The sequence below is a fragment of the Mya arenaria genome, chromosome 11 (assembly GCF_026914265.1).
Source record: "Mya arenaria isolate MELC-2E11 chromosome 11, ASM2691426v1".
NCBI classification, from domain to species: Eukaryota; Metazoa; Mollusca; class Bivalvia; order Myida; family Myidae; genus Mya; species Mya arenaria.
In genome coordinates this window covers 61,217,890-61,289,978 of record NC_069132.1, presented here as the reverse complement: position 1 = coordinate 61,289,978, position 72,089 = coordinate 61,217,890, and the positions used below count along the sequence as shown (strand labels likewise).

The 72,089-nt window shown below is 36.5% G+C and overlaps 2 protein-coding genes and 1 pseudogene across 3 annotated transcripts; 1 reads left to right on the top strand and 2 right to left on the bottom strand.

Annotated features, from left to right (window-relative positions):
* Positions 1-2,886: 2,886 nt before the first annotated feature.
* LOC128209700 (E3 ubiquitin-protein ligase MYCBP2-like) lies at positions 2,887-23,211 on the bottom strand. Of its 2 annotated transcripts, XM_052913862.1 has the most exons (11): positions 23,026-23,211; positions 22,732-22,884; positions 8,835-8,997; positions 8,245-8,484; positions 8,035-8,104; positions 7,252-7,457; positions 6,972-7,079; positions 6,592-6,801; positions 5,196-5,306; positions 4,782-4,881; positions 2,887-4,497 (listed from the first exon to the last, which is right to left on the bottom strand). In XM_052913862.1, exons 3-11 carry the CDS (start codon positions 8,835-8,837, stop codon positions 4,268-4,270), a joined length of 1,278 nt encoding a protein of 425 aa, XP_052769822.1. In that variant the 5' UTR covers positions 8,838-8,997; positions 22,732-22,884; positions 23,026-23,211; the 3' UTR covers positions 2,887-4,267. The 2 variants fall into 2 exon arrangements, with proteins under 2 accessions (XP_052769822.1, XP_052769823.1); XM_052913863.1 differs by lacking the exons at positions 22,732-22,884; positions 23,026-23,211 and adding an exon at positions 10,576-10,650.
* Positions 23,212-29,763: 6,552 nt separating this feature from the next.
* LOC128209559 (tumor necrosis factor receptor superfamily member 21-like) lies at positions 29,764-31,849 on the bottom strand. Its single transcript, XM_052913637.1, has 3 exons — positions 31,603-31,849; positions 30,785-31,196; positions 29,764-30,309 (listed from the first exon to the last, which is right to left on the bottom strand). The coding sequence occupies exons 1-3, from the start codon at positions 31,681-31,683 to the stop codon at positions 30,092-30,094; spliced, it is 711 nt and encodes a 236-aa protein (XP_052769597.1). The 5' UTR covers positions 31,684-31,849; the 3' UTR covers positions 29,764-30,091.
* A 10,400-nt stretch (positions 31,850-42,249) lies between these two features.
* Positions 42,250-69,364, top strand: LOC128209729 (uncharacterized; annotated as a pseudogene).
* The last annotated feature ends 2,725 nt before the right edge of the window (positions 69,365-72,089 follow it).

Sequence of the window (72,089 nt, the reverse complement as noted above, 5' to 3'; positions counted from 1 at the left end):
TGTTGTAAAATTTCTGAGTGTAATTTGTCTGGTACAACAATTCTACTCCTGTACAACAGTAAACCTGGCCACAGAATAATCATTTCTTGCTGGAAAGTACGGCTTTTTTTCCTGTGTAAGTAAGTTTTCCTTTTCTGGCCATCCATGCTTTGTGTACGTAATAACCTTTTGAATGTTTTCATCATTTTGTTGTGACTATTTGATTTGCTGTAGTCGAATGTCACTTAAAGGAATATTTTCAGTGACCATTTCTATATATGTATTCACTTCATTCTCAAAAGTTTGATCAAACTTATTCAATGGAGACCTAGAAAGGGTATCTGACACAACCATTTGTTTGCCCGGAATGTAAATGCATATTGAATTAAATTTCTCATTCGCATGAGAAGCCTCTGACATCTTAAAGGTGCTTGGTCAGTGTCCTGATTGTTAATAAGTGAAATCAGCGGTTTGTGATCTGTCAATAGAACAAATGAATCTTGCCCTATAAGATATTTTTCGCATGCCCATACCGAGGCGGTTATTTCTTTCTCAATTTGCGCATATCTCTTTTCTGCACCGGACAACGTTCTCGAGCAATACGCTACCGGCTTGAAATTCAAACTTTCTTTAACGAACAGTGTTCCACCTAATCCGTTACTACTGCTATCAGCGCTAACAACTAAAGGTTTCGATCTGTCGTAATACGCTAGAGTCGGCGCGTTTATCAACAAATCTTTAATAGTTTGGAAGGGTTTTTCCTGAGAACGCCCCATTGCAAAATAGATTTTGACTTCAACTATTCAGTCATCGGGCTCATGACTGTAGACAAATCTGGAGTGTATTAACCTAAATAATTAATCATCTCTATCACGCGTCTCAATTCCGTGATATTGTTTGGCGCACTAGGGTATTTTACTGCTTGGACCTTTTCGGGATTAACACTGACCCCTTTATTACTAATTATATGGCCAAAATATTCAATTTTGGTCTGTCTGAACAAACATGTGTTTTTGTTTAATTTTAGTCCCGAATTTTCGATCCTGTGCAGGACTTTACCCAAATTTCTATCATGCTCCTGTACGTCTTTACCATAGACGACAATTTCATCCATAATGGCATGAACACATGGCAGACCATCTAAAAGCTGTGACATTTTCCTTTGAAATATTTTAGGAGCTGACGTGATCCCAAACGGAACACGTTTGAACGCATGTCGTCCAAATGGCGTTATAAATGTCGTCAATCGCGAGCTATTGTAATCAAGCGGTAACTGATAGAAACCATTCGGTGCATCTAACTTTGAAAAGACTTTCATGTTCACAAGTTTCGGTGAAACATCATCAAGATTTGGTATCATATAGCGTTCGCGTTATACGGATTTGTTTAACTTTTTTAGATCAACACATATTCTTACATTTCCATTCGGCTTAACTACTGGTACCATCGGTGCACACCAGTCTGTCGTTTCCGTTACTTTCTCTATGACACCGTCATTTAGCATGTCATTTATTGCTTTTTCACACTTCGGCAATAGTGGAAATGGTACGCGGCGCGCGGTATTCACACTGTACGGCTGTGCATCTGGTTTGAGCTCTATTCTAACAGGGTCGCACTTCATAGTACTCGCGGTTCCAAATAAGCTTTATGAAATTTCACCTAAACGCTGTACTAAATTCATAGCCTTCGCGGCTCCTCTACCAAGTAGACTATTCTGATCGTTTCCTGCGACCACGAACACGCGACACAGAAACTTTTTACCATCTCTTTACGTATCAGCAATGAAGTAACCCTTACAAACAAATTTACCACCAGGACCACGAAGCACTGAAGATGAAGGCTTTAGCGCTGGGCGCGTTTTCAAAGATTTGAATGTGGACTCAAAAATGACTGTAGCGTCTGCCCCTGTATCAATTTTAAATACAATATTTGAATTATAAATTGTCAATTTGATTTTCCAAGGATCTTCTTCGTGCGTGTCACAGTTAATGGAACCTTAAAAGTACTCATTGTTTTGGTCATTGTTTTCGTTGTCGCTTGTGTAATCCATATGTGGTACTAAGTGTAATTCACTAACACTTTTGCAGCACACTGCAAAATGTTTTAATTTCCCACACTTCCTGCTTTTCTGTGACTTCGCTGGGCATTTTCCCGACGAACCGTGCCTACGGTTACACCGAGAACACTGTGGTACTGTGAAAACTTCATCACGTCGTTGACGTTGAAAGCATTGTTGGATTTCGGCTGGCCACGCCCGCCACCTGACTTAAATTTGGCTTCTTTAAGCTCATTCAATTCGGCAGGTCCAGTCGATTGTGCTCGAACTTGCCCCTATACCAGTTCGCTCTGTCTTGCCATCGAGACGGCTTTTTCAATGTTAGATCGCATTCATGATGTTCTGATTTTACGGCAGCGTTGAACTCGCCTTTTGTTTGTTTTCGAGAATGAAACTTTGCTCTTTCATGAATACTGTTCTTTTTAAGTGTGAAATGTCCGTTGATTGTTTCCAATACGGTATCAAATTTATTTTGATCATCTGCCGAAAGTCCAAAACTTTTAAATAAATGTTCAGCGTCTTTCCCCATAGAGTAGCTTAAACATGAAATGTGCACCTGTTCTTCTCCTTTGTGCAATTTTGTAGCTGTCCTATGACGTTGAAAATGGTCTCTCCAATTTTCCCATTTATTCGGTGATGAAAAGTCAAATTATCTGGCGGATGAACTTTGTTCATTTTGTAATCCGTGAAAGTATACTTCGTTGGTGCATAGAATTAAATTCAGTAGCACTGATTATATGTTTTTTTCTAAGTATGTCCATTCTCACTAGCAATGGAATTTACTTCTGACACCATCTTATGAAATCGGGTGGTCAGTGTATATAAACACAATTCATTATTTCATACTTTAATAACGATATACATCTCATGATAGTAAACACAACTCTGCTATGTACAAAAGCCTTCAGCAGTAATAAGAATAACATTAGACAGTAGGCGGAGCCGAATATTCATTAGCAGCTCTGAGTTATCATGGTTACATTTTATACGAATGGAATACCAAACAAACAAAAAGTACGTCATTAGAATTTGCGTAAATTAAACTGCTTGTGTCAGTCATGTGGTACACATAAAAGAATGTTATCAGAATCTGCATTAAAAATTATACAAAACATTGCAAAACATCACATGAACTTAAGTTGTGCTGAAATAAGCGATACACATGTTTCGATATCATCGAAAATGTGGCTCATGTTATTCGCAAATAACGTCAAAAAGATTATCGTTAACCTCATTCTTTTTAAAACATTTATTTTATATCCGTTTAACTATATTTTGAGAGTAATCAAATAACTAAACCATTCAATCTACACACATATCGTTTTCATTAATAAAGCCACCACAAACACAAAGATATTGTGTATCGCATGACGTAATGAGTTTGTTATGTAACATATGAAACTGTAGCGTATTTTTTTCTTTTTATTACATGCCTCTTAATTGTTTTTTTTTATTTCTATATTGCATTCTATTAGAAGAAAACGCGCCATACTGTATTCGTACGAAACGAAATATCGGAATGACGTCGTTGATATTGTTTCCCAGCCTTGTGCGCGCTGGTATTTGCTTTTGATAGCAAAACGGGCTTAAATTTCAAAACAGTGAAAAATATCATTTTTATGTTTTCACTGTTTACAACGTTGATTTATTTTTTATTTCACTGATATTTCCCAATAAACCAATTGAAAACTTATGATTAAACACTGCCAGTATAGAAGCGGTATGTCGAAAAATATCTTCAACTTTTGAACGCACTATAAAATGATAAGGTATAAATTAGAATAAGTAAACCTCGAATTTCACATTATAAAACGAACAATCAATAAAATAACATGTTCATTGAAAATCAAAATGGGGACAAACATAAGATTATCTACCCTTTTAACAAAATTAAATTATTGGGAAGGCGAAGTAGTAATGAGAGCAGTGGACTCGTATGTTAATGTTTATGCGATGAAATTCATGAAACTTTTAAACATACCTTCAGGTGATATATATATGACGCGATAAACACTGATAAATAAATTACTACACATTCCAGTATAGTCAAGCATACAACTGCTTTTTTTAAACGTGTTATCATTTAAGTCTTAATACGTCGACATCATGTAAAAACGTTTTTTTAACGTATACGTTCCTCGACATTCAATTGTTCCATTATGAAAGTTTTAAATATGAATTATTTGTTTTATTATTGAATACTGTTGAAACTAATCGACGCTTGACCCTTTGTTAAAAACGGAAACCACGTTGAACAGGACGTCTACGTGGACGTACGAGTCCATCCATAACATCCCGTATATCATCATCAGAACTCTCCGAATCTTCGAAGTACAAAAAACGATCTTGAGCAAATTCAGTTCTATCAAACTGATGCGATCTACAACTGGATTTCCATTTTGTTTCACACAACCAGCAAAAGGATGTTCCACACACAAAGCACGTCATCTGATTACACCCAGCTTAAATATACAATTAACAAATATATTTTTGAACAAATTCTTCGAAAGCACACACTGCACACAAAGAATTAATACAAAGCGTCTTTCATTCAAACAACCTTCATCAATGTGTGAGCGTTATGTATGATTTTATTAATATTCATATCTGAAAATAAATGATGTAAATGAAACAAAAACTAGTATCGGATATTGAATATAATTCAAATAACGCATACAATCATTGCAACATTTATTCTTTATTCTTGTTTTCGTTGCAACATTGCTAATAATATATGACCTCATACCATTTTTCTCTATGTTTACTTTACAATGTGGACATTTCTTCGTTGTTGATTTGATTTTCTTCTGTGATTCTACGTTTTCTTCGTTCTGTATGTCCTTTTCCTTTAGTAAATGATAAATCTAGTTTTGCAAATCATACATTTAATCCACGGCATAAAATTTACAACAAAAAAATCATTGAACATCAACAAAATATTATGTATACGTACATCAAGTTTTGTTATCTGTGTTGGAAAATATTTTAAAAAATAATTATAAGATAAACTTTGTTTTTGACAACATGTACGTTGTTGTTTTATCATACGGGTCTTACGGGTCAAATAACACCACACACAAATACAACCTCATCAGTATATTACCGATGCAGCATTTGCTGCAGAAACAGATGTGTTGTTAGAGATGAAAATAAGTCTTACTATCTTGGGAGCTTTCCTTGCAAGACAAGTAGAACAAATAAGATTGGTATCTTCCAAAGTGTCCTCCATAGCTGATGCACAGCCGTTCGAATCCTCACCGGCAAAGTAAGGCTGAAATATGCAAAAGGAACCAGCCATGATATAACGAGGTTAAATACTTGGATCCCTACCACCTTCGTCTCTTTACAAGTGTAGAATTGACCACCCCAGTGTTTAAACACAAATAAGTGTACAGAGTTTGGGGCAGATATTTTATATTTGTTTTACATATAACCTATATATTTGGACCCCACCATGTTCGTCTCTTGACAAGTGTATACTTGACCGCTCCAGTGTTTAAACAGGAACCGATAGACGAATTAGTACAGATTTGGGGTTAGATAATTTGTACTTTCTTATAACATATATATTTGGACCCCGAGCACCTTCATGTCTTCACAAGTGTATAATTAATCGCTCCTGTGTTTAAACACAAACCGATAGACATACTCGTGTACAGATATTGGGTTTAACTTAGATAACTTGTACTTTCTTACATGTAACATATATATTTGGACCCACAGTACATTCGTCTCTTTACAAATGAATAATTAACTGCTCGAGTGTTAAAACACGAACCTATAGACAAATCAGAGCACATAAAATTATATTGGATTAGATCATTTACTTTCTTGCATTTTTGGTTTTCATTTCACTGTCATAAAATATTGTACAATAAGAACAGAACATGAATTTACGTTTTCGGTGTTCCCTGCAATGTGGTTAACCTTGTGAACTTGTTAAATATCACAAATTTATAATTTATATTTGAATATTCAGGTTTCGAGTTCCTTATATATTTAGTTATTTGATGCGTTACACTGCGATTTCAAGTAAACGTGTGTTATCAGATGAAATATGCAAACATTTTGATAATTGAAAATATAGGGACAAACTGAGTAGACGAAAAACATCTTTTCGGCACTGTTTTTTATCAGTCAGAAGTTTAAGACGCGTACAAGAGGCCTAAAACAACAACCAATTAATGCCGTTATTGATAAATATAAACAAATACACTGGCCTAAAGAAAGGTTGGGGCCTTAAGCATTACTTTTTTTTTAATATGAAAATTTAATCATCGATGATTTGAATGTAGACTTATTACTCATCGTTCCAAGGCACTCTCAAACATTTGTATTATATTTTGATTCATGTGAAGCCTATATTTGTTGTTTTGTGACGTTTTGTGTCTTTCGAATAGTGAGTATTTATCTTTTTCTGCTTGTTATATATTTGATAAGTGAATTTGTCCCGGTAGTTTCAAATGTATTATTGATATAAGTTCCGATTTTTGGAATAAGAATATCCAAATTGAGCCTATTATTCCATTACAACGCAAATGCTAAGAGCCGGCTACCTTTTTGCAAGCGTAACATGAATAAAAGATAAATTTGTATGTAGCAAATCCGGCTGGGTTGTTGAAATACTGTCCTCGAGGGTTGGTAATTTCTTTGGATTTGGTAAGGCCATCCTCTTCAAGCCTTGCCGTAGCTGCTTTGTTAACCTTGTCTTCTAAAGAACAGAGCGTCTCCAGTAAAACCTTCAGCTTTGGATGGTCAATCTTAACCTTAGGAACGATGGTAAGCATAATTGATGAACATGCTTCCAAAAAACTATGAGGATACTTATTATAAGAATAAAAATGAATATTTGCATATTATTTTACTGTACGTCTGGCAATAAAATTATTCTGTTCTGTATCTTGTTAGAAGTAATGAAAACGTGAAAAACACGTACATTGCACAAAGGGCAGTTCATGAATTTGAAGTTTATTCTTGCTCCGACCCATCTGTTTTGAAGAACTCTTTCAACACAGTGCAAATGGAAAATGTGTCCACATTTGATCTGAAATGGTGGGAGGGGGGCGCGTTATGCATGGGATTTCCTTCATAAATCAGCATTCATTATTTCATATAGTATTTACAATATGGTTAAAATAAATAATAGACAATAGGAAATAATGCGTTTCAATGATTTTCTTAATTATTGAATGTTCTTGATTAAAAGTGTTCCTCACCATAATAACTGGAGCGTTAGACAGTTCATCGGTGTAGCAAATCACACAAGTATCATTTTCGTTTTGCTTTCCGGTGGCCTTACACCCCACCTTCAAGCATGGTGGGCAATCCTTTTCATATCGATATCCACCGCACTTGTGACCGCAGTGGAGAGTTTTGTCACATGAATTTAGCGCCAGTTGCCTGACGCAAGTTGACGTAAAATCTTAAAGGAAGAAGACGATTTAAGGAAGTGACGAGCATGGACTTGACAGTTAAACTAATTATTGTATGCTGTTCTGGATTACAGACTATGACCGTCCTAATGATTCTAAACATAGAAGGTCATTTAAGCCAGTGCTTTGGTGCATTAAAAGAGTTGCAAGTTTCACTACACTCTATGAGCTGTTCAATAAATTAAACTTGGCTTTCGAAATATCTCTCGTTTAAGAATGTAAATAACATGTGTGAACTAACATGAGGGCGATAGTGATATAGCGATGTAGATATGTCCGCATCTCAAGTTAACCTCTTGGCTTCTTAAATTGGACACCGGTACTTGCTTTAACTCAGACAACGAAAAGAAATCGATATACTGTCTCTTTGATCAAGCTTATAGAGACTAAACTAAAATATTGTTTCTAGAAATTGGAAATTATTGAAGCAAGACCATTTCAGACCTCTTTATCATGGCATGTAAAATGAACGTACTGTTTAGTGAAATGAATGGCTTGAAAGTTTCTCTTGGATAATATAAAGCTATATTTTGAAATATTAAGGAACCTATTTAAACAATTCATTACCTTTAGCCAATATTCCTTGGCATGTTCCCGATGATAACTCCAGTATTTTTAACCGTGCAGCCTCGAACACCTGGAAATAGATATGTCATTAATATTTTGGGGTTTAATATGTTAAGCCTTGAACCTTGTGCCTTTAAAGGAGTTATTGTTAAATATTGGCCAGCAGTTTCCACTACTGTATCATGACAATACAAATCAGTAGAGACATACCTGTTTCAAATGTTTAGTGTCGTCGACAGAACGACCGGGGATAACGACAATGATCACTTCTTGCAGCGTTAGTTTAAGCTTTTCGTCCGATTCAAACACTGAAATACACTGGAACAAGGTTTCAGCCACTGCCTCGGTTGGATAGTTTAGATATCCACATCCCAAAGTTGGAAATGCAATTGAAGTCATCTTATCCATGTTAGCGTGCTGAAGGCACGAGTGAAAGATTTGCGTCAAAATCTAGAAGTAAACAGTGTGAGTTATAAAATCAAGATAACAAAACCTGAACATTTACTTAAAGGTGGTCTGTCATAATTGTTACAATCATCAGTATATTTAAACAAACGACAGGAAATAAGAAAACTTAACGAGATTGAATAATAATAGAGTATTTTCGAAATGTCAAAGGTCAAATAACATAGCTCACGTTTTACAAAAGTTACATATAACATCAAGAGTAATGAAAAATGCACACAAAACAGTAAAAAAACATTTTATTCATATTCCGAAAAAGAGTGAATCCCAACCGCACTTTTCAATACACATATTCTATAAAAGAATGCGTGTTAAAATATGAAACTATTGTAAACCATATCCTTTGGTCACTGCAACTTCTCCGAAAGCAATTCCATTTGGATATCGTCTGGTACATTCCTGTTGCAGTTTTGGCCCTGCGACTGTCAGCATGGAGTTCGATATCCGCCCAGTCTTTAACTGCAGAGTTTGATTGGCACTGTTCACCAAAACATCTGCCTGAAATATACAATTGGTAGTTGAATTGATTTGACAGTATTGATTCAGGGGTCTCAGGAGGAATTTCGTCTCGTAGGTACCTCCTTTACAAAAACATCTACCTGAAAAGAAGCCATTGGTAGATAAATTGATTTGAAAATTTCGATTGAGAGGCCTCACTACACAAGCCTGTCTTGTACTTCGTCTTGTATTTATATCTGAAATATGTAATTGGTAGATAGGATGATTTTAAATTTGGTACAGAGTGCTCAATAAAAAAACTGTTCCTTCTTTCGTCCAGTCCTTCCGCCTAAAAATATGTCTTTGATTATAAGATTTATTCCATAATGCTAATTCAGGGATCTCAACGAGACGTCCGCCCCATATCTTCATACACCTTGGTATTTTTGCTATTAACTGGGCATGGTGTATAGGTAATGTTTTGCTTATAGGACTCGGTATCGTAAAAAAGAGAAGTGTAATATCTCCTCCTTGGGAATATGAATAATAGATTATATTTATGCACGTACAGTTTTCAATGAACGCCAAAATATTAATTTATTTGCAAATGCCCGCAATACGCAAGTTTGCTTTGAAAAGGTGTATGATAACAATCCAGCTAATGTCTCAAGAGTTACCACCAAGAAATGTCTACAATCGGAGAGAAGCAAAATTATTCCCAGAGTAAGGCAACAACAGTCTTTGTCAAATCGAGCTTCTTCATCACTAACCGGAGATTCTAATTCCTGTGTTGAAAGTGAAAGCAGAGATTCATTATATAAACAAAAATTTATTTTTGAAAGTTTGGTTTCTTAATATTTAAGCTCATTATTATAAACGTTTAAACAGGTTTGCTGAAATATCATGCATAACAATATATTTTGGGAATAAGTCATAAAGAGAAAACCAGAAACTCCAAAAACGAAATGTAAAGTGGCGTTTCATACACAATAACCTAACAACAAGGCCATGTTGAATTTAAATTCCTTTCTACCTGGGCTACGATCTCCGTTACCACTTCACGAAATATCAAGCATAGAATCATTTTAAAATGTCGAAAACGTAAATATAATTCGCACAAAAGGTACACAAAAATGGGGAAAAAAACGGAAAAAGAGAGTTTTGCGTTTTAAATTGATTTAATTGAAGATTACAACAACTATAAATACTTTATAATATTGTATAATATGAAGTACCCTGTGCAATAAGAATCCGAAAGTTTTTGGCAAAAACTTGACTTTTCACACTACAAAAACGTTTAAGTTGCTAAGATGTTACATGCCAATAAAATTGGACAACCATAAAGAAAATAATTGTGTATTTTTGTACGGTGAAACCCAAAAGTAGCGGACTTAAATCAGTAAGTTCTTTACACATGTTCAATTTCAAAGTTGCTTGAACGTAACGTTTAATGACAATACATTGCTTTGTATCTTAGAGGTCTAAAAATCACAATACCGCAAAATAAATGTATACAAAATGATTGTGAAAGGGACGACCTTTTCTCGCAGACACAAAACTTAATGCTAAGTAAAAAAAAATATAATAGTAAATTATAATTTTTGAAATAGTCTTACAAAATAAAACCACAAATCATACCTCCTCAGCAGACAGATTTCCAATTTTAATCTTCACATTCATCTTACATGAAGCCACGTTAACCTTACTTGAAGGATTCTCCCTTCTAGTATAAGATGAAATTGATTCTAAAAATTTCCACATTTCTAAAACCTGAATGCAGTAATTTACTTCCGTAATCGAACACTCCGTCGTTTGTTAGTTTCCTTGATAACTGTTTACAACTCGTAAGCTATATCCAAAAATGACAAATTAAACTCCTGTCATTTTAAATGCAGCAATTTACTTTCGCTTTTGAAGACTTCATCGTTCCTAGTTTCCCGGAGTACTAAACTTTGCATCTTTTCATCACACAATGACAAATGAAACGCAATTGAAGTTAAGTAGGTGAAAAGATAACACTTTATCATAAGCCAACAAATACATAATTATCTATATTCTCCGTTGTAATATGTCATACGTGTGTATGCGTATAAATTGTTTATATAGGAAAATGATAGAGTGATACTCGTATTTAAAATCAGCAGCTACATATGTATAACAAACATACCGTTCGAGTGATAAACCTTTTAACTACTTTCTAAATAATACATTTTTGGAACTTTTTAATTACTGACAACATATTGTAACCGTTCTTTAATAGCTGACAACGCACGAGTATTAAATGTCTGGTGGGTCCTAAACACATTGCATGTATTGTCTGCACCTATCTGTCAAATCAAACACAGTATCATACGAACTATTGTTCTCGATACTAAGTAATCATTTTCAGTTTATTAAAACAATTGTATTAATTGTGGTTCATCTTATTTGAGAGTAAGATTGTGTCTTTAACATAATGGAATAAAATAAATATTAGCAGGTACATGCAGCAGATTCAGTCATTATAACCTTTATAATCACATTAAACAGTTTAACAACTTTTTCATACCGATAGTAAACCTTTCATGTCAGAAATAACTAAAACAATACAACGCATCATTTTTGACTACGCAAATACTGGGGGAGCATCCCTTAACCCCTTTGCTTTTATCAGATACTATTTTGTGGATTCATGTGGAATGGGGCGCACGGCCCATACACCTCTAAACCCACTATAAGGTTAAAGCCAGGTACCTCTCCAATTTTTTAAACATACCATAGTTATTTATAAAAAAAACGCCAAAACCTTTCAACATATGCGTTTGGATTCATTACTTCCAATTTTGCGATTTTAGAGGTCAGACACTACCAAATAAATTCCGATATATTGTATTGTCATTTGACAAAATTGCACTAAGATAACACTGATTTCTTGTGCATCACAACCCAAAAACCATATATGGGGAGAAAGCTCAACTAGTGTTCTAAACATTTAACATCGGTAGAAAAATATTGCGTTTGTGATCAGCGAAATAATGGTGCAACGCAACCACTGTGTATTCGATAAGGTCTCCATATCCGGTGTATGAGCACGAAAAATGCGATGAAAATGTAATGAAACAAAAAGTAGATAAAGTAGATTCAGTATGTTCAGTTTGTTTTTGAAATCACAAACGATTCGGGTTCAAAACCTATAAAGATGGTAAATAGCCATTTTTTTGAGATCATTTAACCATGGTATTTGATTATCTCTCATGACTTATTAAAATAATATGGAAGATTTAAGTCGAAGTAACAACTTCCGAATTTTTGAAATTTCCCTTGTATGTAATACCGTTTCGGAAATCAGTATGCGTGATGAAACCAATATATATATATATATATGCACAATAAACCCCATTAAAGACCTTATATTGCTTCAACATATACATATTTTATTATGTATATGCACCATAATGGATTTCATTTTGTACTATTTTAAACTACATCTAATCCTAGAACCTAAAAAGCTTCAGTTTTCTATTTTAATTAGCCCATGTTAATTAATCATATTACTAAAACAAATTTCACAAAATGAATAATGGTTTAAAGTGATATTCATCAAGCTCGATTTTCTTTAAAAAAATCAGAATTTCAAAAAGAAGACATTTATACTAAACATAGAAAATGAGCTAAGCTGGATCCTGATATAAAGGACTTTCAGATTGTACGAGGAATATTGGACCCATCCTGCTTAATTTACCGTCTTTATATTTACCAGGCTGATGTTCTTGTCATCAGTACCAGTCAAGGCTTAGATATCAGCCCAGCGTTGCAAGAGCCTGCAGGTATAAGTCTGAGAACGGAATGCGTCCGCCGTTACCCCAACGGTATAACGTAAGGTGGTCTCGCGGAGACGGGAGGTTACGGACTGGCATGCAAATACGTGTTCCACATTTCACTGCCACCATATTTGTTGGTTGACGCTCGTCAGGTACATTTAATAGTTATTTTTGGCTCGTCTTTTAAAATGAAAGTTCTGAAAGCGTTTTAAAGGCTGTAGGAGCGGCACGCGTCACTTAACATTTTTGACAGTTCTATTCAAAGGCAATAAAACACGAATCCAAAAGTATGTTTGCGTGGTAAACTTGTAAAGGTATCAAATGCGTTATAAATATTGCTCATTCTGATCAAATTAAATTAATTATAGAAAGATGGCTGTCTTTGGTCTACTTGGTAAGGTCTTTGACAAAAATGGAAATCTTGCACAAATATCTTGCTAAATCTGATTCAATAAAATATAATGATGCTTAGTGTAGGTAATGGCATTATGGAATTTGAAGTTATGTTTCGTATGTTGAAACCATATTTTTTTTCAAAATTTCTGACGCAAACGGAGACTGTTATACCTCCTCCGACATTTTACTGTAATTTGTAGACACTTCACCTGCGACCCTGACAGTTTAGAACGACTAGCACGTCATAGTTGTCTTTGCTCGTTTTATGAACACTTTTTCTCACAATAACATGTATATATAGTATGGATTAAGATTGTACTGGTAACCGTTAGTAACATCATTTTATTATAATACATGTATATATGTATACTAAGTCTGCAAAACAATCCTTAAATTATTTCACTAGTCCAGTAGAAAGATATATTCTCTCATTATCTACAGGCTGTAACCGAATCGCCAATTGTTGTAAACAATGACTTGTTTTACACAGATTATAAGAAGCACCCTAAGTTGGCATCGTCAAAGGTTTGCACAAATAAGCCAAACTGCGGCCACATGTGTTGTGGGTACATGTATGAGGCCGAGTGTCCGCCCTGCCTTGATCCCGAATGCCGCGGGGATGGGGAACAGAACAAGAAGGATATCTGTGTCATCTGCATGGATATGTTGGGTGCTTTGCCGATCATTCAGGTCAGCCATTTTCTGTTAAGACCATTTTTGCATATTCTAGGGAAGGTGCTTGTGCTCGTACTGTTTACCCCTGTCAAATGTATGTTAACGTGTGACGTTTGCTACGAAATGGGGCGTGTTAATAACTCTCATAATGAAATCGAACTGGTGTCTTCGTTTTTCTTATTTTATCAGGAAAAAAACTCCATTAAGGTAGTTATATAAATAATAATAGTTCATTAAACTTGTATATAAAATGTGATTCATAATAGGGAAAGGAAGAAAAGCAGCGAAATTCATTGAGTTTTGATATTTGATCCAAGGAAAAGTCGTTTTTGTTGCCTTTCGTAAAGTAAGTTAATATACATTTTGTTTCCCTAAATTTGAGTTTTAAGTAAAGACTACCTTTCTAATGTAACAAAATTTCGATGTTATTTAGAAATAAATTCTTTTAAAGTCAAGATCTGAATTTTACCTTGCATTCTATTTATATTAATGAACTAATTCATATTCGTTATACTTGCCTTTATTGCTATGTTTTACCACGTTCCATGCTTTTTTATCTGATTGTCTAGTATAACTTCTTTATAATTATCGTCTGGTTCTGCGTACTTTTCGGACAACCTTTACTAAGGGGACAAGTGACAACGAAGGCGAAGCCTTATTGTTATTGTCGTTGTGGAAATTATAAATAGTAGTTAAACAACACACCAGTTTTATTGTTATGACCAGTGTTTGATAATAATCGGATATTGTTCTTTACTTTTTTACCCTACTTCGCATAATACAGTATAATTTCGAATAAAAATCGTCCAAACAAATAAAAACAACATCGCAGTTACTAGAACCATATGGTACAACACCCTTATCCTCGCTTTTCTCTATTGTTATGCCTTATCGAAAACGTTTCGTAATTTTATAATATAAATGTCTGATAAACAAGGGCATACGTATCCAATTATAGCCGAAATGTCGTAGAATATGCTCACAAACACTCCCACCAATCTTTGCTCAGCCAAACTGTGGCCTTATGCAACGAATTCCAGCCATTTTTTCCGGTTCACTTTCATATTATTACATGTTGGGATGGAATCGCGTCAGTGTGATAGTGGTCTTAAGGATTTTTTAAAAATATGTTAAGTTTTAGGCACGTACTAGAAACATGAAGTACTTATGACTTAGTTAAAATATTTAAGTACCAATCATAAATATTACAAGAGTCAAACATGATAGCGACATTTTTAAGTGAAGAGTATGGAATGCTTTTATTCTTATTACAACTGAAATTTTTAATCATTATTGCATGGTCATGTATATGATATTTTCTAACATTTCAGTGTCAATGTGGTCACATTTTCCATCTGAAATGCATCAGACAAGTTTTAAAGAAGCGCTGGGTCGTTCCAAGAATCAACTTTAACTTCCTTCGCTGCCCGATGTGTAGCGAAAGTATTTTCATAAAGTGTTTCTATGTAAAATACGAAACAATTGCAACAACAGAGACGAACCCAATAGCCTTAAACTCAACCAAGAACCAGGTATAAGACACGAGGAGTATGGACAATCAAATACTAAACAAGAGACACACCAGAGTTTAATCTTTTAAACTACAGTCGAACCCTGTTGGCTCGAACTCGCTTGTCTCTAATTGTCCGTTGGCTCGAACTAGATGTTAAAGACCGATGTTCACAATAGGTTAGCATTCTCACTTGACCAACGTAGTTCGACTGAACTACCTTACTGTGCGTTATGAAACAACACGTATTTCTTTCATAATAAGTTGATATTCATAGTTATATTAATAAAGCCTCTTATATATTCAGTTGGAGGCTTACAAAAAAAGAGTTAAGCTACAATAAAAAACATTCAGGTTTTACGGCAAGTATTGTGAAGTTGCCAATAATACAGTCGAAACTCGCTAAGCCGAAGTCGAGACGTCGAAAAATATTAAGTGGTAACAAAAACTTGATATAAGCGACATAAAAATGTCTCACTTTGATACAACATATGCTAACAAAAGTCGACATTACCACACTTTCGATATAACAGAATTCGAAATGGCGACTTTCAACTGTACATTATCTACAACATTCACATTTTAACGATGTTCTTGTGTCTAAATGTTTTAAAACTGCAAAAACCTTTCACAAACTAAAATGATGGAAGGTAAACTTTATAAGAATACGTAATTAACTGAAAGAGAACGCAGCTGAAACGACCTTTTGTGTTTCTTCATCGAAGAAAGACCTGGAACATTCATCGTTGGAGTGGTACATCGAGCCGCTCAAAGCTCTTCAGGATCAAGTACAAAAACTTGCTCTTATGCACATGAGAAGGGATGGACTGGAGTTCTCACGCCATATCCTTTATTCGAAAAGCCGTTTCTACCAGTAGGATTTTCAACCAACAGATACAAGTTTTCGGAATGCTTTGAGTGCCGAAAGGTACGCAATTCCACCTTTGATTCAAAACTACTTTACTTTTATGTGTTGAACATCAAGTTTGGTATCATAAAATGTGGCTATAATAATTGCTTTTGCTATATTTCCATACCTCAGCCATATTTTACTGGAACTGCGACCAAAGCATGTGTTGTTGATGAAGATGAAGACTATGCTCCAGAATCAGTGCTTTGTCCTCACTGTATAAGGCAGAGGGTTGAGGTAACGACAATTAAACAAAAACAAACGAATATAAAAGAAGTGCTGCCTCTCATAACAAATTTAAAGTGGTATTCGTCGCGAGTTTAGACTTATTCTGAAATAGGAAAGATCAAGACAGTGTCGAAACTTTTATTCAGTGGCACTTTATGTGAAACTCGGTCAAGCTATGTAAAACAGATTTATTTTTATGTGTTACTGGCTTAGGTAAAGGAACAAGCCATGAAATGCTTTTTTTGTCCAGTGTGATTGCACATTCACTGTAAGACCATAAAAAAGGACAGACAATGAGACGAATCAGATATTTACAAAAGCAACATTGTGACACATGCCGTTTAACAGTAATTTATTTTCTTATCTATTATTATTATTTTCCAAACTTTATTTTTAGAGGGAAGTCGAGAGTGAACGTTCTGAAGAAATGATCAAACGGACAACAAGGAAATGTCCTCACTGCTTGGTGAACATCGAGAGAAACGGTATGAAAACGATTGCATTAGAATAAGATAATTCATTACAGGGATTATCCTTCGACGAAACCTCAACAGTTGTACCAGCTGAATTGACCGCATAACTTACATAAAATATACAATACAAAACATAGTTTTAGCATTTTAAAGATAAGCTTAGCAGGCCTTATCCAATTAACTGTCTCGATGAAATCAATGAATTTATATTGCATATGAAATGCATTAAATAAATAGTCGTCAGTAAAAGTTATTTATGAATTGTTTATGTGAAGGTGAAATATCAAAAAAGAGCTGTCAATAAATTGTTATTCCATGCGTTTGCAAGTACATGTTCTGTCCACATTGCAAGAGGAGTTTCCACTGGAACATGGCAATCACTCATCCGCAATTGTCACGTGGTCTACAAATGCGAAGGCAGTTTACTGTGATTTGAGTTGTACACCACACTTGTAAACCTTGGGTTGAACATTCGCTGTATTTACATATATATATTTATTGTTGCTATGTACTTGAACGAAGGTCCTTTCTACGGCCAATGCGTTACTTTGTCCCCCTTATTTATTTTGCTTTCTTATATTTTTACATCGCTTGTTTGTTCGTACCTGTGTTCAGATTGTTCGGCTCATTTTGTTTTCTAAGTATTGATGTGCTGTTCTAGTGATGGTGTTCTTGATGATATAAACACTGAAAATATCTTACCGTTTTCGTTTTATAATGACCCTTTAAATGCCGTTATGTTAAAAAATAACGGTGTGCATATGTTAACATCGATATTTTTTATAGGCAAAATTGAAACATCCAGCAATACGGTCAATGTTATAATCTGTGACCGGGTTAGAAGAAGACATCACAAACAAAGCTATGCTCATGTTGAGGAAAGACAGCCTACTCTTTGCGGCGGAAATCACGGACAGAGAGAGTCCGTATTGCAACGACCGCGACAGATACGCCTTGGATCGGTACCAGTAGTACATGTGCGTCGATTGTAAGGAGGTAATTTAAGTGATGGAGATTCTCATCAATACTCTCAGTGGTCTTTATACAAGCTTTAAGAATATCCATACTTAAAATGTACAGCACGTTAGTTTAAAATTTTAAACGTTCTTTAATTTAATAAAATGCGTGCAAGTTATAACAAATCTTGACCTATACTGACAATAAAGAGTTGTATGTATCGGTCCATTACTTGGATATTACTGGATAGGCTTTCTTAAAATAAACCAATTAATATCTCCAATACAGTTCTTAGACATATAACATATCATTTGCAGCCGTTTTATGGTGATATTAAAAACGGAGAATATGTACATGTGGATCGGGAGGAGGATGCTACCTGTGAGCAATGCACACACAGGCGTATCCTTGAACGAAAGAAGGTTACTGTACAATTATTATACAAACCGACACCTTCGATTTTAAGCATTCAAACCTATTTCTGATGTTAAAATGTATTTTATGCAAGAAAATAGAAGAATACATATTGTATTACTTTTCCATAACATAAGCTGTATGACGTTATATAACTACACACACGTATTTACAGAGACTGAAACAAGAAAAAGTAAAAACGAAGGACGTCATTTAAAAAAAGCAATGTCCGAAATGCCTCGTTCGTATAGAAAAGGAAGGTAAATGTATATAGTTAATTCTCATTCCATTCCCATTGTTTGTATGAAACTTTATTCATGCAATTGAGGAAGAAAGAAAATCGAATTGTTCCTGTTTAGGAAACATCCCAATTAAACTAAATTCAACCAAAATGATATTTTCAGGAGGATGCGAATTTGTGTACTGCACAAATTGCAAACAAACATTCATGTGGACAAAACGCTACGATCTAAAGAGATTAAGGCATAAACAAAGAACCTCTGAAAGAAAAAGGCGACTTCACGAAATGCTTAGACGAGAATGACTGATTCAATGGCACTTGAATCTAGAAACGCTGACTCATGAGCTCTTGAATCTAGAAACGCTGACTCAAGAGCCGTTGAATCTAGAAACGTTGACTCAAGAGCTCTTGAATCTAGAAACGCTGACTCATGAGCTCTTGAATCTAGAAACACTGACTCATGAGCTCTTGAATCTAGAAACGCTGACTCATGGATGTCAGAATTTAGAAATTCTGAGTCAAGGAATTTTGATTCAAGGAATACCGAAATAAATCAAACTGATTCAAGGTAATCAAAAAGAAAAGAGCCATTGTTGAATGACCCGGATAACAATGATTAGACGAAAATAAATCCTACTGATATTGGTGGTAAAACGATGTCTGAAAAAGGCTGACTCACAGATGGTCGCACCCGTATTTTACTAATCAGGACCTATTCTACAGAATTATTACTAAATCAATATTAAGTAACGATGCATAACAGGGTCTTCAAATTGATATATGTTGTATCGGATATGGAATTTAAAATTGCAACTTGAAATCTGCAGACCTCTATGCCTTACTCATTTTGAATTGTAGAATGTTAAGACAACCTAGTTGTAAATCACGTTGCTTACTTAAACTAAGTTCTGGACAATCGGCACATACATTGATGATTGTAAAACAAGTACTAACCACATATATGTATAACCTACTGTACATACACATACCATTACTTTTATTGTTGATTATAAACGATTACATGCGTCGGAAGTAAAGCAATGCTTTTACACGTATGTAGCACTTTGAAAATGGCAATTTCTGATAAATGATCACCGTTTAGAAATACTCTCATGGTTGAATAATAATTTTCGAAAATAAAATCGTGAATAAAATTATGTTTGCTTTACACCTGCAATAGGGTTGGACTTAAACGACTAGAAGTAAAGAGGTGCTTTTAAAATGACTGCCGAACATACAACGTCATTGTCCCTCACGATGAAACGCTTTATTATGGAGTGAAAATACCATTACAAATTAACTGATTTCTGTACACGTTGAAACGCATAGGAATTACGAATATAATGTTTTTGCTTGTAAATAAGAGAAGCCAAGTCAGGTAGAAATTATTTTCCTTTGTTCTAAATATATGCATGGATCTAATATTGAACGATCTTGAAAACTCTTAGTATGACTTGAACTTTCGTAAAGTTTATGTTATCTACACAAAACTTGTTTTGTAGGTTGTTTGTTAGAACTTTAAGGATACTTTAAGATACCGACAACAATTAATGTGCATACTGAATTATTAATCATATTGTTGTAAATAGGTTTTGCATGTTATATTTATTATTAAAAAATGTACCTCACGAGCCGTATAAAGCATGCTAAGCAGATACACATTATTCTGCCAAAGAAATTCTACTAGCCATGATGCAGTTCCAAGGACAATTTCAACACTAAGTGCATTGTGTTCTGTGTTGAGCAACAACCTAGCGATGACGTAGCAGTGCTACATGTAGCTTTCGCAACTTCCCAGGACGAAACAGTACTGCGAACATTATAGATGGGTCAAAGACGCTCGGGGAATTGACATCGACAGAACAATCAGTGGCTGAAGTCAGAGAGAATAGATGGGACGCAAGGTAAGGGCTGAAGCTATAGCTTGAAACATGTTGCAGTCGATCATGGGTTACTGAAACGGATCTGCAGAGAGCTCCTATTAGCAGACGTTGATTCAACTTGAAAAAAAGCACAAACGGTCAACTACTGTCATGAAAAACACAGACATCTCACGGTCGACCCAATTAACACTAAGAGCATAGTGCTTGACAGTTCCATGGCGTATACTGAGCCACTATCTTTTGATACGCAAAATATAATAACCGACATGTTTATACATTGTTCTGTCCATACCACAAAACAAATCAATGTATTGATTATAAGGACACTATGAAAGTTTGTCATTCGTAAGTTGTCAAAACATTTTCGAGATTAAGAATTCGTTGTAAAAAATCAATCATAGAGTTATTTGAAAGAGACGTTGATATTTCATTTGAATTAGCTGTCTAATATGGAAGCAATCGACAGAAGCTATATCAATTAATACTTATTGTTTGCTTAATTAAAACTTCCAAAGCCAATGCGCATATTGGCAATATTTAAACAATTGAAAGCGCAGTACCACCGTTCTCATGCAAGCTCATCCACAAACCATTGTATGGTTTTATAAAATGCTCTCAGTCAACAAAGGGGTGCACTTTTGGACGATATTCATCGATTAATGAACGCAATTGCCGAGATGACCTTTATTAAGAATGGAAGTTGAGGTGTAAATATGTAATGGTGAACGACATTCAGTCGAAGTTTCTTAACTGCACGAATTAATTCTTAACAACGACAAATGTAACCCTTACATAATTGGACTTGCCTTGTAGGAAATAATTTGACACGCTAAACTTGTTTTAGTTGTACACCTACAAAATAACATAACCTATATGGAAGACCTTGCCGATAGTGACAATGATTTCTAAATAGTGTATACAAAAATCAGCAAGTCGTTTTACGTTTCATATGAGTCTTAATATGAAACCTTGCAATGTTTTAAGAAAAAGTTTTTTGGGTTGAACAATCAATATCGTGCCAATTATATGAATAGAACACGAGTCTTTATCTTGGCATTCATTGAAACGTTTTGGCATGAAGTTCTGAAAGTAATTAAAGAGGTTACTATTAATTTGTTTGCTATTTATCTTAATTAAACAATCTAATTTCTTAGTAAAAGCATTATATTTTTTAACAAAGCAGTTTAAACGCATTAGAAATATGTGAAAAAAGCAACACCAGATTGTTTTAAAAATGGATGGTTCCAGTTGGGGTTTGAAAACACGACAAGAAAAAGCTTATTGTTTGTAGTCCAGTTCCTTATCCACTGCGCTAGCAAAATTAAATTGAAAAGTATTCATTGGGGATATGAATCCTTAGTATATATAAAATAACACTTACGTGTTTTGTATTTTTATTATATGTTATCATATGTTTTAGGGTGTTAGAGGTATGACTTATCACGTATGTTAAATCCAAACAGTTATTCGTGTATGCGTGTTATTCACTAAATAATGGATAAACCATTTCACACTTGAAGACTAATTCTAGTCAATCTAGAGCTGATTGTTTGTAAAACAGTTGCAAACAAGAAGATAAAGAAGGCACAAGAAATAACTATTAAGAGAAAAATGAGCACAAGTCGTGTTGAAAAAATGAAATCCGTCTGGTATTCTTGTCCGGAATCCGAAATGTTAGTTATGTTGGAATTAACCGCTGAAAGAAATAATTCATAATATCAAAACAAATCAGAGGTTGAAATTATTTATAGTGTTTTAGATTTAAAGAAGGACGTGAAATTGTGTTAGATATGCCGTTAAGATAAACAAGGTAAAAACATGTCTTAATTTCATTTAACACCGTTTCGAATACATAAATAGGGGAACTTAAAATACGGACTTCAATTAATTTCACTTTCATCTATTTTCTTCCGTTTGAAAATAGTGCATAAATGGATCGTACGGTTTATTCGATATGTAGTCAATGCATCGCGTGAGTCAGTTAAGACAATTCAGAACATGTATGTAGTCATAAGTACATTTTTAGTAATAGTATACATACCTTCTTTTAACCTACACTCTCGGTTCTGCAGTTGAGTACAAAGAGATTTTTCGATATCATACTCTTTGCAAACAGAGCAAAATTTACACCCAAAACTTTCTCCGTCTAACGAATAAGTTCCTTTAGGATAATTTCGACACCTTGTATCTTTATATGGCAAACACTGTCTTCTTTTAAATTGACCTCGTTTGCACTTAGTGCAGTTTCGGTAAATTCCTCCGCGTTTGTCAAAAAAAATAATCCCAATTTCACACGGTTTACAATACCTGTTGGTGTTCTAGGAACACGGCAAATGCTCCGTATATACTTTAGGACATACACTTTCTGCACCTTCAACTTCCGTTTACATCCTCATGATAGTATTGTCCCATTTGGCAACTGTCCTCCCGAGGACCAGCATATATCTTAAACTGTGGGTACTGAAATCATTAAAACGCACCATGTTAATCCGAATTACACATTTGAAGTGAGTTCAATTCGGCATTTATCCTGTCTTACATTTCAAAATGATACCATGATAAACAGGTTTTTTAAGTTGCTAAAAGTCACTCAATACTTACAGGTAAAACTCCAAGAACGCAATGACTTTGCAGTAGAGACATTAACAGAATCAAACTGTGTTGAAAAAGTGATAGGCTGCAGTATAATGACATTGCATTATCATAATCATGTTTTTCTAAAACTGACAGCATTTCATACGCTTCATCGTAACCTGTAAGAAACCGAAAGTAGAAAACGATGTTCAGTAAAAGCTGATCAAGCGAATAATATACAGCTATACACATAACAAATATCTGCGCTATAATCCATTACTTAATTGTTATAACTTTTGTTGTTATAACTTTTTCTTTCATCTAAGGCTTTAAACAGAATTTCCGGCGATTATAATCAGAGTTTTGATTTCCGTCCTTGTTTAAGTAAAGTATACAAACTCTTATCTTATACGATATTTTATACACATGTACAATTTTCATTTCTCTTCTCATATAGAGGTATTATGCAGTATGTAGTCTCATATTGTCCTTTTTAAAGAAACCTTTTACATATGAACATTGATACAGTTTATACGGTCCAAATTAAGTTTCACTTATTCGACGCGCTGTTAGTTTCTGGAAAAATATAAATATTGCAGCTCTTATATTGATTTAAATATAACAACCTTATAATCATCTTACTTTTTTTTCCTAGAAAACAGATGTGAAATTGTTCTATCCAAGTCGTATTGTTCATACTCAATATAGAGACAGCGAACACAATATGAGTTTACGTTTCAATGGGTCTCACTTCCCGCTATAATGCTGGCAGCGAATTGTATGAAGTTTATTTAATCTACATATTTAATATACAAACACTAAACACTAATTTGCAGATACTCAATTTAAACAGATATTTGTATATTAAAGCCAAGAATGACTCAATTTTAAATTGTATTTGTCGACAAAATAAAACATTTTATGTTGTGTATAAAACTAGTGCAACTGCATTTGAAACAAGTATATTGCCATTTTGAAAAGAAACTCACGTGCCCCATAGTAAAAGTTAAGCCGGTTTTCTCTTTCCAAACAACGTTCGTTAATAACATGGGAATGGAAAAATCAAAGTGAAAGTAAAGGTACAATTCTGAATCGCATTCAAAACCTCGTCAATATTGGCGATATGTTTCTTTTTTGTATCGAGCATTTCACACCCTTAGGGCTAAAAAAATAAATTTAAAAAATGTCCGACGTAAGACGTTGTTTAGAACATCATTCATAAGGCTCGCTCTGTGTTTTAGTGATGGCACTGGAGACGGAAATGAATGATTTTAGCCTTTCGATTGTAAGTGTATGCACAGAAAAGTATTGTTAAACATTTAGAATTAGAGAATGATATTATTTTGACTACTGTTGGAGTAATTTCTATTTATCTTTTTTTTCTTTTACCTAATTGGCAAAACGTGTAACGAAATAAAGTAATTTGTCTATTTCTAGGCGTATAAATAATGGCCCTGAGGTCAATAACTCCTTTCAATTCTTGAGCATGCGCAAAGTAATTATACGCATGCGGTGCGGGGTGATACAGGAATCCAGTGGATTTCGTGAAATCACTCAAAACGTGAAATCCATTCATAACTCATTTAGTCTAATTAATAAAATTAAATTGTTGTATTTATTTTGGAAAGTGTCCCATGGAGGGTATATGTTTCAAATGTTATTGACATCTGTCACAATACGAAGAAGAATTTTTCGATTTTTTTCGAAAATAGAGCTGAAATCCAGATTTCGAGAATAATTTTACTTTTTTGTAAAAATTGTGGAAAGTGCCTCATAAAGAGGAAATTGAATTTGTTATAAAAATAAAGAAGTTAGAGCAATTTTTCATAAATAGATCGGAAATCGAGGTGAAATCCATTCATAAAATTAACTCATTTATTTAAAAAAAAAAAAATGGTATATATATATTATTGGAAAGTGCCTCATAAAGGGTTTATATTTCAAATTTTATTGAAATTGTTATAAAAATAAAGAAGAGTATTTTTTCATAAATAGATCGGAAATCGAGGTGAAATCCAGATTTCGAGAAGTGAAATCCACTCATAAAATTAACTCATTTATTTAAAAAAAATGTATATATATATTGGAAAGTGCCTCATAAAGGGTTTATATTTCAAATTTTATCGAAATTGGTCAAAATATGAAGAAGTTAGAGCAATTTCACAGGTGCATATCACTTCTTACGGCTTTATATTGACATTGCAACTTTTGCAAGCATTAGTATTTGAACTTTCGCTTTTTGGTTTTAAATACTTCCAACAGGTGCAAATCACTTCTTACGGCTATTGACATTGCAGCTTTTTTTTGTGGAGTCAAGTTTATTTAACATCACTCATGTCATAAGTACATGACAAAAAGAGCATGGGTACATATACAATACAACATAGTGAGGCATTACAAAATATATTGGACATAATAATACAGATTTTCTAAATATGAGTATTTTCTATGTTATTGAAACTTTAATATCAAACATATATAAATATATGTGGAGGAGAACATAGTGTTACATTCTTATACTAAATTTGTTAACAATACACTTGAGGAATTTACATAATTTTATGAATTTTATATAATCATTGGGATTGATATTCATAATATCCTTAAATTTTAAGACATTAGGATATCGGTATAATTGTCTGTCAATAAATCTTATTCTATATTCGGCAAAATAGCTACATTCTAATAAATAATGAAATTCATCACCAATACTGTTTTTATCACAAAGTTCGCATTTTCTATCATTCAGTTCTATATTGTTCCAGCTTCCTACTTCAATTGGTAGTCTATTATTTCTTGTTCAAAATTTTACTAAATATTCTTCGAATTCAAAATTCTCTTTAAACAGTCTATAGCTACAACATTTTCTTGACGTATTTAAAGTAGAATACCACTCGTTTTTGAAAAGATCAGATAATTTCATTTTAACGGATCTTTTAAGCCATAATATGTTTGGGAACTCATGACTTTCCCAAATATTATTCATACCACATTTAATAAATATGTTTCTTATATGTTTTATCCATTGAAATTCATTGTTTCTAATTCTATTGTCATACATATATCTACTTAGCATAACATAATAAACAGATACTGGAAGTTTTGTACAGTGTGGGGCTATAAGCTTTGACCAATAACTGATCATTTGAGTATCAATATCTATTTGCAATGGCTTTACACCGGTTTCGCCATATACCATACAGTTTGGTGTACTGCTTTTAATATTTAGTACATACTTCAAAAATTTCAACTGTACTTTTTCTAAAATATGATTATTTCCGTAGCCCCACACTTCACATCCATATAATAAAATTGGTTTTACAATTTTCTTAAACAAATCAATCTGTAGGTCAATAGGTAGACATAATGTTTTTGCTTTTTTTAATAGACTAAACATGGCCTTTGTTGCTTGCTTTGCAATATGTTCTTTAGCTTTACAAAAGAAACCACTTCTACCAAATATCACTCCTAGATATTTATATTCAAACACTGCATCAATTTTAGCATTACAAAGAATGAACTCGTATCTAGGCAATCTACCTCTGGAAAAAATAAGAATTTTGGTTTTTGAAGTATTGACTGTGAGTCTATTTTCGTTACAATAATTTTCGTATACATGTAGAGCATTTTCTAAATCGTCAGCACTTTCTGAAATGATAATTGTATCGTCAGCATACAGCAGTTCAAACAATTTTAAGAAATCTATTAATCTTTGATCATCGTCGTGTTTTGTAATAATCAAGCCATTAACAACTGTGCTATTTTGAAAATAGTCATGTAGATCATTTACAAAAAACGAAAACAATAAGGGGGATAAACTTTATCCTTGTCTGACCCCTATACAACATGGGAAGTAGTCCGAGCATGTTCCATTTACAAACCGTAGTATTTGAACTTTCGCTTTTTGTTTACAAATACTTCCCACAGGTGCACCGAATTTTACACACCTAAGTGTTTGAACGTTCTTGTTTTGCTTAGAAATAATCTGCACAAGTGAAAATCCCTCATAATGGCAAGGCAATTGACTTTTGCACAACATTGTATTTGAAGTTTCGATTTTTGCTAACAAATACTTTGCACAGGAGCTAATCACTCTTTAAATAATGACTATTGACACACCATCTTTTGCTCATTTTAGTATTTTAACTTTCGAACATGTCGCACAAACTTTGAACAGGTGCATTTTAATCTATGTTATCAACCATTGACACAACAACTTTTGCACTCCTCATATTTAAACATTCTGCATTTTGACACCAATATTAACACGATGTGCACATTAATACACAGATTGCTTTTAAATACATGTATGTTATTTAATGGACATTATTTTAACTTTGTATGTGTGAATTTAAACACAATCAGTAAATATGTAGCTTACTATGTACAATTATGTTTCATTTCTTTTTGTAAAAATGCAGTATCATTATAAAGATCATTTGGAATGTTAATTTGATATACATGCTATTGTTGTTGATTTCTTAATATTGATCACCAGTAATTTTTTGCCAGTCTTGACAGTTAAAGGCAGCAGTTCAATTTACATGCTGTTGAAAACTGATTTTCAGTATTGATCTCCAAACTGTTGTATAATCTCTAACCGTTGAAGGCCGCAGTTTGATTAACATGCTATTGTTAACTACTCTTCAGTATTGATCTCCAAGTTATTTGGCCACACTGTTGTATAATGTCTGACGGTTGAAGGCCGCAGTTTGATTTACATGATGTTGTTACTTTTCAGTATTGATTTCGTACAGTAATTTGGCCAAACTGTTGTATTAGCGCTGACGGTTGAAGGCTGCAGTTTAAATTACATGCTGTTGTTAACTACTTTTCAGTATTGATTTCTTACAGTAATTTGACCAAACTGTTGTATAATATCTGACGGTTGAAGGCCGCAGTTTAAATTACATGATGTTGTTAACTACTCTTCAGTATTGATCTCTTACAGTAAGACCCAATGAGCTACGACGGCTTATTCTGATCTGATGACATAATTAAGCTATTTACCTAACTCGGTAATAACACCTGATAACAGCGACTAGCCAATCACGCTAATTTATTGGAAAATACGAAATAACTGCTTAACTTAAATAAATTGTAAACTATGTGGTACCTCAGTTAGAAAGTTTCAATGCATTGTACACATTAACACCAAGTTTATAACAGTTTTCGACAATTATCTCTTTTCTGCAATTTTATCATACGGAGTACAGCCCTTTTAAGATTTTAAGTTTGCTATTTCTCAGGGTTTTTATTAATACCTGTATATGTAATGAAACGGTGTATTTCATGTTGCATATTTCATTCTTGAAGGACACATCTGTGTTTCAAAACCATATATTGTTGGTTGCATTCTGAATATCATGTCACACTCAATTCTAGTCACTTCTTTTTTAACTTGCATTTATATTGTTTCAATTTCAAATTTTGAATATAAGTGCCACTTTTTATTTCTCAGTCCATTATAGTGCCTATTCGTTCTAATTTCAGCACTTCAAAATACACAAAGTGCAGCTTTTTATATTTCATCAAACGAAGTTCTCATTACAAAACGTTACAATGTTTATTACTCAAAATCTGTCTTAAAGTAAAATAAAGCTTGAAAGATGACCTGCATTATTTGAATACGATTTATGAACCCATCAATGTTTGCATTATATATATGTTTTAAAACGAACCTAGGCTGATTAAAATTTCCATGTGTCTGTACTGAAACCGCCCATTTCACAAAATACTATCTGTACATTGCTAGGGATCGTTTTAGAGCGAGCCTTTTTTGCTGTCTCCTACAGCAATTTTGTACTTGTACCTCTTGTAATTCCCCTTGAGTCACGGAGCGTAATATAAAAACATATGTCCATTTGTGAATGAAGATGGTCAAGGTAAGGGGAATAAATATCATTTATGGCATGCTTTTTGATGAAATATGGAGACTAATGAGTGAAATAACAACAGAGAACGATATTCTTGGAAATAAACAACTTACCGTTAAGTAGAAAAATGGACATCCTCTTTTTAACACGTTTTCTTGAACTTTAAAGCTGATTGTTCGAAAATTTGCATCCATACAAAACAAATAACAGACGAAAACGACTGCTTGAACATAAATACGATGGGGTTTTTTTTCGTTCGAATACAAGTTTGAGCTGTTTGTCGTTGTAATACGTAATGCGAACTTCGAATAATATTCACGTACCATTAACCAGATTAATCAAAATAAACAGATTAATCCATGATTGTTTTACAACAACCACGCTTCAAATTTGGCAATAACCTTGCGTGATCTTCAATCTGTACCTGGAAAAAGACATGTCTTCAAGCGAATCAGACTGGTCTCTTACAGCGATGGATGGCTGAATAGGCATATGTCATGAAACAAACTCTAACAATTAATTCAATCACATGATAATCCGCAGTTGTTCTGCTAACACGTTCGACCTTTCAATTTTTCATTCAATAAATGGCGGAGTAACCCACAATGTACTTAACCATCATTTACCTTGTAGTATGTTTCTCCTTGAAGTCAATGTTTCATTTTTATGTGGCTTTGTTCTATATAACCAAACATATATGAATCATATCTGTTTTAATAGCTTATTTGTTTGTTTAACGTTATATGATTGATACTTCATTTGACCGGAGTCATTCGATATATCGACCTGCTAGCATAATGGACATTGATTTGATGTATATGTTGTATAATTTAACTAATGTTACACATACGCCTTGAAAGAACTTTGATACATATAAAAATCACGCACATCTTTTACCAGATTTTTTTATAAAAATGCATCATCATAATGTACACAGGAATGAAAACAGCATGCAGTTATGAAAATATTGCATTCATGTGATGAGTTAAATATTTATACAGTAACCAGCGAAAACATTATGGCATGAAACTTCACTCACGAATGAACGAGAGCTCATGGAAACACTGGATGTATCATTCATTCATTGAGACACCGGAGAAAAATAAGCATTTTAACTTCAACATTCAGTACGTAGTTTCTTTGTCGAATATGAAAATGAGGAGCGATTCCATGAAAGGAATAAGCTAAAAACAAATATTAATTTGATAGGCCACGTGTCAAAGGACACATATCTGACACTGCGTCAACTGATACCGGTCGGCAAAACGGCGGTATGTTTGTAACGTCCAAGCGAGAAGGACAATTAAGAAGGCGAATGAAATCGCTGTGCAAGTGGCAACCAGGACCAATCGGGAATGTGTGTTGAATTCAACATTGTCTTCAACTTTTGCCTCTTTCAATATCACTTCAGATTGTGCGGAGTCCACCTGTCTATCTAAAACGAAAGCTCAAAAAATTAGTACATGCATTGTTTGTAGTAATTTTGGTGTAAAAATGAGAAAAGGACCGGGACAATATCGACATGAAATAAAAACCCTTGATCGAAATATAGTTGTGTTCTGCAGGACAACATGGCGTGAAACACCAACCAATAATTTCCTTGTGTTTGTACAAAATCTTCCCTTTTCCTCATTGTTTTTCAAGCACTTTACATTGTGTTTAAAAGTTAAATTTGTAAAGTTGTTTAGAAATACATTTCTGCTTTGTATCTTTAACTTTGAATAATCCTATAAATTTATCAATGTTTAATTGTGTGCAGCCAAGCTATAAACATTTAGTTCTAAATATAGTTGATGTATAACCTTCGTTCCAGTCATTTAATCTAGAAACCGTGTATGTCGTTGCATTCAAATTCAAAATTTCAAAAAAACAAAACAAATACAGTGCATATACAACAGCTGGGTTCTTACTCTCTTTGCATACTCGATCGTTTTCCGTTGTGCAAGGTAAGAATTCGTCCTGAATTTCGCTGCAAGTTGTACAATAGTTACATGCCCATCTAGTTCCATCAACAGAGAAAGTCCCTTCAGGACATTTGCGGCATCTTGTGTCTTTGCAAGGTAAGCATGGTCTTCTTACGAAGAAACCTTTGTCACAAACAGTGCAGTTTTTGCAAACACCGTTTCTTCTATCATTAAATGTCCCTGGTGGACAAAGTTGGCACCTGGTATTCTCATTCTTACTACATGGTGACAGTTCAACATAGCCCTTAGCACAGGGTCGACACTTCTTGCATTGTCCACTGCCGTTCATGTAGTTATTGAAGTATTTCCCTGGGCCGCACATGGACGGAAGTTTTAAAACTTTTATAAGATATGGCAACTGAAATAAAAAAATGATATATGTTATCATAAGATTCAAATGCCAGGCGTATATTACAGCAAAATGATGGCATATTCTAGTGCAAAACGTTCGTATGAAATGCAATACGTTTTAGCAGCCAAATGTATTTTAACTGATGATTTCGACTGAGGTGAATTACTATTGACAAATCTATTTTTTTTAAAATGCAAACAAGCCAAAAGAAAACCTGTGGATAACATGACTACTTTTATACCACTGGCTGCATGTACACTAACATACATGTATATATTATTCAAATATTCCATAAAAATGACACAGTCAGTTTTGCAAAAAAATACTACAAGCATTAACATTAATAGGCAACATATTCATATCGATATTATAAAAAAGAAAAGATTCGTTACAGGAACTAAATAATACTAACCGGCTCGACCAAATAAACCGTCGACACTTGAAACCCTAGCATAACTAAACAGGTAAGTATGGATATAAACCTGTCCCGCATCTTAAGAAAAGTATGCCATTTCCTAGAACGTCCATTTTAAACATTTATTGAAAACATAATCGCAAATAAAATACATTTCAATAATAGTCCAACACAAACGCGAGATTGAATTAGTTTCTCTTCACATCTGTATTTAAAAACAATCATTGACCTAAATCCCCATATCACTGCGTATTACATCAGCTATACTGACACGCATAATGCACACAGATAGTCAACGTACCTTAAATAGAGATAGAAGTGGGGCTTCATTAAACAAGTTAAGAGGTTGTAAAGTATAGACAAGTTCATCCATAAATAGTGATTCAGTATCGCAATACCTTGAACTCACCTTTGTTTCAAACTCGTAAATGATAAATTTAGATAATACGAAGATAATTTTGCTATGTAAAGACTATGTTTATACTAATGCGCCTTACTTTTCAACCCACTGTATGAAGATGAATTTATACTGAGATGTGTTTATAACAACGTACAGGTGTGTGATAGGATGTTCAGATAAACTTCAATGTTCAATGGTGTGAAGTTTGACATGTAGGTCGGCAAGCTATGAAATAACACACGATTATAGAAGCGTTATAGGGAATCAATATGTACACTATTATTCATTTACTGTTTTAAAAGCCCGAAACACGAGCTTGTTAATATGAATTGAAATATAACCTTTTAATGTGCAGCGATGCAAAAGTCGATTGAAGAACCAATCTTTAAAACGTTTAAAAAATCAATTATAGTTGGTAAAAAGCTGTACGTAATAAGGAGTTAATAATTTTTCCAAAAGAATATTTTATCAAAAAGCATTTACGTTTTCCCGGAAATGTCGTTATACAAAAAGAATATGTTTATAAGTAAGATTTAGCGGAACTGCCCAATCAACAATGTCTTGGGGCTTTGTGTCTATTACAGCTTTTTAAAAAATAAATATGCATGTATGTATCACGGAAATAATTTTCATCCACTATATTTCATTTTTTTCTGAAGAACTTTCTTATTTGACAAGATATTATTAAGAACACTCAAGATAGTGTTGAATAGGTAGTCTGGGGCATTTTGACATAAAAAAACAATGTTATAATGTCGACAGACTTTTCCGAAATGGTGTGTATGCTTTTTGATAAAAAAATCTGATGATAATGTTTTTTGTAATATTTGTTTTACTCCTTACTACCCCAAAACATGTCACCAAGAATATATGTTTCATTGCGAAAAAAGATCGTTTCTAAAAACTAAATTAAACATAAAATTTTCGAACGTTTAGTTTTTTACCTTCCCCAACCAATTTAATATTTGGCCGGCCCTTAAATATTAAACATTGTATCATTCACATCCGACCTGAATGCTTTCATTAATATTATAATTGATGTCTGGATACAAGGCACGATATGTCGATACCGATAAATCAATATTTTGTGCATTATATGAACAGTCGGTCTGCCCCTAGATCTTTCCATACTAAGAAACAAACAAATTCATTTTCACAAAAGTAAATTGTTTTCAAACTAATCATGTTATTTACCTTATTGATGTATGTGATATTGATGTTAAGGTTTTTTAAAGTAAAACAGCCATTAGTATAACCTACTAGTCGGTCGTATCTTACATATCAGCCAAAATGGTACGCGCATTGTGTTGAATTTTACCATTACGAGGTTTTCGCATTGAAACGTCTTAATTTCACTCAAGCGTGTACTTCACACTTTATTTTTCACCAAAAAAAGTTCAGTCTATAAAAGGGTAAGAAGTGAATTTAGGTATTTCAAAGCTGAATAATAAGATAAATTGTTGCACAATTATGTCCTGTTGCTTTAGTGCACTCAATTACACAGAAAACAGCCTCAAATTCAGACAAGCTATTATGATTCTATGCTTGCTATTTTGTGAAATGGTAAACAAGGCAATAACCTAGGTAGAAAGTTTTATATATTTTTGAAACATGAACTAGTTTTGATGAAATTGAGAATATATTGTTTGTTACAATTTTTATTTTGGAGGTTCAGGTATGCTATTTTTTAAGTTTAAATATCCTAATTTATCACATGCTTACCCTTGTTTTCCGTGTAATATACCAATTACGAATATTTTTATCTTACACATGTGTAAGGTAACCGTTCAGACATTTCTATTGGCTAGACTAATCACACGCAACCTAGATATCCCTCCGCATTGTTTGTAAACAAAATGGTTTAAATGCCAACAAATACTTACCTCAATAATAAAGCTGTAAGACTTCCGGGAGACAAATTGCTAACGAATCATAGTGCCAGAAATCATCTTGTACAAAAACTCTCTGATAACAATGTTCCACCAACCAGATAATGAAGATAATTAGTCACAGAAATATCCAGTCAGTCAACAAATACAGCCACATTAGCGACAAACACCACAAGAACATTTCAAACATTTCCATCTTGACCAACACAAGCAATATGCAATCAATGCCATTTGCTTGCCAGTTTAATCAGCTATCGGTTACCGAAAACACAAATACGAATTCCGCATCACAAACATCTCCTTGCACATCCCATGGCGGCTAGAACATCATGTTCTCTGGAAACATTCTTGGAACTTTTTCAACATCAACATCCATGCAGTACAGTGAAAGGCTTCGCCGTAATCATCTGCATGTTGTGAAACTCCATATACACTAAGAAAACGCTGTAAAATCATCGTAGAAAGCGACAGCAAATAACTTTTAAATCCGTGCACACAGTAAAACTTGACAGACCGATATGAACCGCGTAAATGCATGTACTCTGGGTGTGACGTCATCAAATTGTGTATTTATTGGGGGGTTTTGGTTAAAATTGTTCGTTAAACATGCTGTTGGATATTTTACTACACATTTTTATAGTTGTGACTTATTAAGCGCTTTATCAGAATTAAAACTTGATAACTGCTAGTTACTTTTGTCATTTTAATTTGGAATTATTTATATGGCGCATCGTTGACATTCTATTCTGAGTACTTTGGCTGTCAAACAATCGGTTCAGAAAGTTGAACTAAATTGGTAATAAAAACACCGTTTTAAGCATGTGATAAAAAAGATCTGACACTCGTTGTCATTTAATACAAGAACTCGTCCATGAAAGTTGTTAGTAAGCTCGCCAGAGGCTTGCTTACAAACAAATTTCATAAAATCTTATATTAAATGACAACTCTTGTCATATTCTATATATAATTGATTGCTTTAAATTCCAACATTTTTGTTTAATTTTACAGTCGTATGCTTAGAGATTTGCAGCCCAACCATCTAAAAATATTGTGATCTAATAATTATTTGTATTCTTTGTGACTTTAAAGTCAGCTAACTACTGGATACACATATCAAAGGAATATCATCAGATTGTATATTAGCTAAAGATAAACTTGTATTGCAAAGCGTGAAAACACGATCTAAGCCACCCCTTATATTTAATTAGATGCCATTTTTGTCATTGATCTGTATATAAACAAACACAAATTTACTGCTTACTTACACGTGTTCATTTGTTAAATTATTTAAACGGACTAAATTATTTCAACTATGCAATTTGTGTTAAAGAACAATGTATAAGCTATTGAGTGTAAATGTACGTTTGAAGACGTGTTCTTACTGTTGCGCTCCCATTTTGTATAGATACTGGTGAAGCTTTATTAAGCAACGTCAAACTAGAATCATTGTTCTGACAATAAATGGTGTACCGATGGACAGACAGACAAACTAACCATCCGACAGACAGACGCACTGGATACCAACATTTGCAATCTGTGAGGGGTTGGGTGAGGCACTTGAAAAGTTGGTTTATAGGAGTTTAAATAAAAACTGAAACAGTTCTGAAACCATTTTTCTTTTACATCGTGCTTGTTGCCATTTTGTTTTAACTTCGGCGCTTTTGATCACCATGTCTAATGTTTTGTGTGCCTACATAGCCGTTAATATTCTCTCATATGGCATTGTAAGTGTGTCCCGCGTCAAAGTTCGTCTCCTGTCAAGAGTTTTGGGTTCAATTTAGGTGTGCTATAGACCTCTTAGTCATGTTATTGATAACTGCGCCTACAGTGGTGATTGGCTTGCCCAGCCGTCGTCCATGCATCCACTACCATGTTCTATCTTTTGCAATTTATCGAAGTTTCATACCGTGCGGTATTCAAAATGAATGGTATCTCAGTTTAACGTGCGTCGGCATAGAAGCAGTTAATGTTTTCGTTATTGTTTATTTGTGTGCGGAAGAGTTTCGTGTGTGCAAGAAATACTAAATACTTTCTCGTTATCATCCGTTCAACATTCTTTGTGCTTCCCCTCTTGTTGTGTTTGCGTGGCGATGATTACTAATTGTTAATTGCAACTTCAAATTTAAAATCAGTTCAGGACTCACAAAAATCAACTTTCATGGAAAGGACGTAATATTTTAAGCTGATTACACTGATAACCATAGTTTTGCACATATCCAACACCGGTGGTGTTATCAGCGTGTCTTAACTAGCTCAGTTTTTATAAATAAGATGTGGGATATTTGCCACTGGTTTCCCAATGATAAATCATTCGAATGATATGATTGCTTTATAATCACGATTCATATATATGTTTTCTTCATGTAAGAAGAGTTGTAATATTATTGATCGGATCTACTTTTCAAAGAAAAACACGAATGTGATAATATTCGAACCAATTTTAGCAAAGCTAATGATGAATCTTACAATAACTGATGTGAATGAAGTGATTCTGAAGTCCTAAAAAATATATTATTTCATTAAGGCTTAAACAAGCTTAATATGGACCTAGTGAGAGGTATGTTTAAACGTTTAAGTTTTTATCCTGATTTCATCAAACGTTCATGATATGAAGTAATCGGTTGTTTGGTTTTTAATCAAAATGTTAATATTTAGGCGCTATTGGTATCTATCGATTTTTGTTTTGAAATACGACACTTTTCAAACCAAAAAAGCGCATTATTGTTATTTATAAGGACAAAAAACACAAACCAGATAAGCGTTTAACATGATCAAAAACATGGTATTTGCATTAAAAGAACAATGCACAACAATATTATATCTGAGAAACCAATTGTTCTTCAATCAGTCCATTAGGATATATTTGTACGCATGTACGTTCACCCTACCGTAATAAAGACATAATATGTTAACAAAACTACGAGTATTATCGGAAAGATACAAGTTATATTCACTACTGTTTCAAACTGGTTTGTATAACTAAACTATTGCTTTATATGAAGACAACTGTAATGTCTGGAAAACCAAGCATTGGTACACTAAGTACTTTGACCTGTTGACAATAATACCCTGAACAGAAACTTGGACAGACACTATTAATTTGATAAACACGTAATGTCAACATCTTTCGAAACGACCTTTGTGTACATCTAACCACTAAAACTGGCCCATTTATGTGCAGATACAGCCTGTTTGTTACACTTATGTGGTCACATGTTAAGTTTAGTTTTGCCCGAGGTTGATTTTTGACAATCTTTGAATGCATTCGTTGCTTACGTTCATGACTCTTGGTGCGTCGTGGGTGATCCTGGTAAATGGTGTAGGCGCACGACTATCTTAAGCTGTTAAAACTGTCGTGGTACATATTTGTTTTTCTTTCTATTTGAATGAATTCGTAATTCAATCGTGCACATTCCAATAGAAAGTCGTGGTAAATCGTGGATAACCGTCACTCTTTTCAATGACGAGTTAATACTAATGACCAAGATTGGTATAAGTTCTGTTACGACCCATTACGTATACCATACGGTTTTCTGAGCACTCCTTACCTCGTACTATTCATCAGAATTACATGCACTGGTCTCGACAAAAAGACGACTGATGGCGAAGCAAGTGCAGTTTTTGATGAAAATATTTCACGATTGCCTATTTTGGTTCCTGGACCATACACGAATCATTTAGTCGAGCACGACTTATTCATGTTGTTACGACATATATCACCATCCGTCTTCTTTTTATTTGTATGCGAAGATGTACAACGGCTATACACTGGTCCACAATTTCTCATTGCAGTTTTGCCAGATTGTAGGCGAAATGTTGCGTTTGAAAAAGAACCAAGAATATATAAATCTAACGATAACTGCTTAAATGCCTTAAATAGACTGATGAGGAAAAGTTGTCAGACGCTCCTAAATATAATAAATATGTTTTTAATCGTCTTGACACATGAGAAGCTGTGGTTTGTCGTACTAACACCGTATTACATCGTCATCGGTCGTAATAAAATGTTACTAGAATGATGAGTGATCGTTAGTAATCGTCATTATTCATTATAATCATGGCAAGTTCCTAACCCACCGTAGCAAACCGTAGCTCATACGCATAGGATCGTAATATATCGTAGTGTAATTGAATGTCATACCTACATAGTTTGTATCCGTACTCCAGTCGAAAGGCAATGATCAATATTCGTATTAAAGTAGAATCGGGGTTCATGGCCTCACAACGACTAAGCGGTCACGATCAATCGGGATGAATCTAAACCCAAACCATGATAGTGAGAGCCAGGCTATATGCACATAAAACAGATTTAAATGATATGAATACTTAAGTATTTACTATCCACAGTAATGTAAAATTCAAAACCAAACACATCATCGTAAGTACTGTTTTTTTTCAATATCTGCACCTAAATATTGTTCTATGCATGAACTCAGATTCTGCCATCTTGATGTGTTTTTCTTACCTCAAAATGTAGGTGGTTCTTACTATAGAGAGCTCAAGGCAGTCAAAATGTACAAATTTCGCAGACCTCAGAATAGCGTTGACAATTTAATTATAAATTAAGAATTCTTTGAGGATATAGTTTGAAGCAATTTATATTTTCAAATCAATCAAGGTGTTTTGTTCGATTATCTCGGCGATTTAAGCTTAACAAATTTTCAAGGAAAACTAAGTTTGATATATATATATATATATATACCCATTTCATATGGCAAGAAAAATAACAAACCGTGAGTGATGGAAACGAAATAATAAAAAGAAGCCACTTTTGCAAAGGATAAAAGTTATACATCGAAAGGTTTTTTTCTTTAAATTGAAGTGATCAAATGAAGTTTGTCACATAAGTCTTTATAGTTTAATCACGGACCTGTTTTATAGGTCCGTGATATTTTCGAGCATCTAGGACCATAAGGCTTCAGAAAAGGATAAATAATTCGCAAATCTGACGCAGTTGTATATAAAATCACTGTTTTAGATTGCACACAACGTCACAAGTGAAAACACCGATGTAATACTCGAAATCAGGTAACATCTTGAATTGTTATTTTCTTTAATAATCTACAATATTAAATTAATGAGCAATAATATCATGACATGTATATATCCCAACTTTATTTCTCCCCAGCAGATGTTATACAGTGGAAATCTCCAACTGGTGATTCCTCCAACTTCTGTGATCACCAACTTCTGTGATCTCCAATTGGTGGCTTTTATCAATAGAAATTGACTGTGGAATTCTCCCCAATTGGAGAGCTGTTTTTACAAGATCAAAAATTTGGATAATTCATTAGATTTTAATTATGTTTATTAATCTAGTACTACAAACATAAATAGAAATGTAATTTTCTGTTCCAGATTGTTATAATTGATTTTTTTTTCCAATTGCTGATTATTTCCCCCGTTTCGGCTCATATGGAAAATTCTCCGATTGGAGTTTGCCAAAACCCCGCGGGGGACCTAAAATCCAATTGGTGGCCAACGGGAGAAATCAATTTTGGAATTAAAATTTTCATACTTCTTAAAACTTTTTTTTTGGATTTTACTTAAAATATTTCTTATTTAATGCCCAATCTTTATATGTGTCAATTTTGAAGTTGATATCTATAAAGATAATAAAAAAAACTAAGTTTGCAAGTAAACCGGATTTGCAAACTTATACCGGATGCTGTCAATTCTGATGAAGTTAATCATTAATAGTCATCTGGGCGAAGTTAAGTTCCATCACTTATAAGTAATTTATGTGATAATATAACAATAAGTGTCAAGTGACATTTCAAGTGGATTTCAAAGTTCATAGAAACTGAGTGTAAATATATATCATGGGATCATGTTTTATGCTTTTAACTTCCCTTAATATTTTTATATTTGTGTTGCATCTTTTATAGCACACGGAGTATTTGGTGTTCAGATAATAACATAGAAGATATTTACATTCAATAATTTCTCATGACTTCGAATTATTTTGGATTTTTTGGTTCAAAATTAAAGGCTTAGTACAACTTTTCACTCCACTGAAATGTTTATGTAGAATATTCCGCCCAAAAGGATGCATAGAAAAACAGAAGAACGAAATTCCGTGTCACACATATGTTTACGTATTTAAATGCGCCCGTTATTTGTTTACACCTGGAAATTTCATTAATGTTAAGACCTGAAACTTCAAGAAAGATGTATAAATTTCGGGCGGAATAATAATTCCGTCCATGCATCAGGCGGAATTCACTGATTCCGTGCCAACTTTGCCTCAATTAAGCCCTCTCAATCCGCCCCTTTATTTCGTACGGGTAGGTCCATACATGCCGATCTATCATAGAACTCTTTCGTACTTGTGCTCAGTTTCTGTGTGACACAGCTACTCCTGGTACTGTTTCATCACGAGTTTATTGCACACATGATTTCATGTTGTGGCCTTATCAGAATGTCTGTCCATTCAATGATGGTATTATTGTCGCCTTGAGTTATTCTTTATGGCCGGAGGTTTTCTATAATTGCACGAACTATGCGGGATACGTCTTGTTCTGAATGCCAATGAAGGGTAAATCATGATGATGGAAACAAATGGTTGAGCTTTGTATGTTGGTCGACTGTAAAGAACTGGCTAGCATCGGGATTTTTATATGTATATAGCATAGGTGATTCATTCCTTTAATCATTATTCGGAACAATTTATAACGTTCATATCGCAAACCGAGATGTTGGCGTTTGATCAATGTAAAGAGGTTGTCGATGTAATATATACGTTACGAGGTTAATTGGTGATATGGAATTTACGGGGCGCCGGCCACCATATTCGGGTTTGAGCTCTACAAACCTTGTAGCTTTAAGTGTTGACCAATGTCCATTAAATTGACCAAACATCACGAACAAGCATAATTTTCTTCATTTGGCCTAGCGACAATGCCGGTTTATGAGACTGCTGAATCATCCAAATTAATCAGAAAAGTAGTCCCATATAAACAATTTGTTCTCAATACTAGATTTCATGAACATGGTAGATATAGTCAATAAAGATATTTGGTGCAAGTGTAAATCAGCAAAGTATGTTGTTTTTCTATTTGTATTTATTTCCTTTATTTACGTTTAAATATCACTGTTATTTGTTACGCGGAGAGTTATTAGTATCCTGTATTCATGCGCGTTAAGTGTATTTAACGGATATCTGAATCATTTCATGAAACTCGGGTAAAACTCCCCCTTTGGGTTCAAAATTCTGTTTAAGTCACGCTTTGGGATGTGACGGGGTCAAGCCATAATGCAGCCATTATAGGGCGCGGGCAGACCTTTATAAACTCAACATTTCATGAAACTCTCGATAAGGACGAACAGGAGGTCATTAGAAAGCTGTAAGTAATAATGAGTTTATTACTATTCAAACAAAAACTGTGTTATTCATTTCGTGTTTTATTTCGTGTTATTCTTAGTGATATTTTCTGATAACTATTCTACGACAATGACAAGACAAATGTACAATGTAGAAGCAAAGCATCAAAGACGCGGCTAAATTGGTTTTATTGAATTCGCATTATTATTTTTCATTTCCGGAAATATCCGAACTATGACGGAATCATCCTATTATTGATTAGTTCGGAGAATATTTTTCACAAATTTTTCAGTCGTAGTAACTCCATCCCACGGAAACGATTATTTTCATCACGACTAATACCTTGCGTTATCACTGAAAAAAAATAAGTGTTGTCGGGTCAACTCCGCCTAGTTATCATTTCGGGATAGATTATCATCATGTATACTTCTTTTAGTGAATTAAGCATTGAACTTTCTTTTGATATCAGTAGAATTTAAATTTAGTCAACTTATTTCGTGTTTGGCACTTATATTTCTTGTTGTATATTTTAAATCATGTGGCTTTGAACTTTGAACTTCCATTTTATTTCACTTCAAATGAAATCAGTCAATTAATTTCGTAATTAATAACTTTTTTTTAGCAAATACAAAATATATTATCCACAATATGCCCGTATATTCCACCATACTTATTTACCAGCACAACAAGTTTATAAATCGTTATCATAGGCAGTGAATATTTCTAACTATGCGAACTTATATGACCGGCGACAAGCCAAAATAAAAACACAGTCAATAACTTTTTAAATTCTCTTTTTAATCGTTAAATTATTCATATATTTATATGACGTTTTAGTTGATGTTGAATGAGACTTGTTATTTTCATTGGGAAATCATTGTTCTTATATTGCCAAAATGTTTTCCATAGACACTTCCTCATTGAAAATTGCAAACATGACTCATTCAGTCCGCGTCTTACAAACTCTAGTTTATATATTATATAAAGTAGAGTAATGTATGCATCGATACTTATGGTATGTCTTCTATCAGTGTAAATATAATTATGTTGTATAAAATGGTGCACGGGTCTGTTTTATTCAAGATCTTAGTCGTGAAGTGGAATTATTGTGTCATTTTTTATTATTTTGCAAAATTTAAGTGCGCAATGAATTTCAATCGTGATTTAAGATGAAAACACAGCCGAAAGGAATATATTATTTAATGCCATCTATGACGTGGCAATGGATTAAAGATTTTCGAATTGACAACTACAATTCATTATCGAAATAAGTTTTGCGGTTTTAGAGAATAATGTTTTCAAAGATTTTACTATATAGGCATTTAGAAAAACTTCAGACCCGTGGGTGGGACCACTTTTGACCCCAGTGACATAACTATACAGTAAAGTGTTGCTTTGTAAGTATTTGTCATTGCATGGCGAGTGTGTTGTATTTGCAAGTATCGATACCAAAAGGTCTAGAGAGTTATTGTCTGTCTCTTATCCGTTTGCTAGTGGCTCTTTATAAGAAGTGAAAAAAACATAATGTAAACCACTAATCTACTTGAAGTTCTTCCAGGACTAGATGTCCACATTTGTATTGTGAATGTTGTGTTTTATAGGAAAAATATTCGCATGTGGCCGGTATGTACGGTGGCATAGAGGTGTGGGTTCCTTTATCTCGTGAACACGTGTACTTATATTGTTCCCACGACTAAATTATATCTTACTCGTGGTTACGACATAAATAAGCATTTGCCTCAAGATTTTAAGGATCTTCCATGACCGAGAGTGTAAGACCAACCCGAGCGTAGGGTCGGAAACGAGGTTTACTGAGTTTCCACAGAACACCCTGCGCTAGAGTTGGGATGAAACAATCTTACAGGAGCCGTTATTAAAGATGCTTTTTCTCCCGCCTCAGTTAAACGAAATAACGTAAAAATGAATGTTTTCCGCTAGAACTCGTTTGTGTGTAGTGAAAATAATGTGCGTATAGATATGTCATAATTCGTGGTTGTCATGGACATGCGTGCAGTGATTCAGATTATGTAAATAGTTAAATCGTTCTTTAAATAGATATAAGAAGAGTGTGCAGCATTATGTCTTGGATGGAGCGTAAAGTTTTTATTAATGGTGCCATTCGAAGCGATAAATAATTAATTTGGATTTTAAATGTTGCCACAAGACAAGGTTTCCATGATGCTACAGACGACGTACCTCAACAAGGGAGGTTATTGTGTGATTTAAAAAAAAGGAGTTCCATATGGGTTCTTTTTTATTTTTGCCCTTGGGAAAGCTACGAAATTCCAGCATTGCCATTTTTTTATTTACTTTATTATCTGAGGTGGGAAAAATAATTCCCAGCATGGCCAAATTTGTATATCTACTTATCTGAGGTGGGAGAAAACTAAGCCTTGGGAACGAGATAGTGTGTGTCCTGAGATAAAACGAATACGTACACCTAGTTGCTAGCGCAAATATATGACTCTGACTTGTTAGTGTTGTTATATATTTCTGATTGCGTTGTATTCATATATGTACGGCGAGATTGAACTAACATCAATATTTCGAACTTACATATTCTGAAAATTTAAGCCAGTCGAAAATTCTGCAGACGATTCGAATTCAAGAAATTCCGCCAAGCGATATATGGTCATATGATAAGGTTTCATGTAGGCTCCGAGAACTACATGAACTTATCGCGCACAATAAAGAATGATGTTTAATTATTAATCTTAATGCATTATTATACTTAACTCATTTGACTTTACTGATAAAAAAAACAACATATGATATAAGTACAGAAAGAAATAGCCTTTATAAAAAATAATTAATATCTACGTGGCCACATAATTCAAGGTTAAAAAGCACTAAAACATATTGTTCAATCATTTTGAAGAGGGCAAATACGAGAAGGAAGAAGGAAGTATAAGCTGAGTGAAGTTTCAAGACCAATCATATGACTACATTCTATTGTCTAGTTCACGTGACTATGGGAACTATATCATGACCTCACAACACGGGCTTCAGTACTGATTTCTACTCAGAAACAGATCTAGGCTCGAGTGTGATTCAATAAGGTATCAACTTACGTCACAGTCGAGCGAAATTAAATAAAGATACACCCTACCATGCAGATTTAGATGCGGTCTCGCAAATAGACATAAAAAGGGCGTTTCTTCTCAATACAGTTTGAAAAAAAAACATAACACAAATTAACTGACATAACTGCAGTTGTTTTAAAGTTAGGACATCAAGATGGTTTGCACAATATATACATTATACAATGGCAAACCGGGAATTTATATCTTTTCCGCACTCATTCATTCTGAAAGTGGCTTTATCCGGCTTGTTTAAGGATGATAAGTTACTTACACAAACAACAGTCTTATTGAGCAGTTTATCTCAGTTGGCATGTATACATTAATTCGGCATTTTGCCAGGAATGTCATGGGCCGGTCGTTGCAGCATTTTTAAGTTGGCCATTTGTTTGTAAAGCTACTGGTTTCCCCTTTGTTTTCATCTATATATCATATTCTACATTTTTGTTACAACAAACAAACACACACGCGCCCGCACGCAGGCCCGCATGCACGCACGCACGCGATTACGTTTATACACACACGCGCGCGCGCTTACGTATTGGGTAAAATCAGTCTTGACCCTGTAAATAATAATAAAAAAAAACAACATTTTATGGGCTGCTTATCACGTCATGGGACACACTACATAGGGGTTATTATGATAGGACGTTTTTCTGGTGACCTGTTTCACGTCAAGTTCGGTGTTTAAAAACGTATCCGTCAAGACAGCAGGTCTCGACGGATACATGTTTACACACCGAAAGAGACGTTATGCCGGTCACCAGAAAAGCGTTTTAATATCTTGTATGCAAGGAAGAGAGGGGGTTGCACAAAATGTCTGGAATGCATGGAAGAGAGGGGGTTACACATAGTGTTTGGTATGCAAGGCAGGGAGTTGGTTACACGTACTGTTTGGTATGCGAGGCAGGGAGGGGGTTATACGAAATGTCTGGTATGCAATGGAGGGCGGGATTACACGAAATGTCTGGAATGCAGGAGGGGGGTACACAAAATGTCTGGTATGCAAAGAAGGGAGGGGGTTACACAAAATGTCTGGAATGCAAGGAAGGGAGGGGGGTACACAAAATGCCTGGTATGCAAAGAAGGGAGGGGGTTACACGAAATGTCTGGTACGAAGGAAGGGAGGGGGTTACACAAAATGTCTGGTATGCAAGAAAGGGAGGGGGTACACAAAATGTCTGGAATGCGGCAGGGGGGTACACAAAATGTCTGGTATGCAAGGAAGGGAGGGGGTTACACAAAATGTCTGGAATGCAAGGAAGGGAGGGGGGTACACAAAATGTCTGGTATGCAATGGAGGGCGGGATTACACGAAATGTCTGGAATGCGGGAGGGGGGTACACAAAATGTCTGGTATGCAAAGAAGGGAGGGGGTTACACAAAATGTCTGGAATGCAAGGAAGGGAGGGGGGTACACAAAATGCCTGGTATGCAAAGAAGGGAGGTGGTTACACGAAATGTCTGGTATGCAAGGAAGGGAGGGGGTTACACAAAATGTCTGGTATGCAAGAAAGGGAGGGGGTACACAAAATGTCTGGAATGCGGCAGGGGGGTACACAAAATGTCTGGTATGCAAGGAAGGGAGGGGGTTACACAAAATGTCTGGAATGCAAGGAAGGGAGGGGGGTACACAAAATGTCTGGTATGCAAGGAAGGGAGGGGGTTACACGAAATGTCTGGTATGCAAAGATGGGAGGGGGTTACACAAAATGTCTGGTATGCAAGGAAGGGAGGGGGTATACAAAATGTCTGGAATGCCAGGAAGGGAGGGGGTTACACAAAATGTCTGGTATGCAAGGAAGGGAGGGGGTTACACGAAATGTCTGGTATGCGATGGAAAGCGTGGGCTACACGTCGGGTCTGGTATGCAAGGAAGGGAGGGGGTTACACGAAATGTCTGGTATGCAAGGAAGGGACGGGGTAACACGAAATGTCTGGTATGCAAGTAGGGAGGGTGTTACATAAAATGTCTAGTATGCAAGGAAGGGAGGGGGTACACATATAGTCTGGTATGCAAGGAAGGGAGGGGGTTACACGAAATGTCTGGTATGCAAGGAAGGGAGGGGGTTACACAAAATGTCTGGTATGCAAGAAAGGGAGGGGGGTACACAAAATGTCTGGAATGCGGCTGGGGGTACACAAAATGTCTGGTATGCAAAGAAGGGAGGGGGTTACACAAAATGTCTGGAATGCAAGGAAGGGAGGGGGGTACACGAAATGTCTGGTATGCAAGGATGGGAGGGGGTTACACAAAATGTCTGGTATGCAAGGAAGTGAGGGGGTACACAAAATGTCTGGAATGCCAGGAAGGGAGGGGGTTACACAAAATGTCTGGTATGCAAGGAAGGGAGGGGGTTACACGAAATGTCTGGTATGCGATGGAGAGCGTGGGTTACACGTCGGGTCTGGTATGCAAGGAAGGGAGGGGGTTACACGAAATGTCTGGTATGCAAGGAAGGGACGGGGTTACACGAAATGTCTGGTATGCAAGTAGGGAGGGTGTTACATAAAATGTCTAGTATGCAAGGAAGGGAGGGGGTAACACAAAATGTCTGGTATGCAAGGAAGGGAGGGGGTTACACGAAATGTCTGGTATGGCATAATAAATGCAAGGAAGGGAGGGGGTTACACAAAATGTCTGGTATGCAAGGAAGGGAGGGGGTAACACAAAATGTCTGGAATGCACTGCAGGGAGGGGGTACACAAAGTGTTTGGTATGCACGGCAGGGAGGGGAGTACACATAGAGTTTGGTATGCACGGCAGGGAGGGGGTTACACAAAGTGTTTGGTATGCAAGGCAGGGAGGGGGTACACATATAGTTTGGTATGCACGGCAGGGAGGGGGTTACACAAAGTGTTTGGAATGCACGGCAGGGAGGGGGTACTCATATAGTTTGGTATGCACGACAGGGATGGGGGTACACGAAGTGTTTGGTATGCACGGCAGGGAGGGTGTACACATATAGTTTTGTATGCACGGCAGGGAGGGGGTTACACATAGAGTTTGGTATGCACGGCAGGGAGGGGGTTACACATAGAATTTGGTATGCACGGCAGAATGGGGGCCACACGTTGTTTCGGTATGGAATGCGGAGAGGGGGTTACACGAAGTGTGTGGTATACGAGGTGAGGGGAGGGTTACACGATGTGTTTGGTATACGAGGTGAGGGGAGGGTTACACGAAGTGTTTGGTATACGAGGTGAGGGGAGGGTTACACGAAGTGTTTGGTATACGAGGTGAGGGGTGGGTTACACGAGGTGTTTGGTATACGAGGTGAGGGGAGGGTTACACGAAGTGTTTGGTATACGAGGTGAGGGGAGGGTTACACGAAGTGTTTGGTATACGAGGTGAGGGGAGGGTTACACGAAGTATTTGGTATACGAGGTGAGGGGTGGGTTACACGAAGTGTGTGGTATACGAGGTGAGGGGTGGGTTACACGAGGTGTTTGGTATACGAGGTGAGGGGAGGGTTACACGAGGTGTTTGGTATACGAGGTGAGGGGTGGGTTACACGAGGTGTTTGGTATACGAGGTGAGGGGTGGGTTACACGAGGTGTTTGGTATACGAGGTGAGGGGAGGGTTACACGAGGTGTTTGGTATACGAGGTGAGGGGTGGGTTACACGAGGTGTTTGGTATACGAGGTGAGGGGTGGGTTACACGAAGTGTTTGGTATACGATGTGAGGGGAGGGTTACACGAGGTGTTTGGTATACGAGGTGAGGGGTGGGTTACACGAGGTGTTTGGTATGCAAGGTGAGGGGAGGGTTACACGAGGTGTTTGGTATGCAAGGTGAGGGGAGGGTTACACGAGGTGTTTGGTATGCAAGGTGAGGGGTGGATTACACGAGGTGTTTGGTATACGAGGTGAGGGGTGGGTTACACGAGGTGTTTGGTATACGAGGTGAGGGGTGGATTACACGAAGTGTTTGGTATACGAGGTGAGGGGAGGGTTACACGAGGTGTTTGGTATGCAAGGTGAGGGGTGGATTACACGAAGTGTTTGGTATACGAGGTGAGGGGTGGATTACACGAGGTGTTTGGTATACGAGGTGAGGGGTGGGTTACACGAAGTGTTTGGTATACGAGGTGAGGGGTGGGTTACACGAGGTGTTTGGTATACGAGGTGAGGGGTGGGTTACACGAGGTGTTTGGTATACGAGGTGAGGGGTGGGTTACACGAAGTGTTTGGTATACGAGGTGAGGGGTGGGTTACACGAAGTGTTTGGTATGCAAGGTGAGGGGAGGGTTACACGAAGTGTTTGGTATACGAGGTGAGGGGTGGGTTACACGAGGTGTTTGGTATACGAGGTGAGGGGTGGATTACACGAAGTGTTTGGTATACGAGGTGAGGGGTGGGTTACACGAAGTGTTCGGTATACGAGGTGAGGGGTGGGTTACACGAAGTGTGTGGTATGCAAGGTGAGGGGTGGGTTATACCAGCCAGTACAAGAGGCATTAGTTTACATAATTACAAACTAAATGCCTTATTACTTGATAGGATTTGAAATGGATTGCCTTGTGTTTCTCGCTACATTGGCCAATCTATATTATTTCTGACAACAGGTTGTTTCCGCACTAGTTCGAGAAATTAATTTTGCAAATTTCTGTTAAATCAAACTTACTTTTGCCTATGCATGTTTGCGGACTTATGGGAAAGCGGCCTAAATATGTACAGTGCTGATATAATAGTTGAATACGTATATTATTGTATTCAAATGCACATGCAATTGTACATATCAAAATTGTGATTGATCTAAGAAATTGTCGACATCAAACAATATATATTTGTCATTGCTTCTCAGAGTCCCTCAGATTAAAGGTTCGAGGTTTCCAGAGCTTCGGAATTCATAATATATTTCTGTCTCGTATTTCAATGGTTATTGCCGTCTGAAATGACTTCCTTTATGTTACATGATAACTTTATCATCTAAGGGTTATCTGCACTAGTGAGTTAAATACCTAGGCACAGCCACATGCTTATCTGTTCTAGTTTAGATATCGTACAATACATGTCGCAATAAATAGTTAGAGCACATTAAGTCTCGTTCTTATATTTATATGAATTCCTCCATAACATAACACTTTACGGTCGAAAAAGTTCTGGAAAAATAATCTGGAATCATTTCAAAATGATATACGACGCTCAAAATCGATCTTGTAAGCAAACGAATACATTTTTTCAGTAATTTCTGGCATATTTTAGTTGGAATATTTGTTTAAAATAATATATAATACAGGCTAAACACAACGAGAAGAAGGCTTTAAATATAAAAGCAAATTCGGAATTGATCTGGCTGACCGATAGTTACTGGTCAAGGTCACACTACGTGGTATGGGATCTGGTCATTTTCCCCACCATTTTGTCAACTGCATGCTCGCATTGTTGCTACATTTATAATGATTTTTTCATTAAAACTGAGATTGAGTTTCAAAGAGATAATGCATAAAAACATTTCAACAATACACTAAATGATGACATTGTGCATGATGAGATTCTAGCACATACCGATATTGCATGGAGCCTTGGGCCATATATTTGCCCATATATTGTCATGTGTACACACATTTCACACGAGTACATTGCGTAAAATTCTCTAAATATATTTCGGTGTAAACATATCACATGTAGTATGAAACAGCATTATAACTTAATACAAGATCAGGGGCGTAGCCAGCGTTACGCACTTACGCATGTGTGTAACATCAATTTAAAAAAAAAATGGCCAAAAATGGCATCAAAGTCGAGGGCTAAGCTAAAGATTGATATCAGTGATATCAGAATAAAGGAAGATCAGCTAAAGTAAGCATTGCTTCTCCTTGCTAGATAGCTTACTGAGCCTAAATCAATCACTTGGTAACTACGAAGTCGGCGGCCTCGAACTTATAAATCCCTCCAAATACATCTCAGAGCTCAACATGTTAGTTCCATTTTCCCCAGGTGAGGCCCCCGAGCCCCCCCCCCACCGGCTACAGGCATATTCCCCCTCCACACCCTCCCCCTTTCGTGCGTAAATTCAGTTAAGCCTGGCTACGCCTCTTTGTACACATCGATGGCAAGTTTATGTCAGTTTTCGACAAATTTCTTTTTTTTCTCGCTATTTTAACATAAGTGAGACAGCCCCTTTAAAGTGTTCCTAGAATAACGGTTGTTGACATTTTTCTGACTTCCATATATTTGACCTTGTCATTGATTGGCTAGTTTTGGAAACAACCATGCTTGTTGTACACGAAACAGATATTGTTATGTTCAAAACGAAAACTTATTTTGAGCACATTTGGATCGTTACCAAGTTAAAGGTTAGTCATGCATTTATTATTCTACGTGCATATGTTTCTTTTTTGCAAAATGGTGTTTGTGTATCACTTAGTTCTGGCTTCCATAACTTTAATGTTGATATTTATTTTTTTGATGTTTACAACACATTAAACACGTCCCAAAAGGTAATATATAACGTGTTCACTGAAGTTCTTTAGCTATGTATCACTTTGTTTTTATACACAGGGGCAGGTTGCGTTGTTTTGACACACCAAGCCCCCGTCCGTTTTTGTTTTTTTATCAAATATGATGTGGTAACTGTAACTTGTGAAAATTGGCAAAACAAATATTATTTTTTTTAATTTATATTTTATTATCTTTGTAAAGGGTGACGACTTGACCCTGAATTTCCATATATTTGCCGATATGACTCTGTTTAAGAAGCCATAACTTTATCAAATCTTAACCAAACTCTACATGTTTGGACTTTCCTTGTAAAGTCAGTGTCAATCTGTAATAAAGTGTACAGTTTTAACGAAAACAAATGCAATTTCAAACCCGAATATCCTAAAACATGTTACTCGACGAACCAACTACCCGCTAATTTCACCGAAATTTTCCAGACGAAAATGCATTATCCCGCTATTGCATCATCATTTCAACACGTTAGTCTAAAATAATAGACGTGTTATACGGGATTCTTCCAATCCCTACTGGGTGAGTACCTAAATCGGAACAGTACCTAAATATGGAACACCCATTATAAAAGCGTCTTTCTGTTCGCGATCAGTTTATTAACGATTTTAATCAATAAAGACGCTTGCCTTAAATACAAGTTTTAAAGAACACGATTCTTCGGTAAGTATTTCAAATACTGCTATCATTTTAAGTTTTTCATGTTCAGATGTCAATACATGGTACCCGGGGGAATGACTTTCTGCTTGCCACAATCACAGCATACTGGTACAGCCTGTATTTTTTTAAATTAAATTGTCAAATTTTACTGACAAAAATAACAAAAAAGCAAGCAGGAAATAACATAGATTATTAATTTACTAAATCAAAACATGTAGCAATAATGTTAAAAGAATACATAAAAATAAATAACGAATGAAAACTGTTCCATATTTAGGTACTCAAAAGACAAAAATGACAGTCCCTGACTGTGCGGTTAATAAAGTACTTTTTATGCAGATTGGTGGTATCTTGAATAATACCATTTATAGTAACCAATTGGTCTTGAATCCTAGTATGCTGATGGAAAATTTTGTAGTTGTGGTACAAGTCTAACTAAAATTATTTCAAAAATAGTGCTGAAAGTGTTCCGATTTAGGTACTCACCCAGTAACGTTTAAACGGGAATGTGCAAAAAACGGGGGTGTTTTAAAAATATTGAAATTGTTTAAAGTGAAGTATTTTATGGTTGAAATTGATCATAAAAAGTTATATTCATATTTTACCATGTAAGTGAAATGTTATTTTGCACTAAATAAGCATTTAATGCATTAAAACAAGTTACCTTTCCAATAAAACGAAAGTTGACTGACACAGAAAACAATTATTGTGCGAAGGGGAACAACTCAATATAATTGTAATAACTCGGCCTCCTCCGACAAAGCTTCGAGATAGACCTCGTTATTCAATTGTAGCAACTCGGCCATGGCCGAAATGTTCCGAGCGATTTAAAACTGTGCCCTGAAGCCTTGCAGGTGCCCTTCATGTATATATCGTTATGTTTTGACAGAATGAAATGAAGAAAAGCCATCAAACTCATAATTATAAGTTGGATATTTATTTTTTGAGTACGGAACTAATATAAAATAACATTATCTGGTAATATTTCTTGTTTTTATGATATTTTATAGATGCTATATGCTTTAATATGGAATCCTGATCGGAACAACTACCCACTTTTGATACTAAACAATTTGTACGTGAAGGATTTGCCATATCAAAAATGTAAAAAAAATCCGTCAACGTACAATTATTTGGACTATTCAACACGTGTGCCCAGGAGAAACAATATATCTATCACGATACAGGTGAAATGGTAGTCACACTGGCACAGTGAGGGGGTTATTACACTGGCACAATGAGGGTGGTTAACACACTGGCACGGTGAGGGGGGTTATTACACTGGCACAATGAGGGTGGTTAACACACTGGCACAGTGAGGGGGGGTTATTACACTGGCACGGTGAGGGGGGTATTAAACTGGCACGGTGATGGGGGTTTTTACACTGGCACAATGAGGGTGGTTAACACACTGGATGGTGAGGGGGGTATTACACTGGCACGGTGAGAGGGGTTATTACACTGGCACAATGAGGGTGGTTAACACACTGGCACAGTGAGGGGGGTTATTACACTGGCACGGTGAGGGTGGTTAACACACTGGCACGGTGAGGGGGGTATTACACTGGCACAGTGAGGGGGGTTATTACACTGGCACAATGAGGGTGGTTAACACACTCGCACAGTGAGGGGGGTATTACACTTGCATGGTGAGGGGGGTTATTACACTGGCACACAGGGCTTCCGTGAAAGGAAGTTTGGAAGTATATTACTCCCTAGAAATGGGTTAAAACTTCCAAAAATGATTCCTTGGAAGTACAAAAACTTCCATAATTTTGAAGAAAACTTCCAAAGTTGAAAGCTTGGAAGTTCAAAATATCAAAACCTTTTGTCAATATTACTTTTATAGTCATAATTTCAATCAGTTTAAGTGTTTTTAAGTAATGAATTATAATAATATAACTTGTGCAAATAATTTGATTTTTAATATATTTGTTGAAAAATAGTTGAAAAAGATATTGTATTATGGAGACTTAAACTTCCATTATTTAGTGTAAAACTTCCAAAAGTGATAGACAGGAAGTTTATACTTTCAGTTTCAATTTCTTAATGGAAGCCCTGGGCACAATGAGGGTGGTTATTACACTGGCACGGTGAGGGGGGTATTACACTGGCACAATGAGGGTGGTTAACACACTGGCACGGTGAGGGGGGTATTACACTGGCACGGTGATGGGGGTTATTACACTGGCACAATGAGGGTGGTTAACACACTGGCAAAGTGAGGGTGGTTATTACACTGGCACGGTGAGGGGGGTTATTACACTGGCACAATGAGGGTGGTTAACACACTGGCACGGTGAGGGGTGTTATTACACTGGCACAATGAAGGTGGTTAACACACTGGCACGGTGAGGGGGGTTATTACACTGGCACAATGAGGGTGGTTAACACACTGGCACAGTGAGGGGGGTTTTTACACTGGCACAATGAGGGGGGTTAACACACTGGCTCGGTGAGGGGGTTATTACACTGGCACAATGAGGGTGGTTAACACACTGGCACGGTGAGGGGTGTTATTACACTGGCATAATGAGGGTGGTTAACACACTGGCACGGTGATGGGGGTTATTAGTCTGGCACAATGAGGGTGGTTTACACACTGGCAAAGTGAGGGTGGTTATTACACTGGCACGGTGAGGGGGGTTATTACACTGGCACAATGAGGGTGGTTAACACACTGGCACGGTGAGGGGTGTTATTACACTGGCATAATGAGGGTGGTTAACACACTGGCACGGTGATGGGGGTTATTACACTGGCACAATGAGGGTGGTTAACACACTGGCAAAGTGAGGGTGGTTATTACACTGGCACGGTGAGGGGGTTATTACACTGGCACAATGAGGGTGGTTAACACACTGGCACGGTGAGGGTGGTCATTACACTGGCACAATGAGGGTGGTTAACACACTGGCACGGTGAGGGTGGTCATTACACTGGCACAATGAGGGTGTTTATAACACTGGCACAGTGAGGGGGGTATTACACTGGCACAATGAGGGGGGTTAACACACTGGCTCGGTGAGGGGGTTATTACACTGGCACAATGAGGGTGGTTAACACACTGGCACGGTGAGGGGTGTTATTACACTGGCATAATGAGGGTGGTTAACACACTGGCACGGTGATGGGGGTTATTAGTCTGGCACAATGAGGGTGGTTTACACACTGGCACGGTGAGGGGGGTATTACACTGGCACAATGAGGGGCTTAAACACACTGGCACGGTGAAGGTTGTTAAACCCACGGGCATGGTGAAGGTTGTTAAATACACTGGGACGGTGAGGGGGTTAAACACACTCGCACAGTGAAGGTTGGTAAAGTATTGGTGTACTTTTTCCATTGCAAAAGGCTGGGTTTACATCTTTATAACGATTAGCTAAGTCATATTTATGAGTAAGTTTCTCCTAATTAGGAGATAGTATCTCCTAATTATGACTTACTAAGTCATAATTATGAGTTAATATCTCCTAATTAGGAGATAGAAGGTCGTAATTAGAAGATGGTTTCTCATAACTAGGACTTAGTAAGACATCATTATAATTTAGTATCTCCGAATTAGGAGATAGTAAGTCATAATTAGGAGATAGTATATTAGCGATCGAAATAATTTTAAATAACATCTTAACAAATGCATGTTTTATCAGCAAGTAATCAATGTTTTAATACTTTCATGTTTATAATCAATCTTGATGTTTTAAAGTATATGTTGCCAAATGAGATGACAGTATTTGTCAAATCTGCGGTACATTAATTAGGTAAATCCCTTACCGATTTCACCGGATCGGGATGGGGACTACAGGTAAATCTCGGAATGTCGATCCAAACGTATTGCATGTCCATTTATTCATTGTTGGACAAAAAATGTGGTTGTCATGGCAACATAAACATTAAAAATGTTACTTTAACTGGATCTAGACATAACTAAAAAGGATTAAAGCCAGTTTCAGAAACTTTATTTGTCGAATGCGCCAAAAAAAGTGGTTGATATGGCAACAGAAATAGTAAACTTATTACACTAGAACGGGGACCTGGTGTAACAACATAAAGGTTTAACCCAAAGCTGCTCTGAATATCACCTAGATACATGTAGTTGCTATAGCAGCGAAAATACCACACTCTTATCGAGATCTTTGCTTATTAAAGAACTATTCAAACTTGGTTATGTATGCGGATTCAGGGCAATGGGTAGATTATGCACGTCAATTTTCTTTCTATACGTCGAGCAAAAATGTGGCGATATTATATGATAGAAATTTCGGATGGTCATCAAATTGCATTAGAACCGGATGGAGAATATGTGTTGTTTTGTATTATAAGCGATACTCAGTGACTTGTTTCTTTTTCCAGGTATTGACTACGATCTCATAGCGAAACAATGGCCTCTTATCGAGATTTGTTAAGGGATAAAGAAACACAGAACTGGGTAAAGGCCGCCCTCGCCCTCAACATAACCAAGAATGGTTTACAAGGTTTTGTTGAAGACGTGCTGACATGTGTACATCAGGACATCTACAGCACCGTAAGAACATCCAAGGGTCTTTCAGCCGGGGAAACATGTGTACAATGTTTCACCGAGAACGTGTTGAAGTGCTCCACTCCTAAGATATGCACAAGTAAAAAAAAACTGCAAATTTCATAACGGTTCTTCAAAACAGTATGTTCCTTGTCCAGTCGGGATTTGTGAAGGTGTCCGCGATGAAATAGTCCAACATCACAGGTTTTCGGGACCATCATGGAAGAATACGAATGCCAACAAATGGATCACCATTCCCTGGGAGATAGGCAAGTGTTTCCTACCTCCTGATGGCTACAAGACCGTGTCCTCCATCAACGACAGTGACTTAAATGGAGTGATCAGCGTCATGATAAATTGCAAGGATTTCCAAACCAAGCTGTCGTTTAACGTTGCGACACAGCAAAATTTATTAACAGAGGTAAACATATCAATCACACTATGATCATATTATACGATTCCGTTGACTTTTTAAAGCTGCACTCTCACAGATTGACAGTTTTGACTTTTATTATATTTTATCTCTTTTTTATTCAGCAAATCAATACATTCAATTCAGTCATATAAGATAACTCACTTAAGAACTGCCGAAAAACTCATTTTTCTTAAAGCGTTACTAACACTTTTTTCCATACAACATCTCACTGTATTATCATTATATCACTGGTTTCCAGACATTAACCCAATCATTGGCTCATTCCCAGACAAAATATAAAACTGTTGTCTAAACTGTCAGTTTGTGAGAGTGCCACTTTAAAGAATGTTCATTATTAATGCAGATATGTTTAGTATTTATTTGAAGTTCCCCTGTATACTCATTTAAAACCATGGCAAACATTACAAATGTACTTTCAAATTGATAATTTTGTACATTGGCGACTCTTATGACATCAACCAAGGAGTCTTAACGTGCATGTACACGTTTCTTCATATTGTATGCATTTCAATTTTGGGCCATGTTCACCACAACTACAAGCTATGTTAGACAATCCTTATTTCAAACATTACATTTAAGGTTCGAGACATTGGTCGAAGCGTACGCCACTCCCATGACCAGAGGGTCAAAGACACGGAACTAGTGGACTTCCTGTTCAAGCTCCGCACCCTGCTGGAGGATAAGACTGAACTAGCAAACAGACCCAAGGCACAACATGCCGTGGAACAGCTTAAGAAGGTACAAACTTACATGCTTTAAGACTAAACTGATGTTGAAAACCGACCTGAAGCACAACACGCTTTGGAACAGCTTAAGAAGGTACGAATTATCATCGGTTAAAGATTTAAATGATATGACAAAACTGAACTAGCATACCGACTCAAGGCATAGCACGCTGTGGAACAGATTAAACAGGTATGACTCCATGATAGATGACACAACTGAACTAGCATACAAACCCAAGGCACAACACTCATTGGAACAGATTAAAAAGGTCTGACTTTACATGTTATATGACACAACTGAACTAGCATACCGACCCAAGGCACAACACTCTGTGGAACAGATTAAACAGGTATGACTTTACATGTTATATGACACAACTGAACTAGCATACCGGCCCAAGGCACAACACTCTGTGGAACAGATTAAACAGGTATGACTTTACATGATTGATGACACAACTGAACTAGCATACCGGCCCAAGGCACTACACTCTGTGGAACAGATTAAAAAGGTATGACTTTACATGAAAGATGACACAACTGAACTAGCATACCAACCCAAGGCACCACACTCCGTGGAACAGATTAAACAGGTATGACTTTACATGAAAGATGACACAACTGAACTATCATACCGACCCAAGGCACTACACTCTGTGGAACAGATTAAACAGGTATGACTTTACATGAAAGATGACACAACTGAACTAGCATACCGGCCCTAGGCACCACACTCCTTGGAACAGATTAAACAGGTATGACTTTACATGAAAGATGACACAACTGAACTAGCATACCAACCCAAGGCACCACACTCCGTGGAACAGATTAAACAGGTATGACTTTACATGAAAGATGACACAACTGAACTAGCATACCGACCCAAGGCACTACACTCTGTGGAACAGATTAATCAGGTATGACTTTACATGAAAGATGACACAACTGAACTAGCATACCAACCCAAGGCACCACACTCCGTGGAACAGATTAAACAGGTATGACTTTACATGAAAGATGACACAACTGAACTAGCATACCGACCCAAGGCACTACACTCTGTGGAACAGATTAAACAGGTATGACTTTACATGAAAGATGACACAGCTGAACTAGCATACCGACCCAAGGCACTACACTCCTTGGAACAGAGTAAACAGGTATGACTTTACATGAAAGATGCCACAACTGAACTAGCATACGGACCCAAGGCACTACACTCCTTGGAACAGAGTAAACAGGTATGACTATACATGATAGATGACACAGCTGAACTAGCATACCGGCCCAAGGCACCACACTCCTTGGAACAGATTAAACAGGTATGACTTTACATGATAGATGACACAGCTGAACTAGCATACTCGCCCTGGGCACAACATGCCGTGGAACAGATTAAACAGGTATGACTTTTCATGATAGAGAACACAGCTGAACTAGCATACCGTTGTAAGGCACAACTGCTGCAGAACAGGTGTGAGAAAGGGTATGAGGAAAAGTTTACTTTTTGTATCATATTCGTTCGACTCGTGTAGAAATACATATTAACTTGTTGAAAGGGCACTTTTAAATTATAATGTGTGCACTATTTTTTGTGTAGTTCAGGCATGAATATATTGAAAAAAATGGAATAATTTTATTATGTACGGTGAAACCTCGCAGACGACTTTTGAACTTGACTGCCAACTTCGGGGCATGTGCGCACCCGAGTATGACTTATCATGTTAGTGGACACAATTGAACTAGCATACCCTAAGCTCAAAAAGCCGTTGAAGTGCTTAAACAGGTATGAACTTATATCTTAGAGGACATAACGAAACTAGCATACCGACCTGAGGATCAGCTGATTAAAGGTATGATTGCACGTGTACTTTTTAGCTTGACTATTCAAAGAATAGGTGGGCTATACTACTCGCCCCGGCATCGGCGTCCGGTTAAAGTTTTAGGGCAAGTTGGGATTTTCACTTATAAGTCAAATACCCTTCATTCAATTGACTTAATACTTCACACAGTTGTTCAGGGCCATCACATGATGAGGTTAGATAACTCCATATTATTCTTTATACAGATTATGGCCCCTGATTGACTATGGAACTTAGGTTAAAGTTTTAGGTCAGGTTGTGATATTTATTAATAACTTCTATACCCTGTGTTCCAATGACTTAATACTTCACACAGTTGTTCAGGACCATCACACAATAAGGTTACATAACTCCATATTATCCTTAATACAAGTTATGGCCCCTGGTGGACTTAGGTTAAAGTTTTAGGGCAGGTTAAAGTTTTAGGGCAAGTTGGGATTTTCACTTATAAGTCCAATACCCTACATTCAATTGACTTTATACTTCACACAGTTGTTCAGGGCCATCACATGATGAGGTTAGAGAACTCCATATTATTCTTTACACAGATTATGGCCCCTGATTGACTATGGAACTTAGGTTAAAGTTTAAGGGCAGGTTAGGTTTTATAAATAACTTCTATAACCTTTGTTCAATTGACTTAATACTTCACACAGTTGTTCAGGACCATCACACAATAAGGTCACATAACTCCATATTATTTTTAATACAAGTTATGGCCCCTGATTGACTTCGGTTAAAGTTTAAGGGCCGGTTAAAGTTTTAGGGCAAGTTGGGATTTTCACTTAAAACTCCAATACAATTCATTCAATTGACTTAATACTTCACACAGTTGTTCAGAGACATCACATAATGAGGTTAGATAACTCCATATTATCTTTTATACTAATTATGGCCCCTGATTGACTATGGAACTTAGGTTAAAGTTTTAGGGCAGGTTGGGATATTTATTTAATAACTTCTTGACCCTTCATTCAATTGACTTAATACTTCACACAAGTGTTTAGGACCATCATCCAATGAGGTTACATAACTCCATATCCTTACTACAAGTTATGGCCCCTGATTGACTTAGGTTGAAGTTTTAGGCAAGTAAAAGTTAAGGGCAAGTTGGGATTTGAATAAAATAAACTTCTATACCTTTCATTCAATGCACTTAATAAAATTCAAAATTATTTATGACCATCTTACAACAAGAAACATAACTCCATTTTTACCCTAAATACAAATTATGTCCCTTGAATATTTTTTATTTATTTTTTTTAATTTCTTTTGACATTTTTACATTCTTAACCATATTTTTACCAAGGGAAAACTAGGAGGGCTATACTATATGGCCCTTGATTTTTTTTTAATTTTTTTTTAATTTCTTTTGAAAGGCATATTTATATATTCTTTACCACATTTTCATAATGGGAAATCAAGTTATTTGAATGACTTGCGTCATTTTTCGGGTGGTGGGAGGGCAGCATCAAAGTCACCTTATGTATTGAATAATTTTAGTAAGGTTTGACATAAATAGACCAAACGTGGTAATATTACATTGTTATTGTATTCACTTCTAAGTCAAAGCGGCGAAGTCGAGCGTGATGTCTTACGACAGCTCTTGTTTGTATCAGATTCGATAAACTTGTGCAAAGATAATTGTCTGCGAAATATATCGTGTGGAATACCTTTTATGTGGATCAGGTATGAGTTTATTGAATACAATTTAGAATATTATGGTTTGACCTCGTACCTTATCAGATCACCGGACTTTAGTATAGGTGGGGGCCCCTATTTGACCTTGCACCTAATTAGATCAACGGACTTTAGTGTAGGTGGGGTTCCCTATTTGACCTTGCACCTAATTAGATCAACGGACTTAAGTGTAGGTGGGGGCCCCTATTCGACCTTGCACCTAATTAGATCAACAGACTTAAGTGTAGGTGGGGGCCCCTATTCGACCTCGCACCTAATCAGATCACCAGTCTTTAGTATAGGTGGGGGCCCCTATTTGACCTTGCACCTAATTAGATCAACGGACTTTAGTGTAAGTGGGGGCCCCTATTTGACCTTGCACCTAATTAGATCAACGGACTTTAGTGTAGATGGGGTTCCCTATTTGACCTTGCACTTAATTATATCAACAGACTTTACTGTAGGCGAGGGGGGGGGTCCTATTTGACCTTCCACTTAATCAGATCACCCGACTTTAGTGTAGATAAAGTCCCTATTTGACCGTGCACTTAATAAGATCACCGGACCTTAGTGAAGGTGGGGTCCCTTTTTGACCTTCCACTTAATTAGTTCAACAGACTTTAGTGTAGGTCGGGGCCCTATTTGATCCACCTAATTAGATCAACAGACTTTAGTGTAGGTGGGGGTCCCTATTTGACCTTGCACCTAATTAGATTACCGGACCCTAGTGTAGGTGGGGGTCCCTATTTGACCTTGCACTTAATTAGATCACCTGACCCTAGTGTAGGTGGGGTGCGTATTTAACGTTGCACCTAATTAGATCACCGGACTTTAGTGTAGGTGGGGGTCCGTATTTGACCATGCACCTAATTAGATTACCGGACTTCAGTGTAGATGGGGGTCCTTTTTTTACCATGCACCTAATTAGATTACCGGACTTCAGTGTAGATGGGGGTCCTTTTTTTACCTTGCACCTAATTAGATCACCGGACTTAAGTATAGGTGGGAGCCTCTATTTGACCTTGCATCTAATTAGATCACCTGACTTTAGTGTATGTGTGGTCCCTATTTGACATTACATCTAAATTGATTACCAGACTTTAGTAGTGGTGGGGTCCCTATTTGACCTGGCACCTAATTAGATCACCGGCCGTTAGTGTAGGTGGGGGTTCCTATTTGACATTGCACCTAATTAGATCACCGGACTTAAGTGGTGGTGGTTCCTATTTGACCTTGCACTTAATTAGATCACCGGACTTAAGTGTATGTGGTGGGTCCCTATTTGACCTTGCACCTAATAAGATCACCGGACTTTAGTGTAGGTGGGGCCCCTTTTTGACCGTGCAACTAATTAGATCAGCTGACTTTAGTATAGTTGGGGGTGCCTATTTGACCTTGCACCTTATTTGATCACCGGACTTTAGTATAGGTGGGAGTCCCTATTTGACCATGTACCTCATTAGAATCACCGGATTTTAATGTAGGTGAGGTCCCTATTTTACCTTGCACCTAATTAGATCACTGGACTTTAGTGTAGGTGGGGTCCCTTTTTAACCATGTTCCTAATTAGATCACCTGACTTTAGTATAGGTGGGGGTACCTATTTGAACTTGCACCTAATTAGAACACCGGACTCTAGTATTGGTGGGGTCCCTATTTGACCTTTCATCTAATTAGATCACCGTACGTTAGTGTAGGTGGGGTCCCTGTTTGACCTTGCACCTAATTAGATCACCGGACTTTTGTGTTGTTGGGGGCCCTATTTGACCTTGCACCTAATTAGATCACCAGACTTTAGTGTAGGTGGCGCCCCTATTTGACCTTGCACCTAATTAGATCACCGGACTTTAGTATAGGTGGCGCCCCTATTTGACCATGTAAGATCACCTGACTTAAGTATAGGTGGGAATCCCTAATTGACCATGTACCTAGTTAGATCACCTGACTTTACTATAGGTGGGAGTCCCTAATTGACCATGTACCTATTTTCTAGATCACCGGAAATTAGTGATGGTCGGGGACCCTTTTTGACCTTGCATCTAATTAGATCAACGGACTTAAGTGTAGGTGGGAGTCCCTATTTGACCTTATTAGAAGCGAGGCCAAGCCAAGGTTGCGTACCGATGGGTCACGACCCTTGACAGACCCATGACACAAATCGTCAACTGGTCTGAACCCTCCTTCGTCTTAAACGAACGAAGTGGTGGCCTCGAAATAATTAAGTCGTGGCAACAACATGCAAGTCGTGGGAACGAGCAATTTAGTCGTGATCACGAGATAAAAAAATAGTTTTATTTACACATGTCACCTCTATGACAACGTACATACACTTTCTAATGTAGTAAAACTGTTTTCCGTTAACATTTTGTCTCTATAATATAAGTTTATAGTTTATATTATTTTGTAAAATAGCCTTTGAATTATGGGTTGCTTAATGTCTTGATCTGTTTTGTTGACAGCTGCAAACAGACGATTTCAAGCTCAGTGCTGAGAACGAAGGGGAGATATTGAAGGAAGGTAAGAGATGCTTTTGATCAAATTGACGTATATGGATATGGATGAAACTGTATGTAGGGTGGCTTATGTAAAGAGCTAACTTGGGGTTGCTTATTAGAAGTAGGGTGTAGGTCACTGTTTCTAAGAAAGAAAAATGGTTTCCGCCCACTAACTTTCGTTAAGAAAGATAGGATAGTGTCGAAACTCTGCATTTCTAGCACACCGGATAGGCATTTCCGGTGACGTCAGCCGTGCTGGAATATATGTGTTTCCGGTCCGGATAGAAAAATCCGACACGAGGGCACGCGCGTAAGCCGGTAACGAGGCTTTCCGAGTTATCGGACACGCAGCGTGCCCGAGGGTCGGAATTTTCGATCTGGACCGGAAACACATGCTTAATGATTTTTTTTGCATATCTTATATTATCAATTTGTGGAAAAATTGACGTAGAAAACGCACTTTTGTGCATTTCACCAAAAAGCGCGTGCAAAGTTGTTTACTGACGTCATAAAGCGCAGTAATTTTAAATCGCTATTGATGTCAAATAGTTCCTCTTAAAATCGCGTTTTTACTATTATTTTTTTGTCAATTTTAATCAAAAGTTTTGAATACTTATATATTTGATTGCGCTTTATTGAAATGGCATAATTTACTTTTCATATTCCATACAAGAAAAGAAATAAGAAGTGGCGCGTTGTTGCGCGTGACTCCTCTTAACATGGGGTGTGTAAGACGGGTTTTTTCAGCACTGGTCACATGACCGGAAACACACGTCCGGTATGCAAGAAAATTCCATCTGGCACCCCTGCCATGCCAGATGAGTCACGCACTGTGACGTAATACTTTCTATTTCTTTTATTATACACTTCATGTAACTATAATTATGAGATTTCAATAGAATAGTGCGATAAACATAAACTTTACTAAAGTATACCTTCAAAACAAAAAGTAACCCTTAAAGACGTGATACTCAGAAACTTCTTGACGTATGCAGTGAATAAAACTTACTGCGCGTAATGACGTGAGTAAACATCATCGCCCTTTTTGGTAAAATGTACAAACATGCGCTTTTCCATGTATTTTTTCACAAAATATTGTAATTCAAGGTATGCTAGAAAAATATCAATCATATGTGTCGGTTCCAGATCGAAAAATCCGACCCTCGGGCACGCTGCGCAGCCGGTAATTCGGCAAGCCTCGTGATCTGGCAACGCAGGTGCCATCGGGTCGGGGTTTTTACTATCCGGAACGGAACACATGACAGATATTATTTTCTTGCATACCGGACGTGTGTTTCCGGTCATATGACCGGTGCTGGAAAAACTCGTCTTACATCCCCCATGTAAGATGAGTCACGCGCAACAACGCGCCATTTGTTATTTTTATTATTGTATGGTTTATGAAAAGTATAGTATGCAATTTTAATAAAGCGGAATCATAAATATAAGTATACAATACTTTTAATTAAAATTGAAAATAAATAATCGTAAAAACGCGATTTTTAAAGGAACTATTTGACGTCGATAGGGATTTAAAATTACTGCGCTTTATGACGTCAGTACACGACTTCGCACTCGCTTTTTGGTGAAATGTACATTTGGTGAAATGTACAAAAGTACTTTTTTTACGGCAATTTTCCCACAAATTCATAATTTTAGGTATGCAAGAAAAAACATCAATCATGTTTTTCCGGGCCGGATCGAAAAATCCGACCCTCGTGCACGCTGCTGTGACCGGTAACTCGGCAAGCCTCGTTACCGGCTGACGCGCGTGCCCTCGGGTCGGATTTTTCTATCCGTACCGGAAACACATGATAGATACTTATAAGAACTCATACAACTTTTAACTTATACAACCATTACACTATTGCTGCCTTTCTTCTTACCAAGCGTCTTGTGATATTTCTGCTTCTTATCACCTGTACCAAGCTTCTTGTGATATTTCTGCTTCTTATCCCCTGTACCAAGCGTCCTATGATATTTTTGCATACCAGAAGTGTGTTTCCGGTTATGTCACCAGTGCTGGAAAACCCCGTCTTACACCCCCTATGTTAGATGAGTCACGCGCATCCACTTTTAATTTATTTTATTGTTTGGTTTATGAAAAGTATATTTAACCATTTCAGTAAAGCGCAATCAAATATATAAGTATGCAAGACTTTTGATTAATGCTGCTACGTATATTCTGCAACAAGCGTCTTGTGATATTGCTGCTACTTATCTTCTGTACTAAGCGTCTTGTGATAATGCCACTTCTTATCTTCTGTACTGAGCGTCTTGTGGCAATGCTGCTTTTTATTGTCTGTAACAAGCGTCTTGTGATAATGCTACTTCTTATCATCTGCAACAAGCGTCTTGTGATAATGCTGCTTCTTATCTTTTGTAACAAGCGTCTTGTAAGAATTCTGCCTCTTATCTTCTGTACCAAGCGTCTTGTAATAATGCTGTTACTTATCTTCTGGACCAAATGTCTTGATCAAGGCTGCTACTTATCTTCTGTAACAAGCATCTTGTGATAATGCTGCTTCTTATCTTTTGTCCCGGGCCTCTTGTTAAAGGCTGCTACTTATTTTTTTGCAACAGACGTCTTTTGATAATTCTGCTTCTAGTCTTCTTAAACAAGCGTCTGTTGATATAACTTATCGTCTGCATCAAGGGTCTTGTGATATTGCTGATCTTTATCTTTTGTACCAAGCGTCTTGTCACAAAACTGATTCCTGTTTTCTCACCAAGTGTTTTGTGATAATGCAAACGTAAATGTTCTTATTTTTATGTTTTTAATGATATATCTTTAAATTTACTTCAGGATTACGACTACGTTTGGCAAACCATTACCGAACCACTTTGGCCGACATGCCGATATCTCCCATTCTCGGAGAAATGAACGCCAAACTCAGGAAATTTTACGTGGCACCGAAAATTGTGGAGAAAGATCATCGAAAAATCCGCAAAATTGACAACAAAGAAAGCGGTCAAAAAATTGCAAAATTTTCAGATGTTTTCTTAAAAGAAGATCAGTTGCTCAGAAATGTTTTCCTTGTTGGAGAACCGGGCAAACGCAAATCCACATTCTCAGTAATGTGTGCCCTGGATTGGACTCACCAATATTTACCAGCGGAGGAAAACGTCGGTATTAAAACAATCTTTGCCGACCCAGAATTCTTCAAAGAGTTTGCATTTTTGTTTCATGTCACCCTACGAGATTCAGGTAAAACGTGTGATCTAGCAGAAATGATCAAAGATCAACTTATACGTAAAATCTACCACGAGAAGGATGCCGATGATGGTTACCGGCTTTTACAGACGGTGCTGGAAAGTGAAACATGTTTAATCATAGCTGACGGCCTCGACGAATGGACCCATCCGGAAAACGTAAACTGTACCTGCAAAACTGAGGAAAAAGTCATTCCTTTCCGAAATTCGGCCAACAAGGCCACACTCCTCACGACAACGCGTCCCTGGCGAATGTCACAGTTTAGAGTGCAGAATTCAAAGATCGACAAATATCTTGAAATAGAAGGAGCTGCAGACACAAGGCAACTCGTGGAAAATATCATCAACATTCTTAATGAGGATTCTGAGGATGAACGGACACCAGAGGCTTTCAAGGAAATGGTGTCAGCGAAGCGTCTTGAAGGATTATTGTCAGCACCTATCAGTATCACCCAGCTCGTGTGCCTGTGGTTCGAGGGCAAATCGTTAACCGATTCAAAGTGTGACATTTATGCTGGCGTGATAAACATGCTATCATGTAGACTTAGTTGTAAGCAAAGCGGGAATAACATTCCGGAAATTGAACTGCCATCTGTATTAAAGGAACATGAATGCTTCGTGCAAAATCCCATGGTTTACCTTGCGCTGGCAAAGTTAGCATACACAACTTTGTATTCAGAGTGCAGAGGTTCGTCTGTTGTTTTCAGCAACAAAACAGTCAACGCTTTGTTAAGCAGAGAGCAGGTTGAATTTTCATTGAAGTCAGGCTTACTCACGGAGAAGAAATCCAACTCATTGATCAAGAGATCATCTCACTTTTCATTTTTTTATAAAACACTTCAAGAGTTTTTAGCGGCTCTTCATTTATGTTTGAATGAAAACGACTACAGTCAGCTATCAAACAACGAACAAGATAATAAGGAAAATATCTTGGGAGATGTTTCTCAGACATTTATTTTCATATGTGGAATGAAGCCCGAGCTCGGTGTACAAATGTCTTCATGGATCAATAGTTCTATACCAGACGTGTCTTCATGGATCAATAGTTCTATACCAGACATGTCTTCATGGATCAATAGTTCTATACCAGACATGTCTTCGTGGATCAATAGTTCTATACCAGACATGTCTTCATGGATCAATAGTTCTAAACCACCATACCAACCATCACTCGACAATAGAGAGGCTAGACTACTTCAGCCCCTGATTCTCTCCGGACACCGTGAAGCCAAGGCGAACAACTATGGTGACATACCGCTCTATCTCGCACACGTCTGGATTGATAGTAAGGAGGATGTCGTAGTGTTAAAAAAGCTGATGATGATAAACAAGGAACGTATTCAGTCACTAGACATCGATGAATGCAATGATCAAATTAATGGGGAAGAGGTGCAGGAGGTGATCACATCCTCCTCCGACTCCCTCAAAGCAGTGACACTGTGGAACCGTGATGGGCAGTATGACCTGTCCCAGTGTCACAGGCTGGAATATCTGGATATATGGGGAGACAATATAACACGTGTGCAGGTTGATCCAACAAATATTACAACATGTGACTTATATGGTGTATCATCGAATGTTGACACGTACATATTTAGATTATTTAAACACGATCAAAGGTGGAGTAAACTACAACGTGTTGAGTTATGGCTCGTTAAGAATGTCCAGTTACTTGTGGATACACTACCAAGTCTCCCTCAGTTACAAAGCCTTGAGATACGGCGTACAGATCTAGGTGAGCTCCACCTCCTCCCTCCAGCCTCCATCACCGATATTACACTTGTGCGTGTGACAATGACAGCGGAGGCGGTGCGGAGTCTGATAGAGACGATGAAGAACATACCACACACCATTACATGCAACATGCGGTACTGCACGGTGAAACCTGCCAGTGAGATGAAAGACATCCGAGAACATATGGACAGTTCGCCGTCATTCAAGGTTCTCAACTTTGAAGTTACGTGGAGGCTTCATTTCAAATTCACCAAAATGTGAAAAATAAGTCGATTATGGGAATTCATGTTTGATGAAAAACAGTGAAACAATCAATGGGGAAGTGTCATTCTATTTATAGATATATATGTCACTTTTTCCAGGAACTAATTATTATCACCACTTTCTGTGTGTATTTATTTAATTTGATTTATGTTGTGTATTTACTTGCATCCTAAAATAGATTTAACTGTACACAACAATGTCGTTGAGGCTGGTGGTATTAAATATATCGAACGCGGATAAAAACTTTCTTTTTTAATTATAACACAAAAGTCTGTAATCAACACATGCAATAGTCGATTTAACTTGATGGACATTTTTTAAAGTAATCTCTTAATAAATCAACTCATTTTCTAGTTTAATGTGATATCATTTGATAAATGTTACGTATTTACTTCGCTTAGGGATTATTAATTGATGGGGAATATTTAACTTATTTCTTTATTCACAATGTCATTCTTGCTCAGTTGTTTTCATATTCTGTATTAGAGAAATATACCAATAACACGTTGACTTTTTTAATTTTAATGATCTATTACATAACATTATTATAATGCTATCTACAAAACTATGATATCATTTATGCACCAGTCAATTGTAACCACGGCCCCCAGGTCCGGGGATAGCCTGGAAAGTGGGCCGTTTTTTTACCTTCTAGATGGCCCCGCATGTTCAGGTGAATGCCGTGCTTTTGTCTTCGCGCCAAAAATAGCGGGGAATATACCTAGGGTCCCTGGGGTGCGGGGGCATTTGGCGGGGATTTTACCAGCAGTTTGTGCCCTCCTGGTGGGGTTTCTACCCGGGCTTGGCTGGACCGAAAGTCATAGTCTCCGCTATTCTCCGGACTTTGTGGGAGGGGGGTGGTTACAATTGAGTGGTGCATTATCGACAAATGCTACAAAAAAATACCTAAACAATGAACAAATTAAGTTACCTAACTGAAAGAATATACGATGGCCTATTATTTAACATGTCACACAATTGGAGTATAATTGAAGAAGATATGATTAAACGTTGAAAATATTGTTTGATTTGTATTTAATATGATGAGGATGAGAATGTGTTAGAATGATGAGTCAAAGTATGATGCTGATGATGGTGGTTGTGGTGACGATGATGATGATGATGATGATGGTGGTAGTGGTGGTGGTGGTGTTTATGGTGATGATGATGGTGATGGATGGTTGTTGTGGTGGTGGTGGTGGTGGTGGTGGAGGTGGTGATGATGATAATAATGATGATGATGATGATGACGACGACGTCGATGATTATATGATAACGCTGATGATGATGATTATAATGATGATGATTTTGATGACGACGGTGGTGGTGGTGGCGATAGTGACTACAATGACGACGATGATGATGATGATGGTGTTGGTGGTGGTGATGATGATTATTATGATGATGATGATTAGCTTATAGTATATGACTGAAAAATCATCTTTTAGGCTGGATAATAAATGTTAACTTGATTGTAAAGCAAGATTATAAGTATCTTCCATGGCCGAGAGTGTAAGATAGGTTCATTCCGACCCGAGGGTAGGGTCGGGATGAAACTATCTTACACGAGCGGCTATGGTAGATGCTTTTTCTCCCACCTCAGTTAAACAAAATTAAGTAAAAATGTATTTTTTGCTAGAACTCATTTGTGCTTAGTGAAAATAATTGCGTATGGATATGTGATAGCACGTGGTTGTCATGGATATGCGCGCAATGATCCAGTTAATGATAATAGTCAAATCGGTCTTTTTAAATAGTTCTAAGGAGAATGAAGCATTATTTCTTGAATGGTGCTTGAAAACTGTTTTATGGTGACATTTGAAGCGAGAAATAATTAATTAGCGTTCTAAATATTACCATAAGACAAGATTTCCTCGATGCTACTGACGACAGTCTTCAACAAGGGAGGTAATTACAATGTTGTGACCATTAAAAAAAAGGAGTTCCATACGGGCATTTTATCTTCGCCCGTGGGCAAGATAAGAATATCTAGGACGGTTAAATTATTGGATCTACTTATCTGAGGTGGGAGAAATTGAACATCTCTACTCGGGAATTGTTGTGATTTTAAACCTTGCTACGAACTTAATTATACATAATGTGAAGATTAAGCCCCATATAAAACCTTATTGGGACGAAAATCTAAAATTAATGCATACCAAGAGGAAAACCACGCGTGCGGCTTGGATAGCCGACGGGAGACCACGTGACGTCATTTCCTGAAGTTTCAGACAGTACAAACATTTGAAGGCAACATTCCGACGAGCACATCGCTATGCTGTAGTCGAATTCATAGAAAAAGAAGAAAAGCTTTTTGATAGCGCCTCTAATTTTGATAACAATGAGTTTTGGAAGTTAGACAACAAGTACAAGCCAAACAAGAACTTTAGACCAGGCTTTGAAAATAATTTTGACGGGAATAAGGCTTCAGATCCCAAAAGTATCAACCAAGGATGGAAAACATATTTTTCCAAGTTATATTCTGTCAATGAGGATGAAACGTTCGACCGCGAATATAAGATTTTTGTTGAAAACGAATTCAACGTTAGAATCAATAGTCTGCGTGAAAGGCATTTACCAACTCCAAAAATCTCGATTGACATGGTTACAGCAGCAATAAAATCCTGTAAAAGAAGAAAGGCATGCGGATATGTTAACTGCTTGTTAAACGCATAATGATTAAGTTTGATTACATGTTAGAATTTTCGCACACGCCAACAGACATGAAGAAAATCATTATAAGAGTTTTATTCAAGGAAGGCAATAAAGTCAGATCTGACCCGTCAAGTTATAGAGCTATCTCCCTTTTTTCTACATTGTTAAAACTGTTTGAAAAAGACATTTTAAAGCCTCGTCGATAGAGACGGTTCCATCCATGGTTGCTTTTAAAAGAAAATTAACTGTACAGAGAGTACATTTATTACGCTGCAGAAAATAACTCGAACTTATATACATGTTTTCTTGATGCCAAACAAGCATTTGACCATACTTGGATTTCTCCGCTTCTCCTGAAGTTGTATAGAACCGGAATCAATATTTCACTGTTTAACATATTGAAGTCTTTCTTTGAAAATAGTTATATACGCCGTTTACATGACGAGATATACCCTCGTGGGCAAATTTGACTCCGGGGGCAAATATACCCACTAGGGGTATTTTGGGGCGCGTTTATATGGCATTATTGAGCCTTATTTTTCACAAACCGTATAAGTCACACGTGTGTAAACTATTCGTACATATATGTCACATTTTTAAAAGTGACATATACGTTTGGTCATTTTGGGTGGTTGGTATATGAAACGCATATGTCACATCAGTTGTTGACAGTTTTGAATGTATTAAGCATACAATTATATAACGATAAATGAAGGTAGTCTACGAGATGTTATAACTAATATTTTGGATATAAATGTATTAGATTACTGTTAAGAGCAAACTGTTACCACCACAAACACAACACAACGCATGCACATCTTCATTTTTGCATCCGCATCCCAAAGAGTTTCAACGATTTTCACCTCACTCATACTGTAATGTTTTTTTTCTTTACGAAGCTATAATGTTCGAAATTATTTTGATATCAATGGCATTGCAGTATTTTTTCAAATACTTCGACCAATAATTTTCATTATGCTCGATGTCATAATTATGTAACTTAAAGGTTGATTGTTAGATATATTTGTCGAACAATGAATAGTATACATTTAGTGGTTAACCTTATAGTTTGTCCAATGAGACGGCTGTGTC

Coding starts and splice junctions, on each gene's coding strand:
- LOC128209700 (XM_052913862.1), bottom strand. Junction 4,882..5,195: donor CAAGGAAAGCTCCCAAGATA/GTAAGACTTATT, acceptor CATTTACTAAAG/GAAAAGGACATACAGAACGA. Junction 4,498..4,781: donor AGTAAACATAGAGAAAAATG/GTATGAGGTCAT, acceptor TGTATATTTAAG/CTGGGTGTAATCAGATGACG.
- LOC128209559 (XM_052913637.1), bottom strand. CDS start 31,683: ATGCGGGACAGGTTTATATCCATACTTACCTGTTTAGTTATGCTAGGG. Junction 31,197..31,602: donor CGGTTTATTTGGTCGAGCCG/GTTAGTATTATT, acceptor TTTTTATTTCAG/TTGCCATATCTTATAAAAGT. Junction 30,310..30,784: donor CGATCGAGTATGCAAAGAGA/GTAAGAACCCAG, acceptor CTTTCGTTTTAG/ATAGACAGGTGGACTCCGCA.